Source organism: Plecotus auritus (assembly GCF_963455305.1).
Source record: "Plecotus auritus genome assembly, chromosome: X".
Taxonomy (NCBI): domain Eukaryota; kingdom Metazoa; phylum Chordata; class Mammalia; order Chiroptera; family Vespertilionidae; genus Plecotus; species Plecotus auritus.
Genome location: NC_137784.1, coordinates 108829714 through 108901802, shown reverse-complemented (window position 1 = coordinate 108901802; position 72089 = coordinate 108829714). Strand labels below are relative to the sequence as shown.

The following is a 72089-nucleotide window of genomic DNA, read 5'->3' as shown; positions in this document are numbered from 1 at the left end:
CACTTTCTGAGTCCTGGTCTAATTTCATGGATTAGGCCCATGAGATTTGAGTTTTCTGTTACTTGTAATCTGGTGTTTCTTTTTGTTTCTTTTTTTTTTTCCTTTTATTTATTTATTTATTTATTTATTTATTTATTTATTTATTTATTTTTAATTTAATAAATCTTTATTGTTCAGATTATTACAATTGTTTCTCCTTTTTCCCCCCATAGCTCCCCTCCACCTGGTTCCCACCCCACCCTTTGCCCTTACCTCCCCCCACACTGTCCTCATCCATAGGTGTACGATTTTTGTCCAGTCTCTTCCTGCACCCCCCATACCCCTTTCCCCCTGAGAATTATCAGTCCACTCCCTTTCTATGCCCCTGATTCTATTATATTCACCAGTTTGTTCTGTTCCTCAGATTTTTAATTCACTTGATTTTTAGGTTACTTGTTGATAGATATGTATTTGTTGTTCATAATTTTTATCTTTACCTTTTTCTTCTTCTTCCTCTTCTTAAAGAATACCTTTCAGCATTTCATATAATACTGGTTTGGTGGTGATGAACTCCTTTAGCTTTTCCTTATCTGTGAAGCTCTTTATCTGACCTTCCATTCTGAATAATAGCTTTGCTGGGTAGAGTAGTCTTGGTTGTAGGTTCTTGCTATTCATCACTTTGAATATTTCTTGCCAATCCTGTCTGGCCTGCATAGTTTCTGTTGAGTAATCAGCTGACAATCGTATGGGTGCTCCCTTGTAGGTAATTAACTGTTTTCCTCTTGCTGCTTTTAATATTCTCTCTTTGTCTTTTGCTCTTGGTATTTTAATTATGATGTGTCTTGGTGTGGTCCTCTTTGGATTTCCTTTGTTTGGGGTTCTGTGCGCTTCCTGGACTTGTAAGTCTATTTCTTTCACCAGGACGGGAAAGTTTTCTGTCATTATTTCTTCCAATAGGTTTTCAGTATCTTGCTCTCTCTCTTCTTCTGGCACCCCCATAATTCTGATGTTGGTACGCTTGAAGTTGTCCCAGAAGCTTCTTACACTATCTTCAGCTTTTTGGATTCTTTTTTCTTTTTGCTTTTTCGGTTGAGTGTTTTTTGCTTCTTTGTATTTCAAATCTTTGACTTGATTCTTGCGTTCCTCTGTTGTTGGGTCTCTGTATAAATTTTTTATTTCAGTCAGTGTATGTTTAATTTCTAGTTGGTCCTTTTTCATATCTTTGAGGGTCTCATTATATTTATCGGCCTTTTCTAGGATATTCTTTAATTTTTTTTTTTATATATTTTATTGATTTTTTACAGAGAGGAAGGGAGAGGGATAGAGAGCTAGAAACATCGATGAGAGAGAAACATCGATCAGCTGCCTCCTGCACACCTCCCACTGGGGATGTGCCCGCAACCAAGGTACATGCCCTTGACCGGAATCGAACCCGGGACCCTTCAGTCCGCAGGCCGACGCTCTATCCACTGAGCCAAACCGGTCTCGGCTCTAGGATATTCTTGAAAAGCCTTATAACCGTGGTTTTGAATTCTATATTCAGTCGTTTGTTTTTCTCCATTTCTTTCGTTTGTGATCTGTTTCTTTGTCTCCCCATTTTTCACTGCTTCCCTGAGTTGGTAGGGTAGCTTTGTGTGCTAGGTTTCCTATATGGCCCAGTGGGTCGGCCTCCCCAGTTCACCTCAGGTGGACACTCTTGGTGCACCCCTTTGTGGAGCCTTGTTGTATTTAAGTCTTGATTGTTGTTGGTATCACTGGGAGGAATTGACTTCCAGGCCAGTTGGCTGTGAGGATCAGCTGTGTCTACACTGGGAGAAGTTCGGTGCTGGAGACAGCCTTATAGGATTAGCCTTGCCAGATTGCAAAAGCCTCTGTGCTCAGCTTGGAAGGGGTGGGGTCTCAGGGCGGAGCAGACAGTCTTGGCTTCCCGTCAGCCCTGCCCTTGCGTGCGAGTCTCCAGACCTCTGCCTTCCGCGGTTCCCGAGTTTCCGCCTTACAGTCCAGACTTCCCCCGTAAGAGCGTGGTTCCCCAGGGGCTCGCCTGGAACTGCGGTTCAGTGCAGTCAGAACTGGGGTTCAGTGCAGTCAGGAGCTTCCGACTCCCTTCCACTAGGGATAGTCTGTGGTAACCTCCGCAGTCAGTCTTTGTGCACACTCACGCCTCCAGACCCCTGCCACCGTGGCTCCCCTGAGTCTCCGAGTCTCCGAGTCTCCATGTGCCCTTCTCTCTACCTGACAGTCCAAAATGCCCCTGTATGAGCCTGGATCCACAGGGTTTCGCTCGGAACTGAGGTTCAGTGCAGTTGGAACTGGGGTTCAGTGCAGTTGGGGGCTTCCTTCCCCCTCCCGCCAGAGAAAGCCAGCCAGGTACTCCGCCGCCCTTCCTCTCTGTGCACGTGTGTCTCCGTACCTCAGCCCTTTGCCGCTCCTTCTCCGTGAGCTTTCCTCTTTCCTTCTAGTTGTAGAATTTCCACTCAGCCAGCTTTCCTGTGGTTCTGGATGGTGTCCGTTCTGTCTTTTAGTTGTAGTTTTGAAATTGTTGTGCGGGGCAGCAGTTTAGGTGCTTACCTATGCCGCCATCTTGGTTTCTCCCTGTAATCTAGTGTTTCTGACTGATATTGGACCAATGGTTGTTTTCAGTAGGCAAGACCCAGGTATCAGGGCAGATTACTTTTAAGTAATTAGAAAATTTTAAGGCCTCATACCAGTGCTAAGATTCTACCTAACACACACACACACACACACACACACACACACACACACAAACATATTCTACCTCACTTCAGTGGTAGAGCTAGAGGAAAATCCTAGGGAAAGAGGAAGCATGTAATCTGATCTGAGGGATTCATGTCTGTTTTCAAGAGTAATGGAGAGCCAACTTTTCACCCTTCCTATAACAATCAGTGGAAGAAATAGCCAAATCCTGAGTCATGGTGACTCCTATGGGGAACTGACTGGTGGAATTACTCTTATTTATTACAGCCTGTAATGTTTTATTTTATACTTTCTTCTCCTCATCAGAAGGTTGAGGCTCCCAGGCATCTTTCTACAACATACAACTAAGAAAGTAGGCATTCAAACAATGGGGACAGAAATAAAATCTAACAACCACTTGACATTACAACAGAAAAAAAAATTGTATGCTATAATGCAGTCTTTTCATGTGTCATTTTTAATGATTTTAAGACATTTTATTATTAATACCAGTGGATTTTCTATAATACCTCTGTCTACTTGAAACTAAAGGGAACAATATAATACAGAAATTTAGTTTAATAATAATCAAACCTTTTGGGTTCATGGCATGCCAATCATCATTGAATTAAAATCTAAGATCAGCCCTAGCCAGTTTGGCTCAGTGGATAGAGCATCGGCCTGTGGACTGAAGGGTCCTGGGTTCAATTCTGGTCAAGAGCATGTACTGCGGTTGCAGGATCTTCCTCAGCCTGGATCCTGGTCAGGGCTGGTGCAGGAGGCAACCAATCAATGTGTTCCTCTCACATCGATATTTCTCTCTGTCATTCCCTCTCTCTTTCACTCTCTCTAAAAATCAACGGAAAAATATCCTCGGATGATATATATATACTAGAGGCCTGATGCACAAAATTCGTGCACGAGTAGGCCTTCCTTCCCCTGGCTGCCAGCACTGGCTTCCCTCCAGCACTGGCTTCCCTCTGGCACCTGGGGCCCAGGCTTCCCTCGCAGCCCCAGCTTCATCCAAAAGGACATCTGGTCTAATTAGCATTATATATATATATATATATATATATATATATATATATCCATCCCTAGCTAGTTTTGCTCAGTGGTTAGAGTGTCGACCTGTGGACTGAAGGGTTGCTCAATTCTGGTCAAGGGCACATACCTCAGTTGCAGGCTCAGTCCCCAGCCTGGTCAGGGCATGTGCGGGAGGCAACCAATTTATGTGTCTCTCTCACATCAATGTTTCTGTGTGTCTCTCCCCTTCCCTTCCATTCTCTAAAAAAACAAATCAATGGAAAAAATATCTCCAGGTGAGAATTAAGAAAAAAAATATATATATATATATGGTGATGCCTGGCTGATGTGGTTCAATAGTTGAGCATTGATCCATGAACCAGGAGGTCACAGTTCAATTCCTGTTCAAGGCACATGCCCGGGATGTGGGCTCCATCCCCAGTAGGAGGCATGCAGGAGGCATAGGTCCATGATTCTCTCTCATCATTGATGTTTCTATCTCTCTCTCCTCCCTTCCTTTCTCTGAAATCAATAAATACCTATTTCAGGGGTGAGGGGGTAAGAGATCAACCAAAGGACTTGTATGTAAGCATATGAGCATAACCAATGGACACAGACAGTAGGGGGGTAAGGGCATGTGCTGGGAGGTGGGGGTGGGCGGGGAGAGGTCAATGGGGGAAAAGGAGACTCATGTAATACTTTAAACAAAAGAATTTAAATTAAAAAAAACATATTTCATATATATATACCTGGAGAGTTTTGTGCTAAGCAAAATAAACCAGTCAGAAAAAGGCAAATATCACATGATTATATGTGGAATCTAATGGACAAAATAAACTGAAGAACAAAATAGATCTAGCGACATGGAAGCATAGAACATACTGACAAATCTCAGAGGGCTGGAGTAGGGGGGAAGTAACCAAAGAACTTGTGTGCATATATGCATAGCCTATGGACACAGACAATAGTGCAGTGAAGGCTTGCGGGGGAGGGGGAAGGAGGAGTGTGGTGGATAGGTTCAATGGAGGAAAAAGTGGGGGACATCTGTAATATTTCCAACAATAAATATAAATTAAATAATTAAATAAATAAGTAAATTAACCCAGAAAAATAATATATATATCCTAGAGGCCTGGTGCATGAAAATTCATGCACTGGAGGGGGGGTTCCCTCAGCCTGGCCTGCCCTCTTTCACATTCCGGGAGCCCTCAAGGGCGGGAGGTGACCCAGCGATCAGGGAAAGGCGACGCCCTCATCACACCTCTGCTGCTACCACTGCCGGCAGCACAAGCCTTAGCCGGTCCTGGTTACCTGAGCCTTGGGCGGCCCTGGGCGGCTGGGCAGCTGCCATCCGAGGCTTGCCTGTGCCTTGGGCTGGCCCTGGGTGGCTGGGGGACTGAGGGGACTGGGGGACTCAGGAGGCAGGCGCGTGGAGCTGCCGGACCCACCTAGGGGGGGGCCCATACATGCCGCATGCCTGCCGCCCCAGTGGGGCTGAGGGGACTGGGTGCCGCCATCTTGTGGCTGAGGGCGCCACCATCTTTGAGGGCATGTCAGCAATTAGCATATTCCCTCTTTATTCTATCTTTATTGGCTGTGGGCAACACCATCTTTGTGAGGGTGTGATGGTCAATTAGCACATTCCCTCTTTATTAGATAGGATATGTTCATACACCAATATTCATAACAATATTATTCACAATAACCCAAAATGGAAACATCCAAATATCCAACAACTGATAAATAGCTAAACAAAATGCAGTATGCCCACACATAAAGCCAAAAAAGAGAATAAAGTACCGCATGTGCTATCACATGAATGAACCTTGAAGACATTATGTTAAGAAAAAGAAGCCAGCCCTAGCCAGTTTGGCTCAGTGGATAGAGTGTCGGCCTGCAGACTGAAGGGTCCCAGGTTTGATTCTAGCCAAGGGCACATGCCTGGGTTGTGGGCTTGATCCCCAGTAGGGGGTGTGCAGGAGGCAGCCAATCAATGATTCTTCCTCATTATTGATGTTTCTATCTCACTATCCCTTCTTCTCCAAAATCAATAAGAAATTATTTTTTTTAAGGTTATCACTGACAATCTTTAGAAAAAAAGAAAAGAAAAAGAAGTCAGGCACAAAGGCCACATTTTTATGGTTATCTATATATATAAAAGCCTAAGTGACCAAACGACTGAACGACCTGTTGACAGGTCACTATGGTGTGCACTGACCACCAGGGGGCAGAAGCTCAATGCAGGAGCTGCCCCCTAGTGGTCAGTGAGCTCCCACAGCAGGAGTGCCACTCAGCTGACCCCAAGGGGACCTCTCCCACCTCCATGGCAGCACTCCCAAGCAGCAGGCGCAGCAGGGCCGGGATGAGCGGGAGCAGAGGATCAGGCTCCTCCTCAGCCACCTGCCGCTTTGCGCACTATTACATCCCTCAGGGGATGTTGGACTGGCCTACAGGGATCAGGCTGAAACCGGCCATCAAACATCCCTTGAGGGGTCCCGGATTGCGAGAGGGCCCAGGTCAGGCTGAGGGACCCCACTGCTGCACAAATCCATGCATCAGGCCTCCAGTATTTATATAAAATCTCAAACATAAGCAAATAGAGAGAGGCAGCAAGTGGATTATGGTTGATTAGTGCTGAAAGGTGTTAGTGTTAAGATGGCAATACTCCCCCAAATTGACCTAAGGATTGAATATAAGACCAGCTAAAATACCATGTGCTTAATTTTTTCGCATGAATGTATGAGCTGATCATAAAATTCATATGAACTTGCAAAGGACCCCAGATAGGTAAAACAAATTTGAAAAAGAAGAAAAATTTAAGACTCCTATTTCTACATTTCAAAACATACTGTAAAGCTATAAGTAATCAAAAAAATATGGTCCTGGAGAAACCAAGATGGCGGCATAAGGTATACACCTGTACATGCTGCTTCTCACAACCACACCAAAACTACAACTAAAAGACAAAACGTCTATCACCCAGAACCATGGGAAAGCTGGCTGAGTAGAAGTTCTACAACTAGAAGGAAAGAGAAAAGAGCATTGAGACCGGGTAGGACGTGCACAGGCACGGAAAAGCAGAGAGGTACAGAGGTGCGCGAATCAGGCGGGCGACTGGGTGTCCTGTTTTTTTCAATCCGAAGGGAGACACAAGCTCCCGACCTCTCTGAACTCCAGTTTCTGGCGAGACTCTGGGGACCCAGACTCCTACGGGGAGAAGTGGGACTGTCTGCCATCGGGTTGGAAAGTGAGGGTGGCTCTTTTGCAGAGGTGCCCACAGGAATCATTGTTTACTGCGCTGGGGCGTGGGACGCTGGGACACGGAAATGCGGAGATGCAGAGAGGGCTGACTGGCAGCCATCGCTGTTTGCCACACCCTAGTGATTCCCTGAGACCCCACCCCGCCCAGCTTACAAACCCACCCAAACTGTGTGCAGTGGCTTTTGCATATGAATGGCCAGCCCTTTTTCAGCATAACCTAACAAACTGCAGCTGGGTCAGCTCCAAAAATTCCAAACCCCAAGCAAAGAGGAGAAATCTGCAGATCTTGCTATAGCTCCTACTGGGTGGCCTCAGACAGTAGCTGACCTGCACCTCCTTGGAGATCCAGGAGCCAGTGTACCTAGTGGCCAGTATGAGATGACATCAGATTTCAACTCCTCACATCCATAAGTGACACACTCAAGAGGCAGACTCAGTGAGCACCAAAGCCACACTGAAGCAAGACCTACCCCATAAGGGTGTCTCCAGCACAGCAGTTCTTCCATTATAAACACAGCGGGTCCTCACAGCCTATTGGCCTAGAGGTCAATTCCTTCCAGTGTACCAACAGCAATCAAGGCTTAACTACAACAAGACTGTGCACCCAGCCCACAAAGGGGTGCACCAAGAGTGTCCACCTCAGGTGATTGGGGAGGCTGTACCACTGGGCCCTATAGGTCACCTACCACACAAAGCCACTCCATCAACACAGGGAAGCAGCCAAAATGTGGAGACAAAGAAACATGTCATGAATGAAAGAAATGGAGGAAAGCAAACTACTGGATATAGAGTTCAAAACCACAGTTATAAGGTTACTCGAGAATCTTCTAGAAATCTCCGAGGAACTTAGTGAGACCTTTAAGTATCTTAATGAGAATGCCAAAAAAAAAAAATGGAAAAGGACCATTCAGAAATTAAGCATAATAACACTGTCTGAAATAAAGAATAATATACAGAAATTCAACAGTAGACCAAAGGACCCCAAGAATCAAACCAAAGATTTGAAATATGAGGAAACAAAAAACACCCAACCAAAAGAAAAACAAAAAGAAAAAAGAATCCAAAAATATGGAGATAGTGTAAGGAGCCTCTAGGCAAGCGTTCCGCCCCATACGTGGAGGGCCTCTGGGCAGAGGGTGCGGAGTGTCCTGCCCTGGGCAGCACGCACACGCGCCGAGCGGCGGAGGGCCTCTAGGCCACAGAGAGCCTCTGGGCAATGGGCGCGGAGCGGCCAGGCCCCACAGAGAGCTACTGGAACATGGATTCGTGTGCAGGGCTACTAGTACAACTATAATCAAATAATTTTTGACAAGGGTGCTACACCTTTCAATAGGGAAAGCAGTCTTTTAAATGGATCATTATGGGACAAATGGATATCCACATACAAATGAATGATTTTGTCCCCTATCTCATACTGAGTCAGGATAGTAAGAAGCTAGAAAAATTCCTGGGCAAGTGGAATGGGGAAAGTGAGACAAGATAATTAAACAAGGCCAAACACTTTGAACAATTTATAGCCAGCTAAAGAATTGCAAGACCTTATCTTCCTAACCAAGGACACTTGAGAGCAAATGGTTTATACCTCTCCTCCCTAACCAGAAAATACATAGCTTAAATCACCCTGGTCAGGGAGTTAGAGGACAGAGATCCAATTAATACCATTTGTGCCAGCTAAACCCAAGGATAGATGAAGTCAGGGGAACAAATAACAAAAACCTGACTAATGCTAGACAGATCCAAGATAAAAGTAAAACCGAAAAGCTCACCAAAGAATAATCCCAAACTCCCCTATATGCCCATTTTGATACATCAGCATATTAAAAACGTACCTGGAAAGCTAATGGAATATTCTACTAAAACCCTCCCCTAAGATTCTCGCCCCACAGAAGAAAAATTAAAACCCTCAAGACAAAGACCTGGTGCAGGCTTGCTCTAGAGCAGTGGTTCTCAACCTTTCTAATGCCGGGACCCTTTAATACAGTTCCTCATGTTGTGGTGACCCCCAACCATAAAATTATTTTTGTTGCTACTTCATAACTGTAATTTTGCTACTATTAGTGAATCATAATGTAAATATCTGTGTTTTCCGATGGTCTTAGCTCTACAGCAGTGGTTCTCAACCTGTGGGTCGCAATCAGTTATCTCCCACATGGGCCTCGACTGGGGATCGAGCCCACAACCTGGGTATATGCCCTGCCCGGGAATCGAACCCACCACCTTTTGATTTACAGGCCAATGCTCCAACCAGCCACCCACAGGTTGAGAACCACTGTTGTAGAGCCTAAGACCATCGGAAAACACAAATATTTACATTCCGATTCATTAATAGTAGCAAAATTACAGTTATGAAGTAGCAACGAAAATAATTTTATGGTTGGGGGTCACCACAACATGAGGAACTGTATTAAAGGGTCGCGGCATTAGAAAGGTTGAGAACCACTGCTCTAGAGCATGCAATTCCGTTTCTTGGGCATGAACTTTTTACTTCCTCCTAAACTTAAACTCTTAAGAGTCCTCAGGAGACTTGAAACCAGGGGAGTAACAGGAAGCAGCAGCTCTCTAGGACTTAGCCCCTGATCCTATCTTCAAGGCCCCCTTTTTCTCTGACTTTCCAGTGAGCTAACAGAGGCCCCTCCTTGGCCCACTTCTTTCCTGTACCATTTCTAGGAAGCCAAAGCAGAGCACTACCTAGGTTCTCTCCTGTGACTTCTTCTACCCTAACTCCTTCCTTTGTTTCACTGTCCCCACCTTTAATAAATGTACTCTCAAAGTCATCTGGACTTGTGTTATGAAATCTTTCCTACACAAACTCAAGAGCCCACACACTATAGACCGGCCTAAGGCAGACCTGTTCCAGGCCAGTCCTTGTCTGGTAACATTACTATATACAAAAATTAACTCCAAATGAATAAAAGACCTAATTTTAAGAGCTAAAACTGTAATATCCTTAGAATAAAATATATGTATAAATATTTGACTTTGGATTATTCACATTTCTTAAATATGGCACCAAAAATGCAATTTTGTCTTCAGAAAGAACAATGTAGGAGAATGCAGTCTTCCCAATTTCAAAACTTACTACAAAACTGAAGTAATTAAGACAGTGTATTCCTGCCATAAGGATAGAATCACAGAAAAGTGAAATAGAAAGAGCGTACAGAAATAAAACAATACATCTATGGTCAATTGAATTCTTTTTACTGATTTTAGGGAGGAAGGGAGAGGGAGAGAGAGAGAGAGAGAGAGAGAGAGAGAGAGGAGAGAAACATCAATCGGTTATCTCCCACATGGGCCTCGACTGGGGATCGAGCCCACAACCTGGGTATATGCCCTGCCCGGGAATCGAACCTACCACCGTTTGATTTACAGGCCAATGCTCCAACCAGACAAGCCACACACACCAGGGCTATGATCAATTGATTTACAATGAGGGTGCCACAATCTTTTAATGAGAAAAAACAATTATCTTTTCAACCTTATATCTTTTCAACCTTATATCTTTTCAACCTTATATCTTTTCGTGCACCGGGCCTCTAGTACAGCCATAAAAGGGAATGAAGTACTACTACGTGCTACCACATGGAGGAACTCTGGCTACGTTTTGTGCAGGGAAAGAAACCAGACACTAAGGCCACATAATATGCATCCTAATTGGTCTCCCTGCACCTAGTCTTAATTCCTAAGACTCTTTTCCATTTTGAGTCTAGAGAAATGAAAGTAAATCACAAAGTATGCACTTCGTTTTTCTATCAAAATCGTCAATGGTGCCCTGGCCAGGTGGCTCAGTTGGTTGGAGTGTTGTCCCATACACCAAAAAAGTTGTATTTCTTTGTGCCCCTCTCTAAAATATAGCATAATGCAAAGTACTGATTACAAAAATTTAAAACTTTCAACTCTGAAGGGTTGTCAATCTCTGCCTGCAGTTACCAGAGGAGTGTGAAAACTCTTTACCTAGTAATTATACATGTGGGTGAATCCTCTTTGAGATTTATTCAAGAGCCCTCTAGTGCTAGTGTTTTAATAACAAATGTGAGGAACATAGAAAGGCCTTAACCAGAATCTTAGAGACATAGGTAACTAAATGTGTTACTTCCACCAAAATTTATAATAGGAGTGACTTTTTCTTTCTTTTTATTTATATATTTGTATTGATTTCAGAGAGGAAGAGAGAGATAGAAACGTCAATGATGAGAGAGAATGATTGATTGGCTGCCTTCTGCACATCTCCTACTGGGTTCCAGCTGCAACCTGGGCATGTGCCCTTGACCAGAATCAAAACCAGGACCCTCCAGTCTGTAGGCCAACACTCTATCCACTGAGCCAAACTCAGACTTGTCTTAATGGGAGATTCATTCTGATAAGTATTTACCCTATTGCACTTATTCTACATGAAGGCAGCATTATTTGATATCCCCTTTTAATTTATATATCCTCAAGAATCTTTGATACCAGTCTCTTAAACTATCTATACATTTATTCATTCATTTAACATATGATTTAGATCTAAAGAGATAGGAGACTATAATGGCTAAGATTACAGAACCAAAATACCTGAGTTCAAATCCTGGCTTTATCACTTGTGTTGTGTGACTGCAAACAAAATATTTACTATATCTGTGCCATCTGTGTACGGGGATGATAAAAACAGTACTTTCCTGATAAGGTTGTATGAAATAATTAATATTAAAGAGTACTGAGAACAGTGCTTAGTACACAATAAATGCTATATAATTTTTTAGCTATGATTTTAATTATTACTATATACCAAGTGTTTCTAGAGCTAACTCTCCTGTCTTTCCTGCATTCAATTTCTTCCATTCACTAAAGTGTTCTGTGGAGGCAATTCCTCTAAAAGGCCCACTCAGAATAAATATACATTCCCAGGAATTTTGGTTACTCTAGCAGATGTACTACTTGACATGTGGGGTTTTTTTGTGTGTGTGTTTTTGTTTTAAAATATATTTTTATTGATTTCAGAGAGGAAGGGAGAGGGAGATAGAAACATTAATGATGAGAAAGGATCATTGATTGGCTGCCTCCTGTATGCCCCCTACCGGGGATCCAGCCCACAATCTGCAACCCAGGGCAGGTGCACCTACCAGGAATGGAACTGTGACTTCCTGGTTCGTAAGTCAATGCTCAACCACTGAGCAACACCAGCTGGGCTTGATATCTTTGTTTTTGATGGGATGAGAAACAGAACAGGGCAAACTTGAGGAAGAGTTTTAAGGATAAAGTAGTCAAAATCATCAAATTTCCCATGTGTGAATTCCATTCTCACCAGGCATCCCTTTTATTATAATTTGGCTTCTCATGTACATTTCCTTTGTTGTTGTTGTTGTTTTGTTAACCCTCACCCAAGGATTTTTTTTTAATTTAATTTTATTTTTTTAATTGTTTGAAGTATTACAAATAGTAGTACATATGTCTCCTTTTTTTCCCCCCATTGACCTCCCCCCCTTTCCATTGGTTTTTAGAGAGAGTGGAAGGTAGGTAGAGAGGGAGGGAGAGAGAGAGATTGTTTGCCTTCTGCATGCACCCCTACCAAGGCGGGGATTGAACCTATAACCCAGGTACATATCCTTCACCAGGAATTGAACCCAAAACCCTCTACTCTCTAATCGCTGAGCTCGGGTACATTTCCTTTTGAGAAAACATTTGCTGACCAGAGTTTTCGGGTCTTCTTGACTGTTATATTTTTTCATGGGAAAAAAATAATAAATTGGATCCCAGCCAGTGTGGCTCTGTGGTTGAACATCGATCCATGAACCAGGAGGTCACGGTTGGATTCCTGGCAGGGCACATGGCTGGGTTGCGGGCTCAATCCCCAGTAGGGGATGTGCAGGAGGCATCCGATCAACGATTCTCTCTCATCATTGGTATTTTGTCTCTCCTTCTCTGAAATCAATAAAAACATATTAAAACAGAATAAATAGGATTGAAATTTTGGTTTGGTTTATAAATGTTTTCTGGTCATCTCACTGAGGCATATTTTACCGTCTCTCCTCCTCATTTTAGTTGCTTTGTGCAGACTCTTGACACTCTATTATACACGGAGAGAATCTGAGGTAAATTTTGGGCTCCTGGGAAAGAAAGGGATCTAAACAGATCTGGACTGGCTTGAGAGGAAGAAGGAGTGCGTTGGGACTTTGTAGTTTCTAGGAGGGTGGGACCGAGGTAAAGCTCCACATCATGGGCTGTAGATTTGCAATTTCCCAGTGACAACAAAGGAGTGTGTGTGTGTGTGTGTGTGTGTGTGTGTGTGTGTGTGCGCGCGCGCGCGCGCGAGCGCGCGCGGCGGGGGGGGGCGGTGTGTGTCTATAAATGCTGGAAGATTTTGCAATTTTTAAATTTTCGTGTTTTTTATTTTTATTATTTACTGTCTTTTCTTGTAAAGCTTATTTTCAGGGTCGGTCAGTAGCGAAAGAAGTATGGATAAGAAAGAAGAAACTAGCTCAAATAGAATTGGCAGGATTAAGTAACTGACTGAACTTACATATGCATTAAGGAACTATTACGGCAAGGTTTTCAGTCTGGGTTAACTCTTGAGAGAATGGCCACTATTGCCACAAGATTTGTGAGGTAAATTGAGAAAGGAAATTTTCTTTACTGTTCAAAACGCTTAGAAAATGTTTGTGCAAGCAGTGTCTTGGCAAATGTTTTTCTCCTAAACGTATTTTTTCCTTAACATTTTTTTCATATTTTGCTCAACAGCTTTTATTTATTTATTTATTTATATAGTTATTTATTTTTATATATCCTTATTGATTTCAGAGAGGAAGGGAGACGGAGATAGAGATAGAAACATCAATGATGAGAGAGACTCATTGATTGGCTGCCTCCTGCAGGCCCCACACTGGGGATCGAGCCCGCAACCCAGGCATGTGCCCTTGACTGGAATCGAACCAGGACCCTTCAGTCCACAGGCCGATGTTCTATCCACTGAGCAAACCAGCCAGGGCCCTTAACATTTTAATAACTAATATAGACATGTATATGACAGGAATAACGTGCAAGCAAAACCATATGTTTAAAACAAATTCGGTGAAATTAACCTGATTTTTATGCATTTTATTCACCAAGTTTAGGTCTTCACTGGTCGGCTATAGTATTTTTTTTAATGGTGTCTCTATCCCTTACACACAGGGAGGATCCAAAAATCATGTGCTTAGATACTGTGGGCAGCACGAATTTTGGAATTGCTGCTCGGGTTGCACAGCAGGGTCACGGAGGAGAGGGCCTCAGCCCAGTACTTCTCCCTGGCTCGCAGCCTACAGCCCGCGACCCGCAGCCCACCGCGCATGTCAAAGTGCTGCTGCCTTCGAGATTGTATAAGGCCGTGCACATGTACGCGCCCACCCTCCAAAGTCCTTTAGTAAAGTATCATAGAAGCCCGGATGTGCGGGGGCCCGAGCGGGGGCCGGAGAGGGGGCAGGAGCTGGGGGCCGGAGACGGAGGAGCTGCCGTATACCCATGAGGCAGCGCGCGTAGTTATATACCGCCACCGCGGTCTGGGCAGCTCATTCGGCGCTGAGAGGCACTGGGGCGGCTGCTGTGGCGGTAGCCACCGCCCAGTGTTTTCGCGCTCCTCCTTTTTCCTCCTTCCCTTTCTCCTCCTCCTTAGAGTCCCATTCTGGCCGACCTGTTCTGCTCGTGGTAAGTGTCCGCCACCCCGCCTTCGCCTCAGGGAAGCGGGCGGAGGCTATTGCTTGCGGCGGATCTCCTGGCTGTGAGGGCGGCATTGGAGGCCTGTGGGTGAGGAAGGGAGGTTGAGGGTCTGGATGCGGCGCGAGTCCAGGATAGTCCAGAGCGCGTGGAGGAGGGGACGGCGGGGTGGCGCGGTGGCGCGGTGCCGGGTGGGCCACCATCTTGAGCCATCGCTGGCGGGGGAGGGATCTCGGGAAGGTAGCTGTTCAGCGGCGGGGTTTGGCGTGCAGCTCAGGCCGTGGTCGCGCGGGTTGCCTCCACTGCCTCTTTATAGTCTGGGGCCTGTGCGTGGCTGTGGGTCCCCAGACAGGTTTTGGCTTTTCTTTCTGGAGACAACTCCCTTCGGTCTTTTGTACATTTGATGTCGATGTCTGATGAGACCCGCCTACCCCTCTGTCTCTAAAAGAGACGAGAGAAGGTTCCGAACTTTGAGGCTTCAGAGGCCCTGGGGCCCATCGTTTACGTGTAGGTTTCCCCCACCCAGATTACTGGTCGTCGAGTGCTCACACCCTAGTTCTTGCCAAAGGGACTTCGCTCCTCCTCATAGAAATCTTGCTCCATTCCGTTATTGTCTAGAGGAGAACAGCCCCGGGAAGAAACGTGGAGTTAGAGACACATTTTTTTTTTTTTTTTTAACAATGAGCTTTGCAGGTTTTACTTAATGGAAAAAATTATTTCATTCTGAGATTTTATCCTTCTCTAGACGCGGAGGGAGTTCCTTTTAACTTACCTCAAGTTTTAATGCTTTTATTAAGGAGAAATTAGAATAAAATGTTAAGTGTAGCAGCTTCTTGCAAGCACAGGAAATCTTCAAGGGGTTCTCTTTGTTTGCAAAGATTTTTTTCGTTGTTTTTATTTTTAATATGTGGACTTAAATTTCGCCTTTTGTTTTCAGTTTTGGTCTGTGAATTTTAATGTCTTTTAGTGCCATTAAATATAGACTTGAAACCAAGAAATAATGCTTTAAACTACAAAAAGTCTTCTCTTAGCATTTGTGAGATGTCCCGCTTTGGGGGTTGCTGTGAAAACTCAAACCGTCTCCTTAAGGATAAATTTTACTGAACCTTTGAAGGCATTGGTTTGCTTATGAAATTAAGTTAGAGTTGTATGCCCTTGATGTTATAACATTGGTACAGATTCCACTATAATTGTATTCTGCATTTGTATATTTCATGGATTATTACCCATTTTGAGGTGTTGATAGAACTATTTGGAAGGTGAGGAAACAGCCTCAAGTAGAAGACTTTACGGAAGTCATAATGGATAGGAATTTATATATCTGGTTCTTAAACCTAGATCTTCTAACTCTTCATCCAGTGTTCAATTTACTGTATCATGCCCCACTTTTCATTGCAGTGAAGTGGTTAAGGAGAATAAACAAGGAGGCTCACCCCCAAAAAACAAGAAATATTTTCAATTCCCCTTTTCTTTAAATTTTTATTTTTAATACTTCAGATCTTTTAAACTTTTTGGTATTTAAATAATACTGTTATTATTTCCAAGCATGTTGAAAAGTTGGAGAATAGTCCATTGAAAAAAGTTTTGATGTTGAAAGGCTCCAAATTCCAGCTTCCCCTGTTCAACCTATTTTCCTCAGTTAAGTTTTCTAGTCTAATCCCATTTTCTTCAGCCCAGTGTTTTACTATTCAGCATCAACTTTTTTTTTTTAGTTGAAGAGATGAGTAAGGGGAAAGGAATATATAATTCTGTATCTCCTCTTCTCTCCGATTTGTTCTCTTTATTCAAGAGGACATTTAGAGCCATCCAAAAATATGTTTGTTGCTGTTGTTATACTAATAGAAAAGGGGAAATACCTAAATAAAAAGCAATCCATAGTTTTAGTGACAGAATATTGGAAATTTATATTTAAAATATTTTTCATTTCAAAAGTAACTTGAAAGGTCAGAAATATTTATGACTTATTCATTAATTAAATATATAACTGAATATTTTTTTCTGTCTTCCTACACCAAGAGGGACTTAAATATATTTGGTTTTTAGGCAGGTTGTTTTAAATAATGACTCAAGAAGATGGTTTACTCAGTAATTTGTATAAAAAATGTGTGTCTAGCCCTGGCTTGTGTGCTTAGTGGTTAGAGCATCAGCCCTTGAACTGAAGGGTCTGGTGTTCTTTATTTGTGACAGTATTTTAACAGTTCTTTACATGAACTAGAATTTGTTTTCTTTTTAGTGCAAACTACTGCACAATAATTTTTCATGTGCTTTATTTTATCTTCTCAGTAGGTATTACTGTTTTCATTTTACAGAAAAACTAAGCTCAAAGAGATTAATTAAGCATTCTGTAGGTTTGGCGACCAGAAAGTGGCAGACTCCAAATTCACACTCATTTATTCAGCCCATGTCCAGTGTTCTCATCATTGTACTGCAGTTTTTACTTGACATTTCCCCTAGTGGATAAAATATACCCCTCTAAGATGTGTGTCAGGATCCAGCTTATCAAATATGGCCCCCCCCAAAAAAATCACAGTCTTTGTACCCAATGATGATTGTTTGAATTTTATTGAGGAAAATGATGTTCTGTTCGCTGTCTTTGGTCGCAAAGGTCATGCTGTTGGTGACATTTCTGTAGTCCGCTTTAAGATTGTCAAAGTAGCCACTGTCTCTCTTTTGGCTTTATACAAAGGCAAGAAGGAAAGAACAAGATCATAAGTTTTGATGGTGAAAACAGAGTAGTAATAGATTTTCATATATCATAAAACAAAGTAAGTAAAACTACAAAATCAATACTATATGAATCAGTGTTAATACATTGAACAAATAATATATTTTTATGAAACAAAGTCACTGCCTATTTTTTAGTTTTTCATACCTATAATTCATATCTATCTAAACAATAGCAATATTTTTCTATTTGAACCTTTCAATACCTTCATTTCTATAGCTAAATGTATTATTTAAATACTCTCTCCCTCTGATCTTTTATTAGTCAGCATCAATTAAAGTTACAGCACTTGATGACAATGAAGTAGTAAATATAAAGAAAAGCATGAGCACTCATAGGATCCAGCAATTCCACTTCTGGATATTTATCCAAAGGGAACAAAAACATTAACTTGTAAAGATACCTACACCCCCCCATGTTTATTAAAGCATTATTTACAACTAGTGGCCCGGTGCACGAAATTCATGTGTGTGGGGGCGGGTATCCCTCAGCCTGGAGTGCACCCTCTCCAATCTGGGACCCCTCGGGGGATAACCAGCAGTTGGATGTAGGGATTGGGCCTAAACCGGCAGTCAGACATCCCTCTCGTAATCCGGAACCGCTAGCTCCTAACTGCTCACCTGCTTGCCTGCCTGATTGCCCCTAACCACTCTGTCTGCTGGCCAGCTTGCCCCCAACTACCCCCAGCTAGCCTTCTTACCAACTGCTCCCCCCCCCCGTGCCGGCCTGCTCCCCACAACTGCCTCCTCTGCCAGCCTGATCACCACCACTGCCCCCCCCCATCGGCCTGCTCAGCCCCAACTGCCCCCCACTGTCAGCCTGTTCACCCCCACTGCCAACCTGCTTGCCCCCAACTACCCTCCACTGCCAACCTGCTCGCCCCCAACTGCCCTCTCCTCCTGGTCTGATCACCCCTAACCGCCTCTGCCTCAGCCCTGCCACCCTGGCTTTGTCCGGAAAGATGTCTGGAAGGTCTCCTGGAAGGTCTCCCGGTCTAATTAGCATATTACCCTTTTATTAGTATAGATAGTCAATGCATGGAAACAATCTAAGCATCTATGGGCAGATAAATGAATAGAAAAGATGTGATGTGGTGTGTGTGTGTGTGTGTGTGTGTGTGTGTGTGTGTGTGTGTGTGTGTGTGTGTTATTTTTAACAGCTTTATTGAGATAATTCATATAACATACAATTCACCCATTTGTAGTGTACAATTCATTGGTTTTAGTATATTCACAGTGTTGAGCAAACACCACCACAATCAATTTTAGAATATTTTTTAGATGGCCACTTCTTTTTAAATATATATATTTTTATTGATTTCAGAGGGAGAGGGAGAGAGAGATAGAAACATGAATGATGAGAGATAATCATTGATTGGCTGCCTCCACATGCCCCACACAGGGGATCTGGCATGTGCCCTGACCGGGAATTGAATCATAACCTCCTGCTTCATAGGTGGAGGCTCAACCCCTGAACCACACCAGCCAGGCTAGAATATTTTCATCACCCCCAAAAGAAATCCCATACCCATTCAGAGTCACTCCCCATCTCCCTCCAGCCCTAAGCAACCACTATTCTACTTTCTGTCTTTATGAATTGGCTATTTCTGGACATTTCATATAAATGAAATCACAATATGTGGTCTTTTTGACTGCTTCTTTCACTTACTATAATGTTCTCAAGATCTATTCATATTGTAGTATGTATCAGTACTTCATTCCTTTCTATGACTGAATATTATTTCATTATATAGGTATGTCACATTTTGTTTATTCATCAATCAGGCATTTGGATTGTTTTCACTTTTTGGTCATTATCAATAATGCTGCTATGAACATTTGTGTACAAATTTTTGTGTGGACATATGTTTTCAATTCTCTCTTGCCAAGATTGTAATTGCTGAGTCATATGGTAACTTTATATTTAATTTTGTGAGGAACTGTCAAAGTGTTTTTCCAGTGTCTGCACAATTTCATATTCCCACCAGCAGTGTATGAGGTGTCCTTTTTTTTCCATATCCTTGCCAATTCTTGTTATTATTTGTCTTTTTTTATTATAGCCATCCTAGTGGGTATGAAATGGTATCCATTAAATTTTTAAGTATTTTTTCTTGTGATAAAATACACATAATGTACAATTTACCATTTGAACTATTTTAATCCATTGTTTTAATTTTTTTTTTAGAATGAGCTCTTAAAAGAGTGTTGAATTTTAAATATTTAAATCTGAAAACAAAAAATATCAAAATAGTAATTGCAACTACTTAAAGGCAATCTCCAAAACCTGAATGGGTGTGTTCCAAGAATTGTTTGTCAGTTACTTGGAAGTCATTTACTTGAGATTCATCCCCCCCCCCCGCCCCCGCATAGGAACAGTATATTAAACATGGGCATAGTGTCTCTGAGTCAACAGCTGGAATGGAGAGGTCTTTACTCTTCAGCCTATTTTGATGCCAACTCTGAGTTGCATAACCTAGACACCCTTTGGAGTTGCTATTATAGGAGCACCAAGGTTCTCACTGCACATTTTGCTGAATATTCCATTTCTTTAACAGATTTCCCACAGAATTCCTTGCTTTGGAACCAAAACTCTGAAGTGATGACTTAAGAGTTTTTTGTGGTGATGGCTTTGAAGGGTTCAGCTATCTTATTGGATAGCACAGCTTTAGACTGAAGTTGTGGTTCTAAATGGCACCTGAGTATTTCTGACTTTTTAGAGTGTTTGTGAATGTATTAATTGAGACTCCTTGGTGGCTGCTATGGGCCCCAAAAGCCATCTCCATAATCATAGGCAGTAGACAGGACATGTTTATATATACTATTTGTATATTTAGTACTAATTTTAAGATATTTGTGTCAATAGATATTTTATATGATCATCTAAAAGAGTTCCTTATGAGTCTCATGGGCTGTGCAGTTGTGACTCTTAAAAAATATTCTGTATTCTTGACATTAGTAGTATGTTCCTCATGCTGAGCAAGAATTGTCATGTATTTATCTACTTGACATGTGCATTACCTTAATTCTAGTTGCAGGACAAGTGATAACTATTCAAATAATTGAATTGAAGAGATTTAATAGTCAAACCTCAGAATTACGGAAATTTACTTATGTACTGAATCACTAGAGATTCTTGTAGCAGTAATTCAAACATTTATAGCAGTAACTTCTTCTGGAGTTAAATTAGTTTATTTCCCCTTTGGTCTAGTGCAGGCTAAATTTGGAATTGGAAAAACTAGGAAAGCTTGCTTTTGCAGTCTGCGGATAAAGACAAATGTGAAGGCTCAATTAGCTGTTTATCCTAATATGTCAGATTTCTGATGTCTATTTTTTTTTACTCTTTTATTTTATAACAAATAGTTTTAAGTATGTTTATTTTATATGTAAAAATATGTTATGTGCATGAGAATTCTGAACACAAATTCCTGTTTTAAAGAAAGCAAAAATGTTGATAATGTTTAATGCACCACCTTTTATAAAAGCCTAAAGAATCATAGACATATAAGTTTGTAAACTTTTGAAGGCAAGGCTATGATTTATTCATCTTAATTATTTTTCTAGAACTGATCACATTATCTTGAGCACAGAAGGCAATGAGTAATTATTTTTAATCAATCTATGATGAAATTTATCCAGTTACTTTTCTGTTCCTTTTAGTCATCATTGATAAGAAACCAAAAAAGTAAAATAAAAATTTATTTGAACATGCTTTTGTATAATAATTACATTTATTTATGATATGAAGAATAACTAACAGTTAAAAATTAATGTCACTTAGTATTTCAAAATTCACATTCAATAAAACATATTGAAGGGTGATTACTCATTTTTATAAAAGGGTACCTTTCATAGATTATTTGTAATTTAATAATTCAGTAAGTTTCTTCAAGTAATAAATGCTTTGCACATTCAGCATCCTGTTTACTAAATTTGCATTCATTCAGAAATGAACCAAATATGGAAAGTAAGTAGCATGTGTGTATATCAAACACATGAAACTCAAAAGGTAAGCTTTCCATAGGAGAAAAATATTAAATATGTGTATATCTAAATTGAAAAATCCACCCTAATAGTAGGTATGTTTATTTTATAGGTCAGAAAATTAAGACCTAACTTGCTACCTTGTCTGGAGTCACATGGTGAGTTTGCTGGAAATCAAAATCAGACCCAAAGGTTTCTGAATCCCGATTTTATGTTTCAATATTTGGTGTTAAAGTGACTCATAAAATTGATTGTTGTTATATATTGGTGCTTAGGTGACTCTACAACTTGATGGATGACAATAAATCTTTTCAACCAAAAAGTAAGTATTGCTGCTGCAAGTGATACTAGTATGCGTGACTTTCTTACTTATAACCTTGCTTCATGAGAAAAGGTAAGAAAGGTATAGGTGGGCACAGTTTAAACACATGTATTAAAATAATACATACTCATAGTAAAAAAGAACAATATACAATAAAAATGTTAGTAAACTAGAAATTAAATGTTTCTTCATCTCCAGAGATAATTACTAATATCGGTTTGATATACATAATCAAACTTTTTTCTATATATAGGCAAACTAAATTATTTCTAAATAAAATCATGCTGTATATGCTATTATATGCCTTTAAATAATTTTACTCAACAATATACCTTGAAATATATTGACAGTGGCAGTACCTAGTTAAAACAGTGAGGGAGATCTATAAACATAGATGTAAATGATTTTTTTATTATCAGTATACATGGGTCTCCCTCATTTTTTTAATTTTCTTAATCTTTATTGTTGAAAGTATTAGAGATGTTCCCTACCCAGCCCTTCCCCACACATTTGTCCATGGGCTATGCATATAAGTTCTTTGATTAATCTCTTCCCTCCTCTCCCCTTCCCTCTGAAATATGGCAGTCTGTTGCATGTTTCAGTGTCTCTGGATCTGTTTTGTAAAAGATAGCACTGCCTGACTTTGCTTAGTTTCTTAGCCTGTAAATTATCATATGTTAAGTGCCTAGTGTATATCCAGTAGACTACTGTGTGTAAGAGGACATACAAAGGAAGAAGAAAATGTGTTCTTCACTGTTAAGGAGCTTACTTTGGAGTAGGACATGTACAGTTCAGGCACATTAATAGTGAGCAGTTTGAGATCATGTATGGTAAATTTTGAATTGCATTGAATATTCTATCAATGTAGTAAGAGACAGAAGAAAAACAAAGTTTAATGGTTTATTGAGGAAATTTTAATAGAACCGAGAGTTGGGAAGGGGCAGGGAATTAATATTTTGTTGAATATATGTGTGAAGTTAGGTACTTTGTATGACATTTTCATAAATTTACCTTACCACTTCAATTAGGTTGATACTATACCATTATTAGAAGTGAGGAAACAGATCCAAGCAATTTCTCCAGAGTCATATGATTAGAAGTGGTGCAATGAAGATTTGAATTATCAATTTGATGTCAAGTTCATGCTCTGTCTACTATACTTAAATAATGTGGACAGTCTAAGGTAAGGAGGAAGGATATTATAGATGGAAGAAGCAGTACAAATGAGGGCTTCAAGGGACAAAATGAGGATCATATTTTCAAAGTATTCAAAATATGCAAATGCTAATCTATGAATTACTTTTTAATTTTACTTAGAGCAAGCATGTTAAACTTGTGGCCGGTCGCCAGCTACGAGTTTGACATGCTTGACTTAGAGCATTCTGCATGTATATGTATATTTTTTAAAGTATAGTTTAGAAAAGAAAGGGATCAGTTCATAAAACTGGTTATATTTGGGAGGGTGGGAAGGTTTTTTGTTTTCTTTTATGGTAGGTGGACTACTAACCATGAAGCAACTTTATGCCAAGAAATGATTTTGGCATACCAGTATAAAAGGGGAAATGATATTAAAGATTTTTTAAGATAGCACCAATACGTTAAAGTGTTTCTTTCGTATGCACTCCCCAAATCATATTTACATAGCACCTTTTTTATTGTTGTTAATTCTCACCTGAAGATATTTTTTCCATTGATTTTTTTCAAGAGTGGAAGGGAGGGAGGGAGGGAGGGACTGTGTGTCGGGGGGTGGTAGAGGGGGAGAGAGAAAGAAACATTGATTGGCTGCCTCCCGCATGCACCCTGACCTGGATCGAACTTGCAACCCAGGTACCTTCCTTTGACCTGGAACCAACCCACAACCCTTTGGTGCTTGGGCCAATACTCTAACCACTGAGAGTACCGGCCAGTGCTACATAGTACCTTTTAATTTTGAGTTAAAAATAGAAATGACATTATTTTAACACTAGAGGCCCAGTGCATGAAATTCGTGCACAGAGGAAGGGGCGGTATCCCTCAGCCCAGCCTGCACCCTCTCCAAATCTGGGATCCCTCTCACAATGCAGGACTGCTGGCTCCCAACTGCTCGCCTGCCTGCCTTCCTGATTGCCCCTAACTGCTTCTGCCTGCCAGCCTGATCACCCCCTAACCACTCCCCTGCCAGCCTGATTGATGCCTAACTGCTCTTCCCTGCAGGCCCAGTCACCCCCAACTTCCCTCCTCTGCCGGCCTGGTCACCCCTAGCTGCTCTCCCCTGCAGGCTTGATCGCCCCCAACTGCCCTCGCTTGCAGGCCTGGTCCCTCCCAACTGCCCTCCCCTGCTGGCCTGATTGCCCACAACTGCCCTCCCTTGCAGGCCTGGTCCCTCCCAACTGCCCTCCCCTGCTGGCCATCTTGTGGTGGCCATCTTGTGTCCACATGGGGGCAGGATCTTTGACCACATGGGGGCAGCCATCTTGTGTGTTGGAGTGATGGTCAATCTGCATATTATTCTTTTATTAGATAGGATAGAGGCCTGGTGCACAGGTGGGGGCCAGCTGGTTTGCCCCGAAGGGTGTCCCAGATCAGGGTGGGGGTTCCCTTGGGGTATGGGGCGGCCTGGGCGAGGGGCCTGTGGTGGTTTTCAGGCCGGCCAGGCCCCCCGGTGACCCAAGCGGAGGCCCTGGTATCTGGGATTTATTTATCTTCTACAATTGAAACTTTGTAGCCTGGAGTGGAGCTAAGCCTTCTGCTCGCTCTGTGGCGGCAGCCATTTCTGTTGGGATTTATGTATCTTCTATAATTGAAACTTTGTAGCCTTAAGCGAGGCCTGGGCAGGCCAGGGTGTGTGGAAAGCTTGGCTTCCTCCATCACTGGGGGCAACCATAGCCTCCTGTTCTCTCCAGCTCTGTGGCTGCCACCATTTTTGCTGGGATTTATTTATCTTATATAATAAGAGAGTAATATGCAAATTGACCGTCACTCCAACACACAAGATGGCTGCCCCCATGTGGTCAAAGATGGCTGCCCCCATGTGGACACAAGATGGCCGCTACAAGATGGCCAGCAGGGGAGGGAAGTTGGAAGGGACCAGGCCTGCAAGGGAGGGCAGTTGGGAGCGATCAAGCCTGCAGGGGAGGGCAGTTAGGGGTGACCAGGCCGGCCAAGGAGGGAAGTTGGGGGCAACCAGGCCTGCAGAGAAGGGCACTTCGGGGGGACCCAGGCCTGCTGGGGAGAGCAGTTGGGGGGGCACCAGGCCTACAGGGAAGGGCACTTAGGGGTGACCAGGCCTGCAGGGGAGGGCAGTTAGGGGCAATCAGGCTGGCAGGGGAGTGGTTAGGGGGTGATCAGGCTGGCAGGCAGAAGCGGTTAGGGGCAATCAGGAAGGCAGGCAGGCAAGCAATTGGGAGCTAGTAGTCCTGGATTGTGAGAGGGATGTCCAACTGCCCCTTTAGGCCCGATCCTACTGGGATCATGCCTAAACAGGCAGTCCGACATCCCTTGAGGGGTCCCAGATTGGAGAGGGTGCAGGCTGGGCTGAGGGACACCCCCCCTGTGCACGAATTTCATGCACCGGGCCTCTAGTCTTCTATAATTGAAACTTTGTATCCTGGAGTGGAGGCCTGGGCTGGCCAGGGTGTGCAGAAAGCTTGGCTTCCTCCATCGCCGGGGGCAACCCTAGCCTCCTGCTCTCTCCGTGGCCGCAGCCATCTTGGTTGGGTTAATTTGCATACTCGTTCCTGATTGGCTAGTGGGTGTGGCTTGTGGTGTAACTGAGTGGTGGTTAATTTGCATATTACTCCTTTATTAGATAGGATAGTAATATTACCTTTAGAAATTACTGCATTTAAAGATGAAATACATATATCATTGTCTTAAAAAAAGATATTATTGTCTGAGGCAGAACCCTGAAATTATTTTGTTTTAATTTTATTGTTTAGTTGTTCCCTATCCATGTCTCACTCCACATATCTAGCACCATTTCTATCCATCCATATTGCCATTATATTAATTAAGTGTTCCCTCAAAACTTTTTAAACCAGAACAATACATGCATAGCTTTAAAAATACAGATAATCTTACAGTTATAAATTGCATAACCATCATTTCTGAAGGATGTAAAAGAACAAGAGAAAGGATTGTGCACATGGGTATGCATATGTTTTGGGTCTGTATATTCCTATGTTTTTTCAAGACACCCACTATTATTAGGTTAGCTGGTTTTCTAATCATCATTTCCATATTTATAAAATTTTAAAACACACATATACATAATGCTGTCTCTTGAATCATAAGTTTTTGCCATTATCTAATGATTTTCCTATTAAGTAGTATGAAGATTTTAGGTTTCTTATATTATCCCTACCCTCCAAGCACCTCCCATTGTAGTTATAGCTCAATTTTTGGTTAAATCCTATTTGATGTTTTTATTATGATGACCTTAATAAATTTGTTCCCCGATGAGCATAGTACTGTGGTATTATATGTTATAGATACATTTACTTTTTTCTGTTTTAAAATATATTTCTTTATTGATTTCAGAAAGGAAGGGAGAGGGAGAGAGAAATAGAAACATCAATGATAAGAGAGAATCATTGATTGACTGCCTCCTGCATGCCCCCCTACTGGGGATTGATCCCACAACCCCGGCATGTTCCCTTGACTGGAATCGAACCTGGGTCCCTTCAGTCTGCAGGCCAGCGCTCTATCCACTGAGCCAAACCGGCTAGGGCTACTTTTTTCTGTTTTAAAAAATATAGGCATCAATTTAATTTTTTTATTTTTTAAAATTTGCTAAATTTAATTAAGGTCTATAGCCAAGTTATCTCACACCCTTCTGTAGCCTCTTAACTCAATTTTCTACATGGTAAAACTTGTAATCTATCAATTTAATTTTTAGTGTGTGTGTGTGTGTGTGTGTGTTTGTGTGTGTGTTTTCTCCTGGAGACATTCCTCCTGGGGGTAATGTTCTCCTGCTCTACATTGCCTGGTTATTCTTTAGACCTGTTGGACAGCTATTGTCCTGGGACTTATTTTGTCTTTGTATTGTATTAAATATCACGTTTTCTGCATCCTGGTCTTCCTCCTTCTTTTCTTTTTTAAAAATATATTTTTATTGATTTCAGAGAGGAAGGGAGAGGGAGAGAGAGACAGAAACATCAATGATGAGAGAGAATCATTGATGGGCTACCTCTTGCACACCCCACAATGAAGATTGAGCCCGCAACCCAGGCATGTGCCCTGACCCAGAATCGAACTGTGACCTCCTGGTTCATAGGTCGATGCTCAACCACTGAGCCACGCCAGCCAGGCCCTTTTTCTTTTTAAAATTTTCATACAAGGATATGTTTATTTTAGAGAGAGAGAAAGAGAGCATTGACGTGAGAAACATCCATCGGTTGCCTCCCGTAAGCGCCCCAACTGGGAATTGAACCTACAACCTTTTTGGTGTAGGGACGATGCTCCAGCCAACTGAGCCACCTGGCCAGGGCTCCTCCTTCTTAAGTGTCATATTTTGGTGGATTCTTTCTATGAACAGATTAATGGGGGGTAAATTTTGTCTAATATTTCTTGCCTTTATTTTTTTATTTTTTTTTAATATATTTTATTGATATTTTACAGAGAGGAAGGGAGAGGGATAGAGAGCTAGAAACATCGATGAGAGAGAAACATCGATCAGCTGCCTCCTGCACACCTCCTACTGGAGATGTGCCCGCAACCAAGGTACCCTTGACCGGAATCGAACCTGGGACCCCTCAGTCCGCAGGCCGACGCTCTATCCACTGAGCCAAACCAGTTTCGGCTCTTGCCTTTATTTTTGATGAAAATATGTACCTTATGCTTAATGAAAATCTTGGCTGGTTATACAATTCTAAATTGAAATCTATTTTTACTAAGACTTGTGAAAACAATATTCTAACTTCTCTCTCTCCACTCTCACTCTCTCAGATGTCACAATATTCCCTTATCTTCAGCATTCTGAAATTTCACAATATGTCCCTCAACTGTCTGTTTCTTTTCTTAGTTATTGTGCTAGGTGCTGGTGAGCCCTTTCTGTCTGGAGATTTATATCCTTAAGAACTGGGAATTTTTTCTTGTATTTTTTCATTTGATTATATTCCCTCTCCTTTTTCTTTTTCTGGAACTTTTATTAGGTGAGTTGTAACTTTGAAATTTATTTGCCAGCACACACGGTGGGCAAAAATAGGTTTACAATTGTGAGTACACAAAACAGTTTATTCTTGTATTATTATTTATTAAGTATTATATTATTTTCCATACAAACAACTATAACCCTACTTTTGCTCAACCCTGTATATATATTTTAGTTCCACTTATGGGACATTTACTCAACTATGGCATTTGATTTTTTACTGAATTTTGGCTATATTATTATAATCTTTTTGTTTTCTGAATGTTACTTTTAATAGCTTTCTTGTCTTATCTCTCTAAAAATGTTAATTATATTCTCTCTAATTTTTCCTGCCCTATATAGTATCTCTGTTTCCTTTAAGATCTTTTATTCTGTTTTATTGTTTTTGTCTTTCACATTGGAAGTTTTAGTCATATTTCTGATGTTCATTAGTTGTACATCCTTATTAAGAATGAGGCACCAAAATGATCATTTGCTCTGTCAGCACCTGTAGCTTGGTGGTATTCACAGTATTGTATGCTCTTTGCTTAGTTTCTTCATGTGAGAAATGTCTAGATCTATCCTAAGATGGAATAAGTCTTGCTTAACATTCTCTATTTTCAATGTAGCACCACATTCCTGCTTTGCTCTGTGCCTAGTATCCCTCAATCTGGTTCAGTTTTTCCATTATATCTCCCACCTGTTGCCTCTTATTCTTTACTTATCTCCCTTTTAGTTAATGTAGGAGTTGGGGGAGGGTTCAGATAATAGGTACAGGCAGTCCTTTTCATAGATATAATCATATTCTAGTTATAAAACTAAAACTCAGTTTGTTTGGATTTTAATGTTCCTAAAATCTGTTGGCCTCTGTAAATAACTATTGTCATCCATTATTTATCTAGCTAGCATAATTTTACTAGTTTAGATATTAGAGATTGATTTTGAGTTTCTTAATTTTGCTACTATTTACTGATTACAAATATCAATTCAGTAATTGCTATTAGGATTATCAAAGTACACGTTAAATATCATACTATGTGTTGCAAGAAGTATTTTAAAAATAAGATTTGCTTCTCTCCTTTTGAAAATTAGATAATTCAAAAATGGCAGAACTCTTTATGGAATGTGAAGAAGAAGAACTGGAACCATGGCAGAAGAAAGTAGAAGAAAAGCAGGATGAGGAGGATGATGAGCTGATCTTTGTTGGAGAGATATCAAGTTCAAAACCAGCCATTTCAAGTAAGCATTTACTTTCAGTAAAGTTTTATAAGATGTTTCTAATGGAAAAATCTGTGTGCTGTCTTATATGTCCTTGTTACTGTATAAGGTGAGAAGGAGCATAGAGGTCATTAAGAATTTGTGAGAATCAGAGGGAGAATGTGGTTGGGACTTTTACCTAATGGCATTGTAAGCCTTCTGAGATTGGAAATCATAATTTTTAGTGGAACCAAGTAGCCTATTTACCTGTTTGTTTGTTTTTTTGTTAATTTTTCTTTTTTCCCCTAAAGCCCAAATGTACCTAGAAAAGGAAGTGTTTGGACTGCTTTGTTTAAAATACCAGAATATTAAATAAGTTTGTCTTAGTCTCTGAGGGGGTTCTCATATCACAGTGTCATCTTGATTCATGGCTACAAAATGAACAGACACTGCATGATTATACAGTCTCTGGTCTGTGTATCAACATGGGCTGTAGCTTCTGAGCACAGCCATCTTCCAGCAACTCCTGATTATATTCATGAAGGAGGAGGGCATGGTCTTCACCCTATGTACTTGGATATACAGGCAGTCAGCACACTTAATCCTCATGCCTTTCTAGCAGAACATGACCAGTACCATTGTGAATTATTAGATTTCATTTATAGTAATTGGACTTATCATTGTTATAATGTTAAAATGAAGATATTGATAACATTTCTTTAAATGTCCAATAATAAATGTGAATATCAGGGAGAAAGAGGAAACAGATTCTTTCCCATTATAGTTACTTTTTTAAGCCAGGAGAATTTACAAAAGAATGTAGCCAGCGTACCAGTATTTTCTTACTTACCATGGCAATTCATAATAGTATGGTTGAGAGACAAGTTTTTATTTTCTTTTTTTTAAATAAATCTTTATTCAGATTATTACAATTGTTTCTCCTTTTTCCCCCCATAGCTCCCCTCCACCCGGTTCCCACCCCACCTTCTGCCCTTACCTCCCCCTCACTGTGCTCATCCATAGGTGTATGATTTTTGTCCAGTCTCTTCCTGAACGCCCCCATACCCCTTTCCCCCTGAGAATTATCAGTCTACTCCCTTTCTATGCCCCTGATTCTATTATATTCACCAGTTTATTCTGTTCCTCAGATTTTTAATTCACTTGATTTTTAGGTTCACTTGTTGATAGATATATATTTGTTGTTCATAATTTTTATCTTTACTTTTTTCTTCTTCCTCTTCTTTAAGAATACCTTTCAGCATTTCATATAATACTGGTTTGGTGGTGATGAACTCCTTTAGCTTTTTCTTATCTGTGAAGCTCTTTATCTGACCTTCAATTCTGAATGATAGCTTTGCTGGGTAGAGTAATCTTGGTTGTAGGTTCTTGCTATTCATCACTTTGAAAATTTCTTGCCACTCCCATCTGGCCTGCATAGTTTCTGTTGAGAAATCAGCTGACAATCGTATGGGTGCTCCCTTGTAGGTAATTAACTGTTTTTCTCTTGCTGCTTTTAATATTCTCTCTTTGTCTTTTGCTCTTGGCATTTTAATTATGATGTGTCTTGGTGTGGTCCACTTTGGATTCCTTTTGTTTGGGGTTCTGTGCGCTTCCTGGACTTGTAAGTCTATTTCTTTAACCAGGTGGGGGAAGTTTCAGTCATTATTTCTTCCAATAGGTTTTCAGTATCTTGCTCTCTCTCTTCATCTGGCACCCCCATAATTCTGATGTTGGTACGCTTGAAGTTGTCCCAGAGGCTTCTTACACTATCTTCAACTTTTTGGATTCTTTTTTCTTTTTGCTTTTTCAGTTGAGTGTTTTTTGCTTCTTTGTATTTCAATTCTTTGACTTGATTCTTGTGTTCCTCTAGTCTGTTGTTGGGTCTCTGTATAAATTTTTTATTTCAGTCAGTGTATGTTTAATTTCTAGTTGGTCCTTTTTCATATCTTTGAGGGTCTCGTTATATTTATCGGCCTTTTCTAGGATATTCTTGAAAAGCCTTATAACCGTGGTTTTGAATTCTATATTCAGTCGTTTGTTTTCCTCCATTTCTTTCGTTTGTGATCTGTTTCTTTGTCGCCGCATTTTCACTGATTCCCTGAGTTGGTAGGGTAGCTTTGTGTGCTAGGTTTCCTATATGGCCCAGTGGGTCGGCCTCCCCAGTTAACCTGAGGTGGATACTCTTGGTGCACTCCTTTGCGGACTGTGTGTACAGCCTTGTTGTAGTTAAGTCTTGATTGTTGTTGGTATTACTGGGAGGAATTGACCTCCGGTCCAGTTGGCTGTGAGGATCAGTTGTGTCTATGCTGGGAGAAGTTCGGTGCTGGAGACAGCCTTATAGGATTAGACTTGCCAAATGGCAAAAGCCTCTGTGCTCAGCTTGGAAGGGGTGGAGTCTCAGGGCGGAGCAGACAGTCTTGGCTTCCCGTCAGCCCTGCCCTTGCGTGCGAGTCTCCAGACCTCTGCCTTCCCCAGCTCCCGAGTCTCTGCCCGAAAGTCCAGATTCCCCCCGCAAGAGCATGGGTCCCCAGGGGCTTGCCTGGAACTGGGGTTCAGTGCAGTCAGAACTGGGGCTCAGTGCAGTCAGGAGCTTCTGACTCCCTTCCACTAGGGATAGCCTGTGGCAACCTCTGCAGTCTTACTGGCGCGCGCGCCTCCAGACCTCTGCCTTCCCTGCCTCCCAAGTCTCCGCCGAGAGTCCAGATTCCCCCCACAGAGCGTGGGTCCCCAGGGGCTCTCCTGGAACTGGGGTTCAGTGCAGTCAGAACTGGGGTTCAGTGCAGTCAGGAGCTTCCAACTCCCTTCTGCTAGGGAAAGCCTGTGGCAACCTCCGCAGTCTTTGTGCACACTGGCGCGCGCTCCAGACCCCTGCCCGCTGGGGCTCCCCTGGGTCTCCCCCGGGTGTCCGAGTCTCCGGGTGCCTTTCTCTCTACCTGACAGTCCAGACTCCCCCTGTATGAGCCTGGGTCCACGGGGTTTCGCCCGGAACTGGGGTTCAGTGCAGTCGGGGGCTTCCTTCCCCCTCCCGCCAGAGAAAGTCAGCCAGGCTCTCAGCCACCCTTCCTCTCTGCGCGCACAAAGCCCCTTTGCCGTACCTCCAATTCTCTGTGAGCTTTTCTCTTTCCTTCTAGTTGTAGAATTTCCACTCAGCCAGCTTTCCTGTGGTTCTGGATGGTGTCCGTTCTGTCTTTTAGTTGTAGTTTTGAAATTGTTGTGCGAGGCAGCAGTTTAGGTGCTTACTATGCCACCATCTTGGTTTCAGTCAAGTTTTTATTTTCTGAAAGCCTAGTTCTTTCTTCTCTTGATTCTAAACTTGAAATAGTACTTCTATTCAGTTTCATCAGCAGTAGAATAATTTATTTAATTCTCAAAATTATTTCTTGTGGCAAATTGAAAGGTACTAAGTGGAGTGCCACTTCAAGTATGAAACGAACTAGGCATGGCCCTGTCCAGTATTCTCAATGGTTAGAGCACTGGTCTGTACACCGAAGGGTAGCAGGTTCAATTCCTGGTCAAGGGCATGTACCTGGGTTGCAGGTTCACTCTCTGGCCCCGGTCGGGACACCTTACCTTACGTTTAGGAGGCAATCTATCAATGTGTCTCTCTCACAAATCATTCTTTTTTTTATGACCAAGTAATATTTCATTGTATATATGTACCACAGCCTTTTTGTTTTGTCTTGTTAATCCTCACCCGATGATTTTTTCTCCCATTGATTTTTAGATTGTGTGGAAGGGAGGGAGGGAGGAGAAGGGGGAGAGAAACATGGATGCATGAGAGACACATTGATTGTTGCCTCCCGCACCTGCTCCAATTAGAGCCAGGGATGGAACTTGCAAACCAGGTACGTGCCCTTGACCAGGAATTGAACCCAAGACCCTTTGGTGCAAGGTCCAATGTCCTAAATACCAAGTCACACTGGTCAGAGCTGTACCACAGCCTTTTTATCCATTCATCTATTGATGGACACTTGGGTTGCTTCTCTATCTTGGCTATTGTAAGTAATGTTGCAATGAACATAAGGGTGCATATATTCTTTCAATATAATGTTTCAGGTTTCTTCAGACATATACCCAGAAATAGAATCACTGGGTCATGAGCCAGTTCCATTTTTAATTTTTTGAGAAAACTCCACACTGTTTTCCATAGTGGCTTCACCAATTTATATTTGCACCAACAGAGCATGAGGGTTCCCTTTTCTACACATCCTTGCCAAAACTTGTTTTTTGATTTATGGATGATAGTCTTTCTGATAGGTGTGAGGTTGTTTTAATTTATATTTCTCTGATGATTAGTGACCATGAGCTTCTTTTCATATGTCTTGGCCATCTGCATGTCCTCTTTTGAGAAGTATTTGTTCAGTTCCTCTGCCCTTTTTTTAATTGGATTGTTTTCTTGATGTTAAGTTGTATGAGTTCTTTTTTTAATCCTCACCCGAGGATATTTTTTCCATTGATTTCTAGAGAGAGTGGAAAGGAGGGAGGAGGGGGGAAGGAGGGGAGAGAGAGAGAGAGAGAGAGAGAGAGAGAGAGAGAGAGAGAGAGAGAGAGAGAGAGAGACTGATGTGAGAGAGAAACACATCTATTGGTTGCCTCCCACTTGCGCCCCTACAGGGCTGGGGAACCTACAACCCAGGTACATGCCCTTGACTGGGAATCGAGACCGAGACACTTAGGTCTAAAGGCTGATGCTCTAGCCACTGAGAAAACCTGGTCAGGGTGAGTTGCATGAGTTCTTTATAAATTTTGGATAGTAACTGCTTATCTGATATAGCATTGGAGAATATTTTCTCCCATTCAGTAGGTTATCTTTTCATTTTGTTGATGATTTCATTTGTTATGCAAAGCCTTTTTAGTTTGATTTGGTTTGGGATTTTTTTTTAATGTCTTGTACCTTTTCCTGATTAGCAATTTTAGGCAAATCTCTACTGTTCCAAATTTTCATTTGATTCCTCAATAACCTACAACTTATGGGTTCACATGGATACAAGAGTGAGCAATATTAAACTGATCGAAAGGATCATGTCAGCCACAAATTTACTTTTGGTCTAGTAGTAGATTTGAGATTCTCTGATAAATTCTGGGTTCAGTTTACTGTGCAGTCTCTGACCATGTTCCTTTTATTTATTTATTTTTTGACCATGTTCCTTTTAGAATTCAGGAATAATAGTACAGATAATCCAGTCAGTTTACCCATAATGAAACTTCTAGATTTTTAGGGGTGTGAATGTGGCATGGGCACTAAGGGAGGGCTTGAGTCACAGGAACCTACGCATATATACAACCTTGTTCTATTAAAGTCAAATAAGTTTTAAAATAAATTTATTTTTCACTTACAGTTTACTTTCAATATTATTTTGTATTGGTTTTAGGTATACTGCGTAGTGGTTGGACAATCAGACACTTTACAAATTGTTCCCCCTGATATTTCCAGTACCCACATGGCACCATACATATTTACTGCAATGTTATTTACTAGATTTCCTATGCTGTAGTTTATATCCCCATGACTCTTTTGTAACTACCAATCTGTACTTTTCAATCCTTTCACCTCTTTCACCCAGTTCCTCAGACCCCCTCCCCTCTGGCAATCACCAATCCGTTCTCTAGGTCTATGAGTGCATTTTAATTTTGTTTGTTTGTTTAAAATAACTGTAATTTTTATAGATATTTTGAACAGAGGTAACTCCAGCTCATCTTCAAAGGCAATAAAGAATGAGGTACTCAATCAAGGTAGAGTATTATTATATTAACTTTAAAGTGAAATATTTTGACAAAATTTGTTGTAGAGAAAAATATTTAATGTGTTGTGTAATTTTAAAATACAGGTGTTCCTGATGCATTCAAGCCTACAAGTCCACACTACAAAGACCCAATATCAAATCCAGTGGCTGCCTTACCTAGATTTCATCCTCAATCTAAACCTTCACAAAGCTCTATTATTCAGAACGTGTCTAAATCTGTAAGTGTTTCTGAAACTACACAGTTAGCTCAGGGACACAGTGGATATTATATAACCTAGTTATTCTAACCCAGTTAGAATTATGGACTGTCATAGCTAGTCACCATTTTGGTAGAAGCATAATCACTGTGAGAAAATATTCCCATCTTTATGATAGCTCAACCAATACTCAAAGTAATAACTGCAAGAACTAACTATCCAACCCTTTTAATAAATCAGGTAATTATATTTAAACTAGAGGCCCGGTGCACGACATTTGTGCACTGAGGGGGTGTCCCTCAGCCCAGCCTGCACCCTCTTGTAGTCCAGGACCCCTCAGGGGATGTCCGCCTAGCGGGCCTAAGCCAGGGAGTGGGCCTAAGCCAGCAGGTGGACATCCCCCGGGAGGTCCTTAGTGCTGCCGCGGAGGCGGGAGAGGCTCCCACCACCACTGCTGCACTCCCCATCCATGAGCCAGGCTTCTGGCTGAGTGGCCCTCCCCCTGTGGGAGCACACTGACCACCAGGGGGCAGCTCCTGCATTGAGCATCTGCCCCTGGTGGTCAGTGCACGTCATAACGACTGGTCGTTCCACCGTTCAGTTGATTTGCATATTAGGGTTTTATTATATAGGATAGGCATAATATTGAAAACTATGCTATCTAAAAAGTATAATTAGTAATGAATATTGCATAATGGCAAAATTTTTAAGATGATCATTTAAACCAGGTATTCTTAATTGGAAGATTGTTCTAAGGTCATTGTTGCTGTTTATTTTGAAAACATACCTTCAGAATTTAGTTTTTAACAGAAATAATAGGTATTGGTAATATTTAGTATTTGTTAGTCTGTTAATATCGATCTCTGTTCTAAATGCTACATATAAATTAATCTAATTTAATTCTTATGACTTCTCTAAGAGGTAGATGCAATAGTTATCCCCATTTTATAATTGAGAAAACTGAGGCTCAGAAAAGCTAAATAATTCACTGAAGACCACATAGCTGGTAAAAGATGGGTTTGAGATTTCAATCCAGGTTAACCCAGAGTTTATTTTAAAATATGCACATAAGCATATCTATCCATACATTTAGGTATATACTTTTAAAAATAGAAGCATTCTGCCCTAGCTGGTTTTGCTCAATGGATAGAGCATTGGCCTGCAGAGTGAAGGTCCTGGGTTCGATTCCAGCCAAGGACACATGCCTGGGTTGTGGACTCGATCCCCAGTAGGGAGCATGCAGAAGGCAGCCCGTCAATGATTCTCTCTCATCACTGATGTTTCTATCTCACTCTCCCCTCTCCCTTCTTCTCTGAAATCAATAAAAATATATTTTAAAAAAATATGCCGAAACCAGTTTGGCTCAGTGGCTAGAGCGTCGGCCTGCGGACTGAAGGGTCCCGGGTTCGATTCCGGTCAAGGGCATGTACCTTGGTTGCGGGCACATCCCCAGTGGGAGGTGTGCAAGAGGCAGCTGATCGATGTTTCTCTCTCATCGATGTTTCTAGCTCTCTATCCCTCTCCCTTCCTCTCTGTAAAATATCAATAAAATATATTATATATATATATATATATATATATATATATATATATATATATATTTAAAAAAAATAGAAGCATTCCCTTAGGGCAGTGGTCGGCAAACTCATTAATCAACAGAGTGGCAAACCGCGGCTAGCCGCAGTTTGCCGACCACTGCCTTAGGGCAACAGTATAGACCACAGACTATTGGGATTCCTTGAGACTCTTTCAGGGTTCAATGAAGTTAAAACTGTCATAACAGTATTTGCTCTTTCACTTGTCAACATGTGCACTGGTGATACAAAAGCAATGGGGAGGGTAAGACTGCTAGTACCTTAATATGAATCAAGGCAATGGAACCAAACTATACTAGTATTTTTGTATTAGTGACTGTTGTGCACCCACAGTAGAAATATTTCTTTTAAGAATGTTTCATTTAAGAATATCCTTGAAGAAGTAATAAATTTTTACTAATTTTATTAATGCTCAACCTTAAAATATACTTCTTTTTAAATATTCTGTGTGTTGAAATGGGTAGGGTGCATAAAGTATTTCTGTATGTGCAGTATAAGCACTTGAGTAAAAGCACTTGTGTGATTCAACTGCAAGCTGAACTTGCTGTCCTTTTTTTAAATATATTTTTATTGATTTCAGAGAGGAAGGGAGAGGGAGAGGTAGAAACGTCAGTGATGAGAGAGAATCTGGTCGGCTGCCTCCTGGGGACTGAGGCTGCAACCCAGGCATGTGCCCTGACTGGGAATCGAACCGTGACCTTCTGATCCATAGGTCGATGCTCAAACACTGAACCATGCCAGCTGAGCCCGCTGTCTTTTTTTTTTTTTTTAATGGAATGCTATTTTTTACTTTAAGGAAAGACTTACAAAGCACATATATTAATTACTCATTGTTGCATAAAAATACCATAAACTTAGAAGCTTAAAGCAATATACACTTATTATCTCATGATTTCTGTAAGTCAGGAGTCATGACATGGCTTAACTGGGTCCTCTGCTTCAAGGTCTCATGAAGCTGCAATCAAGGTGTTTGCCATAGCTGGGTTGTACTGGGAACCTTGCTTAACCATACTTAAGCTTACCTATTTATAAAATGAGAGATAATATTAGGTCTTTATTAGTACTGTTATGACAACTACTTGGTAGAGTACATGTACTGTGAAAGAGGCAAGTACATTTTAAATAGACAATAATTGGTGGCTCTTATTTCAATTGGAAAGTTGAATAACCTGAACCTTAGAAGTGACTTGCCCAAGGTTTCATAGTTAAATAAATGGACAGGTCTTCTGAATCCCCAGTAATTCCCAATTGGAGAATTATTTTAACATGTTATTTGTTGAATAATGTGTCCGCTCTTTGAAATGGTGGTACTTAATTGACCAGAGTTATCACCTAGGAAAGGGTTTAAAGTATTAACTTTATTTGGAGGAACTTCGGTTGAAGAACTATTTTGGACCATCACTAGTGAATATTTTCCATTTCTAAGGGCAGATACTTTGAAAAAATCTATCTCGCAGTAATATTGTGCTTGGTTACAATTAAGGATAAAGTCATTGTTGATTTTATATAACACACAGTAAGACTCAAATGCAGAAATCTGCCTGCTATGCCTCAAATTATAGGAATGAATGGCTTGGGTCACTTCAATATCTGTCTCCATTACTTAAGAAACCTATGTCAACAGAAAACTTAGGAGCAAAGTAAGATTCTTAAAACCTGATTGTGTCTCAGCTTTAAGAACAAAACACTCAAGATTCTTATATTCACATTTTAAAGGTAATATATATAGGAGGTAGAAAAGAAACAGAAGAGAATGCAAGTGTATTTTGCTATTGTTTCTGCAAATGGTTAGTGTGGTATATAGAATAATAATCAATTAGGATTATATTTTATACACATATCTGTTTTTTCACTGAAATTTATATTGGAAACATTTTTTTTTGTCATTGGATATTTCTCAAAAATACATTGCATGATAATATGTCATTTAATTTATTTTACCATTCCTCCATTGTTGGACATACAGGTTTTGATTTTTTGCTATAACAAATAATTTTCCATTAAATATTTTCATTTCCTTAGCATAAATTTGTGGAAGCAGAATATTTGAAATAAGTGGATCAAAGGATATGAACTTTTTAAAGCCCTTAATAGATACTGCCAAAATTTTCTTGCAGAAAAGTTTACCAAAATATAACCTCTACTTTGCCAATAATTTGATATTTTAACTAAACTTTTTATTTCAAACTAATTTTCGATTTCCAGAAAAATTATTTTAATAATACAGAGAGTTCACATATATTCCCTACCCGGTAGATGCTAATTTGACAGAGTAATAATTACCTTTGTGTTTTATAACTCATTAGTCATTGAATCATTAAGGCTATTTTTATGGTAGTGGCATACAGTTAAAATTACCTTTATAAATGTTTATGAAATAAAATAATTGTAACTTTCACAGTCATTTATAAGGAGTTCATCACAAGTTGAAATGGATGATTCTTCTGATTTACTGTTTGACCTGACCCAGGACACAATACCACCATCCCAAGGCGGATCGAAAGTTTATACAGAAGGTTTGGTTTATAACTTTTTAGAAATATATTAAAGAGAGAACTGATTAATATACATATAGAATGAATGTCTATTTTGAAACTCATACATTTGGGTTAAGTTTTTCATACATTGTAAGATGGAAGTTAATAGTTTCTGATACTCTTCTTGGGTGGTTTTATATAAAATTGTATTTAATAATAGAATATTTCATTTCTTTTTTATAAGTTGACTAACATGTATTCTTTCAGCTCATTCTCACTTGGAACCACCGTAGGCTATGAGTCAGGGAAGTCCCTTGGTGTCCTATTACTATGGTTATTTTCTTAAGTATTAATTATTTGGTAGGTCATTAATATGAGAAAAATTGTGTGGTTATAGTTGATTTTTTCATAGACTAGTTAGTGTCTTTCTATCCAAATAAATTATGTAGAAGTGATAGTTAAATATGATTCTAAAGTAGTCTTATAAAATGGCAGTACTAAAGAAACTGATTTGCACATAGTAAGTACTCAGTAAATACCCACTGAAGGAATAATTAAAATTTCTAATTGAAAAAATTACCATCCTTTGATTGTATACCATAATAAAGTTCTTCGTTATTGTTAAATAAACTAGTATGCCTTGAAGGGATTTTGTTGAGTTGAAAATTCCTTATAATCAAAGCAATTACTATTTCTATATTCGCAAATTTGATATATTTCACTAAATGGAGAGAGGTACACAGGAAATTTTTGCATGTTTAAATTGTTTACTTAACAAATTAGTATGCATTTACCAAATCAAAACAGTAAGAAATTTATAGTAATACAGGCAGTCCTCGGGTTACATCGGACTCGAGGTACGTCGTTTTGTGGTTATGTTGCCATCTCCCATTTATTTATTTAAAAAAAAGTTCCGTCATTTTGACGTATGTACATATGTGCTTTATGTTTTTTATTATTTATTTACCACAAGTAAAGGCCAGGAATTGTTATCTGTCTTTTAATTTTTTTTTTACTGTTTTACTTCATTACTGCTGTGTATGTGCTCCACATGAGTGATGTAGGTGCTTATGTAGGTGGGTTCCAACTTACCACAAAAATCGCGTTACGTTGCGCCATAGGAACGGATCTCCAATGTAACCCAAGGACCTACTGTATGTGTACCAAAAAATATTTTCCCATTCTAAAAAATACTTGGCTTGATAGTCACCTATCTAGGTGTCACTTATATAGTTAGTGAAATAGCCAAGATCCGAAGTAAATGAGGAGAAAAAGTACTTGTCTGAAATCTGATTTTATAAAGTACACTAGAGGCCTGGTGCATGAAATCGTGCACGGGTGGGGTCCCTCTGGGTGGCCTGCAGGGATCAGGCCAAAACCCGCAGTCCAACACTGCCCGAAGTTCCTATCTGATGCTCCCGCACATCCTGGCCCCACTGTGCCTGCTGCGGGCTCGCACCCAATCAGTCCTGATTGGAAGAGGCTCACGCTGCCACAGCAGTGCTTGGTAGCCATGAGCCCTACATCTGGCACCCTCCCAAGGGAGTGGCCTGCAGGATCGGGCTGAAACCAGCTCTCCGACATCCCCCGAGGGGTCCTGGATTGCGAGAGGGCACAGGCCAGGCTGAGGGACCCCACCGGTGCACGATCGGGCCGGGGAGGGACCACGGGAGGGCTCCAGGGTGTGTGTCCAGCCCATCTCTCTCAATCCCAATCCGCCAGACCCCAGCAGCAAGCTAACCTACTGGTCAGAGCATCTGCCCCCTGGTGGTTAGTGAACGTCATAGCGACTGATCAACCAGTTGACTGTCTGCCCCCTGGTTGTCAGTGCACATCATAGCGAGCTGTTGAGATCATTAGCATATTACACTTTGATTGGTTGTTCAGTTCTGCTGTTTGGTCTATTTGCATATTACCCTTTTATTATATAGGATGGTCTTTTTTCATAGAAAAAGCTTGAATTCTTTAAGCTTCTAGGGGGTAAAGACAGTGACTCTTACCTCTCTATAATCGTAGTGCTATGAGGATTGGAATATTGCCCTAATAGTAAATAGGGTTATAGTTAATTAGGAAGATATAGGTTTCAGCAAGATTTTTGTGGTCTTTATAATTAACATCTTTACACCTAATTTTCTCATATTACTAAAATAGATGCTTTTGTTTTTCTCACATAATGCATTCATTCTTGAGACCTGAAATCCGTTGTTTGGAGATATAATTTTAATTCTTGCTCTATTACCTCAGAGCTTTCTTGAGGCTCAAATGAGAGAAGTGAGAAATACATTAAAGTCTTAAAGGACTTGACAATAAACAGTTGTTAACATGATAATTATGAATGCTTATATATACATTCTGTTCAGAAAAAAGATTACTGGACTTCTGTCTAGGATGGTTGTAGAAGGTTCTTGGAGAAGTTTGGATTTGAATTTGATTTTGCAGAAAGAGGATAGTGAACAAGGCAGAGGCAACAGATATATAAATACTAGTAAGTTAAAGAGTCAGAATTTAAAACTATTGAGCTCAGAGTAATTTTATTTAACTTGGAGATTTACTCATATTTCAAAAAATTATATATAAAAGTATATTTTTGCTATACAGGCTGCTAGATAATCAGTTGCCTAGTCCAAAACAACAGCACTCATCAGTTGTTCAAATAACCTAAGCATCTGAGAAGAATGTTAGTGTGATTACAAAAAAATCAGTCCCAAGTGTTTTCAGTATTGCTGTCAGTAATCATGTGCTTGAAAATGGAAAAAATCATTTCTATGTTATCTCAAAGAACGAAACACAGATTTGACAGAGTAACCCATTAATGTAATACTCTTATTTTCCTGGTTTATATCTATGCTACTACTTCTCCTTTAGTGTACAGTTGGGAACATTAAAATATAATGTAAAGTTTTAGAATTTTCATTACAAAGTACAATTGTGGTATTTTTGAAAGAACTTTTGCTGGTTCTGGTTATAGCCTAAATAGCCCCACCTCTCTTGTAAATGCCCTGAATTACATAATCTTTTAGCCTTTAAGGTGATGGTTTTCAAACTCAAAACTTTTTAGCAATGAAATCTCTAACAAAATTTTATTTAACAGTCTAATTTTTTTAAAAAAAGGTTAAAGGGGGTTTCTTTATCTGACATGCCCACTATATTCCTTAAGACAGAACCATTAGACTAAAGGGAATAAACAGATTATTTAAACTACCTGTCAACTTGTTAAGTGTTAAAAGAACCAACTTGAGGTTTCCATTAGACATCTTAAGTTTTAAGTATCTTAAAGGGTTTCTCTAATTTTTAGAATAGAAATTGTTTTTACTTACAAGCTCAAATGTATTGACACATCTAAAAATAAATTCATATTTGGAACTGAGCTTAGAGTATTCTCTGTGGTTTAATTTTTTTCTGGGGATTGTTCTGGTCTGACTTTTCTTTCATACTACCTATTTATATATTTCTTTATTTGAAAGCATCTTTAGCATTTTTTGTATTAAAGTTTATTTCATGAGTTTAAATATGTGTACTCCATAATAGCTGCTTGTGCGATTTCTTTTTAAAAAAAACACACTGTTTTTATTGCCCTGGTCTGTTTGGCTCAGGGGATAGAGCTACATCCTGTAGACCAAAGGGTCCTGGGTTCGATTCCATTTGGGGCATGTACCTTGGTTGCAGGCTCCTCCCCAGCTGGGGCCCTGGTTGGGGTGTGTGCAGGAGGCAATCAATCAATGTGAGAGAAACACATTGATGTTTCTCTCTGTCTTTCTATCTCTCTTCCACTCTCTAATCAATGGGAAAATATCAAAATATCCTGGGTTGAGAATTAACATACATACACACACACACACACACACACACACACTAGAGGCCCAGTGCATGAAAATTCATGCACTGGAGGGGGTTCCCTCAGCCAGGCCTGCCCTCTCTCACAGTCCAGGAGCCCTCAGGGGCAGGAGGCAACCCAGAGATCAGGGGAAGGCAACGCCCCCATCACACCTCTGCTGCTGCCACTGCCAGCAGCGCAAGCCTCGGCCAGCCCTGGTTACCTAAGCCTCAGGTGGCCCTGGGCAGCTGGGAAGCTGCCATCCGAGGCTTGCCTGCGCCTCGGGTGTCAGCTGGGCAGCCTTCATCCAAGGCTTGCCTGCGCCTCGGGTGTCAGCTGGGCAGCCTTCATCCAAGGCTTGCCTGTGCCTCGGGCCGGCCCTGGGCAGCTGGGCAGCTGACATCCGAGGCTTACATGTGCCTCAGCCATTGGCTTGGCAGCTGCCATCTGAGGCTTGCCTGCACCTCGAGCCAGCCCTGGGAGGCTGGGGGACTCTGGAGGCAGGTGCCCTGGCGGGGCTGAGGGGACTGGGCGCTGCCATCTTGTGGCTGTGGGTGCCGCCATCTTTGAGGGTGTGGCAGTCAATTAGCATATTCCCTCCTTATTGGCTGTGGGTGCTACCATCTTTGAGGGCGTGGCAGTCAATTAGCATATTCCCTCCTTATTGGCTGTGGGTGCTGCCATCTTTGAGGGTGTGGCATTCAAATAGCATATCCCCTCCTTATTGGCTGTGAGTGCACCATCTTTGCGACGGCATGAGGGTCAATTAGCATATTCCCTCTTTATTAGATAGAATATGTTTTTATTGATTTCAGAGAGGAATGGAGAGGGAGAGATAGACACATCAATGATGAGAGAAAATCATTGATTGGCTGCCTTCTGCACACCCCATACTGGGGATCAAGCCCACAACCTGGGCATGTGCCCTGACTGGGAATCAAGCCATGACCTCCTGGTTCATAGGTCAATGCTCAACCACTGAGCCACGCCGGCTGGCTGTGCAATTTTTTCTACCTATTTATCATATAAATTTTTATCATTCTTTATTGTCATTTGTATGATATGGTAATTGTATTACCTTTAATTTAGCTCTGAAGTACTTTTACTTAGTTTTAAAGTTAAGACCATTTTATTAGCATTTTTAAGCAATGTTCTGTTCTATACTAAAGCATTTACAAATATCATTTTCACTATTTAAATTGTAGCTGTGGGTGAAACTCTACCTATAAGAAAACGTCCTAGTATTATAGCAAACAGAGTTCATCCAAAAAAGCCAAAGACCAGTGACGATGTTTCTGAAATAGGTTCGTGTGCTACATTATCTTTAGACAGCTCTCCTTCAGTGACATCCTCCTCAGTTATGACATCAAAAGGTAAATATGAATGTGGTATATAAAAAAGAAATTATATATAAATTTTAGAAATTGTGATAAAATTTAAAACTATTATTACTGGCTGTTTAAGGTGTGAAAAAGAAAAAATTGAGTAATAAAAATCCTTAATATATTTTAGGTACCTCAGCAACTGAACATAAAACTGGAAAGCCTTTTCAAAGATCTTGTCCAAAGTGCAATGTTCAGTTCAATAATTTGGATGCTTTGAAGTATCACATGAAGGTAAAAACTTTTTCAAAATTTTATTTTTAGAAATATCCAAGAAATCTCTGAAAATATTAAGAATTGTATGTGGTAAATGCTAATTTCTCCAGACATTTGGGTTAGAAATCTCCTCATTGGTATTTTCATATAACTTCAGTAAAAATTGATACTCATGATGATTATCTTCCTAGAAGATTTAAAAATCCTTATCAAGCATCAAATTTTGAAAATTAAGTTTATATACACTACAGCATATGTACATTATATTTTGACTAGTGGCCGGTGCACGAAATTCGTGCCGGGGGGGGTGGGGAGGGTGGTGTCCCTCAGCCTGGCCTGCACCCTCTCCAATCTGGGACCCCTCGGGGGATGTCTGACTGCCGGTTTAGGCCCGATTCCTCCTGTCGGGCCTAAACTGGCAGTCGGACATCCCTCTCACAATCCAGGACTGCTGGCTCCTAACCACTCACCTGCCTGCCAGCCTGCTTGCCCCCACCTGCCCCCCCCTGCCAGTCTGCTCACCCCCAACTGGCCCCCTCTGCTGGCCTGCTTGCCTCCAACTGCCCCCCCGCCGCCTGATCACCCCCAAATGCCCTCCCCTCTTGGCCTGATCACCCCTAACCGCCTCTGCCTTGGCCCCGCCACCATGGCTTTGTCCAGAAGGATGTCCGGAAGGTCTCCCAGAAGGTGTCCCGATCTAATTAGCATATTACACTTTTATTGGTATAGATTTTTAATGAAGATAATGTATTAATCAGAATATTTTATTAGGTGCTTAATCTTACATGTAATTTTAAAATTCCCCTTTTTACCTTATTTTTGTCCATGGTGACATATGTATGTCACATTACTTAATGAAAAATCTTAGTCTTGCATTTTAATTTTCAACATTCAGACATAAACTCATAGTGGCTTATTTTTTTCCCCCCTCTTTCAGCGTTGTTGTCCAGGCATGATAAATAAGTTTTTGGAGATGATTAAAGTAGAAATTTCAAGTACTGAAAAGAAAACTAAGACTGGTGCAGACAAAGAAAAATTGATCATGTTAGTTAGTGACTTTTACTACGGAAAACATGAAGGAGATGTTGACAATGAAGAAAAGACTTACACAACCTTTAAATGCTTCAGTTGTTCAAAAGTTCTTAAAAATAATATTAGGTATGTAAATATCTATGTTTCTGTTTGAAAATTGGGATGCTACAGATGTAACTATTGTATCTTTATTTTTCTGTGCCATCTTAGGTAAGCAATTTTCACACTTTCTATGAAGAGCAAAGACAGATTATCATGTTGAAAAGCTTTTGTCCTTTCTTGTATTTTAGGAGTTTGACATTTGGGCCCGTTTAGTTGTATTTCTTTCAGGTAACTTAAGGACAAAATTTCTTTTAACCTAGGGCAAAATTACTTCTTTTTTTATATTTATCCTTGATCTAAGAATTTTCGTGAGGTATTTTTATTTTTAACTGTTTTTGAATCTTACTTTTCCTATCACAGAAAGAACCATTTCATCCAGTTTGACCTCCTTTGTACCAGTCTTATTTAATGCTCTAATTTTTCAATTCATATTTATAATTTTTATCACATTTACCTTGCAGAGAAAGCGATCTTTTTTTGGCAATCTTCTTTAAAGGACTACCAGTTCTTTGAAACATGTCTGTTTTGATTTTATGGTTTAGCACATTTTAAAAGCAGAAATTTAATTATCAGTGGAATTTTGAAGGTTTATACATATATGCTTTAAATTTTAGGAACTTGTATTTTGCAGTCTTTGAGTTATATATCATATTACATATCTATCATCCTAAGTGAGACAGTAACAAGAATAAAGTAACAAGACATTGACTGGTATTTTTCATTTTTTATACTGTATAGCATGACATTCTTTTCCTAACATTTTATTATAAAAATTTTTAAATATTCAGCAAAGTTGAAAATTTTTACCGAGAATATATATATATATATTTGCCTACCTCATTTCTACTATAACATTTTACTATATTTGTATTACTACATATTTATATATTCATCCATAGACCTATCTGATTTTTTTATACTTTTCAGAGTAAATTGCAGACATCATTGCACTTCTGTGAGATGCATATATGTATATGTGTACACACACATATGTAAACTTAAAAATATTTACCCTTGATAATCATCATTTGTAAGTAACATTCTTAGGTATCCTATAGGTCATTTCTAAGCCCAGAATTATATTTTATGGTGAATTTTGGGTTTAAAAAGAAGTACATAGAAAAACACTGAAATATACTGTAATATAAATGTAAACTATGAATACTACATTTAGGGGTAGTGCTTTATAATTTTCAACGCTCTTTCAAATATTTTTTCATATGAGTTTTCATACTTCTGTACCTTCTTTTTATCAAGCCCTGACATCTATCAATTGCTAATGGTCTCAATAGCTTAACAGAAGAGAAATTGTACTTTGAGATAAAACACTGAAACACTGTGACCTCCTTACATAATTTTTACCATTTTTACAGTAAAATCCATCAGAAAATAACATTACTAATTTTGGTAAAATTCATAGAAAGTGGCTCACTGGGTAAGTTCCTTATACTTAAATGTTATGCATATTACATTAGAAGTTCTTTTATTTTAAGCAAAGGCTTTTTTTGCTCTTCCTTTGAGGTTAGCCATTCAATATTAAACATGAAACTTTCTCTTTTGTTTTCATTTCAAAAGACTGGTTATAGATTTCTGGATTATCAAACTGTCTAGAAATTTTAAGCTAACCATATTTTATAACATCTAGGAATTTTGTAGCATTTAGGCAAGACTAGGATTTTTAAAATAGATTTGAATAGAGATGATGTTAAAATGAAAGGGGAAAAAGACATTTCAGAGTGTACTATAAGCAGCTCTAACGTGAAGTAGTGTTTTGAAAGTGTGAAAAGATAAATAGTAAAACTCCTATGATGATTGCTATCTAAAAAAATACTAATAATTTGTCCTTTAAGCCACTTTGAAGCCTATTTTATATATTTAAGTCCTCAAAAGATTTCTCTCATGAATCTATAACTGCTTTTGGTGGTATGGTTTCCTTCCTTTTAAGTATTTTATTTTAAAACTAGAGGCCCGTTGCATGAAGATTCGTGCAATAGGCCTTCCTTTCCCTGGCTGCCAGCACTGGTTTTCCTCTGGCACCCAGGACCCAGGCCTTCGCTCTGGCCGCAGCAGAGGAGCCAAGTCTCGAGGCTAGGCTTCTCCGCTCTGGCTGCAGCGAGGCTTGGCTTCTCCACTACGGCTGGAGCAGAGAAGCCAAGCCTCTTCAGTCTTCAGTCGTCTTCAGTCTTCAGTCTTCACTCGGGCCGGAGCCTTTAGTCTTTGCTCTGTGCCTGCATATGCAAATTAACCCACCATCTTTGTTGGGCTAATTTGCATACTCACTCCTGATTGGCTAGTTGGTGTCATGGAGGTATGGTCAATTTGCATCTTTCTCTTTTATTAGTGTAGATGTATATAGTATTTCATATATGGAAAAGAAGCCTGCTGTTTTTCTTTATAAAAATTTTTATCTGAAATAATAATGAAGTGTTCTAGAAAATTCATGGTATTTCATATTAACTATGAATGGGTTGTTTTAAAACAAAGAGATTACAGTCAAACCTCGTTTCTCAAATGTTTCCCATCTTGAACAATTCGGTTCTTTTTTTTTCTTTATTGATTAAGGTATTACATATGTGTCCTATCCCCCCATGGCCCCCCCATCTCCCCACTCATGCCCTCACCCCCCTGGTGCTATGTCCATTGGTTAGGCTTATATGCATGCATACAAGCCCTTTTCTTGACCAAGTTGTTAACAGGAAAAAAATGTCTCCATGGACCAAAACTTCAGTTTTTGAACTGACAACCTTTTCATGATGATACCTCAGCATGACAAAAAGCATCTAGCAGGCAACTAGCAAAGGAGTTGCTGGCGATTAGCACAATTTTAAAACATAAAGAGGCAATCAAGAGTGCTAATGTTGCTAAGGGTGTGAAAGTGCTCACAAAACAGCAATCACAGGTAATTGAATAGGTAGAAAAACTTGTTGATTGGATAAGGGAAAAGCAGCTGGTGATAGCATTTCAGAGACAGTGATATATGAAAAATTCCTTTAAGGCTAGTAGGGGATAGTTCTGTAAATTTAAGAAAAGAAGTGTTTATTTATAAACTAGAGGCCCAGTACACAAAATTCATACACTTGTGGCGGGGCCCTCAGCCCAGCCTGCGCTCTCTTGCAGTATGGGAGCCCTCGAGGGATGTCTGACTGATGGCTTAGGCCCGCTCCCCATGAGCCTGGCTTCTGGCTGAGCAGCGCTCCCCCTGTGGGAGCTCACTGACCACCAGGGGGCAGCTCCTGTGTTGAGCATCTGCCCCCTGGTGGTCAGTGCATGTCATAGCGACCGGTTGTTCAGCTGTTCAGTTGATTTGCATATTAGCCTTTTATCATATTAGATTAAACAGTACATTAGACATGTACTGTATATAAGAAAGGTTTGAAAAAGGGAATCATTTGGGGTTCTTGAATGGATTAATTAAATTTACATTTTTTCTAATGGGAAAAAATTATTCAGTTTTCAAACCGCTTCTCGAACAGCCTTCTGAAACAAATTAAGTTCAAGAAACGAGATTCCACTGTGTTTTACAAATAGATTTACTGAACCATTTAATGAAAGTGATTACTTGAAGTGCATACTTTTCTAGAGGATTTTAAGGCTTAGGTTCAGATGCTTACTTGTGAAAATTTTTTTGTTATAAATCTGAATATTTGCACCTGTTGACAATTATTTATAGGTTTATGAACCACATGAAACACCATTTGGAACTTGAGAAGCAGAACAGTGAGAGCTGGGAAAGCCACACCACCTGCCAGCACTGTTACCGTCAGTATCCTACACCATTCCAGCTGCAGTGTCACATTGAGAGTACACACACACCTCATGAGTTTTCTAGTAAGTCACAGTTTCACTGTAGTGCTGAACATCAATGATTTTGATCATCTAAACTATGAGGAATCCTTAAGAATTCTGATAGAAAAATAAGAAATAGACTTTGTAGTTTGAGAGCAAAGTTGAAAAGCAAATTTTAACTTGCAGAAACTTTTCAATAAAATTACTTGAGATCCCTCTTACAAATAGGGCATATCTCCTGTATTGTGTGTAAGGGGTAAGCTAAAAACCAGAGTCCCTGGTTTGCAAATATGAAATCAATGATCTGATTTATACTCTAATAAGAAAAATAACTGCAATGACAGTTAAAATCACAGAGTGTGGAGTTAGACAACTTGGACCCAAATTCCAGCTCTGCCTCTTAATACAACTGCGAGATCTCAAGCAAGTTACCTAAACTTTCTGTACTTCAGGTTCCTCATCTGAAAAGTGGGAATAAAAATAACAGTACCTCTCTCAACTATGGAATGGGAATTATAAAGTAAGCTAATATAAGTAAAGTCCTTACTACAGCATTAACAGAGTTAACTATAGAATTATTAGAACCACCATCACTGTTACTATTATTACTTGTTGCTGTTGTTATAGATGTACAAAATGAAACTTTTATTTATATATATATATATCCTTAAAATGATGTAATGTGTGTTTTTCCAATTTCAGCGATTTGTAAAATCTGTGAATTATCATTTGAAACAGAACATACTCTTTTACAACATATGAAGGACACTCATAAACCCGGTGAAATGCCATATATTTGCCAGGTACACACACATTTTATTGTGTACTTAGGTGTTAGTTTAATTATCATGTGCCATGAAATAGTATTTTATTATTTTTTAACTATTTAAATAAAACAAGTGACTAAACTTGAAGACCCTCTTCAATCATAGAAAGTCCCTTGGTTTAACTCGTGTATGTGTGGGTGGTGGGTTGGATTTGGCCTGTGGGTCATAGTTTGCTGACCCCTGTACTAGAAAAACAAAATACCCTGCTAGAAAAAGACAAACATATGGACTTTCTTACTAAGTAGGGAAAATAAAGACATGCCAGAGAAATAGTAAATGCTGTTAGTTATGGGAAACTCAACTAAATACTTTGTGGCTGCTATTTTTCCATAATTTGAAGTGGTTCCCAATAAGATAGCAAGATAAAGATAAATTGCCTCTATCATATCCTGGATGTTATTTAAAATCCAAAGAAGAGAATACTCTCATTTTATATAGCAGGATAGGACAAGAGGTGTCAGAGTTTAAGTGATACTTTTCTGTTTCAAAGATCATCATTATTATTTGAAGTAATAGGATTCTTGATTGTATAGGCAGCAGAGATGAATTAGAACATAATGTTCCTCTGAACAAATGATTTATCATTGCTACTTTAACGTAATTGCATATCAGTTATACATGTTCAAGTTAAACTAAACCTTCTTTATATGTCTAGGTTTGCCAGTTTAGATCATCAACATTTTCTGATGTAGAAACTCATTTTAGAGCATCCCATGAAAACACAAAGAACTTGCTGTGTCCATTTTGCCTCAAAGTTAGTAGAATGGCAACCCCCTACATGAATCATTACATGAAACATCAGGTAAGATTTAGAAGTTCTTATTTATTTTGTCTTAGTGAAAAGCTATACACACACACACACACACACACACACACACACACACACACACACTCACACACTAGAGGCCTGGTGCATGAAAATTCATGCACTGGAGGGGGGTTCCCTCAGCCCAGCCTGCCCCCCTCTCACAGTCCGGGAGCCATCAGGGGCAGGAGGCAACCTGACGATCAGGGAAAGGCGACGCCCCCATCACACCTCTGCTGCTGCCACTGCCGACAGCACAAGCCTTGGCCGGCCCTGGTTACCTGAGCCTTGGTCAGCCCTGGGCGGCTGGGCAGCTGCCATTGGCGGCTTGCCTGAGCCTCAGGCGGCCCTGGGTGGCTGGGCAGCCACCATCAGCAGCTTGCCTGTGCCTCGGGCCAGCCCTGGGCGGCTGGGCAGCTGCCATCAGTGGCTTGCCTGCACCGTGGGCCAGCCCTGGGGGGCTGAAGGGACTGGGGGACTCTGGAGGCAGGTGCATGGAGCAGCTGGACCCACCTGGGGGCAGGCCCAACCATGCCATGCACCTGCTGCCCCGGCAGGGCTGAGGGGACTGGGCGCTGCCATCTTGTGGCTATGGGCACCACCATCTTTGAGGGTGTGGCAGTCAATCAGCATATTCCCTCTTTATTAGATAGGATGTAAAACTTAGATCATTGGTTAGATTTGTTATAGAAGGAAAGCAAAGTCCAAATGACACAATTTACAATTTATGCTGAATTACTTATGAAACTTCCACTTCTTTTACTTGTCTCCTTCCTCATGATGTGGTTCATGAATAGTGAAAATTCTGAAGCGTAGGTAGTAATAGGAAGCATAGAGTAGAGGAGAAGAGGGAATATGAGTGGAATATTTAGGTTGGATATTTAGGGGGTCTAAGAGTGTTGAGAATGGAAATGATTTTGAAGGTAATCAGGAGCAGAGAAAAGGATAAGTATGGACCGAGGAAGATATAATTGAGGACTCACAATCTTCTTTCCTTTTGCTCTTCAAACGTTATTTTTAATTTCTGGCCCATTTTTTATTATGAGAAGACATGTGGTTCTCATCAGTGACCTGGAACAGTCTTTTGTAGCCATCAGTGATAAAGGAAACAGCAATGAGACTTTTTTCTAGAATGTGAACTATGCCAGAGAATTATATTTAGGTTGTAATTTGTTTCCTGGATGACTTGCCAGTTCTGCTATGTAATTTCTCAGATACCAGTATTAGTGCTTTCATCTTTCCTTTGAATTATCATATTATGCTTGCTTGTTCTTTTCCTGACACAATTAGACCATCCTTTATTTGGGCTGCAAACTTTTTTTATTAAATTTGTTGGGGTTCCATACAGGTTTCTAGTGTACATTTCTATGATACATGATCTGAATATTGCATTGTGTGGCCACCATCCACAGTCAAATCGTCTTCCATCACTACATATTTGGCCCTCTTTGAAGTAAACCTATTCTTCAGTGTTTGAAAGAGCAATGGTGCCTTTGCCAAAATCAGTAGCAGTCAGTGAATTCCCTAAATCTGATTATGTAATCAAGTTCTGTCTCCTCACTGATCAGCTCATTACATTTTCTTAGTATTGATTGCACCACTGCTAACATTGCCTTTAGTTCCAGTCATTAGATAATCATGAAATCAACTTGTAGTTCTTAATTAGAAAAAAATCATAAAAGTAGCATATCCAAATACATTTAGGATCACTTATGTTATGACTGGGCTGGTACCAACATGCTTATTTTTTTATCCTGGTATGCCACCTTATCCTTAAGAACATCTGGCAAAATCTTTCTGTTCTAGCCCTAGCCAGTTTAACTCAGTAGATAGAGTGTCAGCCCTCAGACTGAAGGGTCCTGGGTTCGATTCCAGTCAAGGGCACATACTTGGGTTGCAGGCTCGATCCCTGGCCCTGATTAGAACGTGGTCAGGAGGCATCCAAGCTATGTGTCTCTCTCATATCGATGTTTTTCTCTCTGTGTCTCTTCCCCCTTCCACTCTCTAAAAATCAATGGAGAAATATCCTTGGGTGGGGATTAACAACAAAAAAAAAATCTTTCTATTCTAAGGTTTTTCCACCAAGGTTCCATCAGATGTTAACAGAGGTCCTGCTCTAAAATTGTTTCCAGAAAAAAAAGAGATTCATTAAATGGCTAGATTTACAAAATAAATATTTTTTAAAAAACAAGATGTTAAGAGCTTTCAATATGCTAAAAAAAATCATAAATCTCCAAGCAAGGGATATTGCATATATTTTTCCCAAAACTTATTTGACCATTGAACCCTTTATTTGTGCAATACCTATTAACATTTCTTGAGGAATAGGATTTTGGAACCACTGGTCTTGGTGCTCTATGTTTCATCTTTTGACCTTTGATTTTGAAAGGAAGTAAGAGAAGAATGGGCTTGCTATGAGGACTTATATGTGGTTTACATGATCTGTGGTCACTCTTCAGACCCTGAGTTGTATTTCTTAACTTGCCATGTATATAGTTAACCCAGCAGGTCTTGAGTTGCTCAAATCATGCACATTTTCAGAAGGGTCTTCTTGCATAACTGGCCTTACCTAACTCCTGGAAACTGAACCTTTGTTATTAACTGATGAGTATTTTACATGCCTGGAACTTTGAGCCATGTTTACCAGCTTTTCTAGATCATTTGTGCAAAAAAAAAATATATGATTGTAGTGAACACTTGCTTTTCTACTGGGAATCTGAAGGTTAGTGACTGAACCCCATAAAAAAATCAGGGCCCTTAGACTCAAAAGAGCTTCCCTGGCAAAAAAAAAAAAAAGACACACAAAAAAAACCCACTATTCATATTGTTAGGGGATTGATTGTGTCCTGTACAACTCCATAGGGAGAAGCACTTGGAAATTGGAGCCAGTATCCTTCAGACTCCATCCAATGTAATTTTCTTTCCTTTATTAATCCTGCTCTGTATCCTTTCACTGTAATAAGTCAGAGCTACAGGTATCACAACTTCTAAATCTTAAAATTCCTCTTATGAGCTCATCAAAACTGGGATTAATTTTAGAGATTACTGACACACCTTGAGTGCCCAAATTTTTTTGTATGTTTCAAGTACCTAAGAGATAGGCTGTCAGTAGTCAATAGAGCAGGAGTGGGGAGCCTTTTTTCTGCCAAGGGCCATTTAGATATTTATAACATCATTCAAGGTCCATAATCAACTTAAAAATTACCCTGTTATATTTGGTCAAACATTTAATTAACTCACCTCTAATGCCTTGGCCGGACCAGACCAAATTATTTTGTAGGCTTTATAAGGCCTGCAGACCAGATGTTCCCCACCCTGCAGTAAAGGAAAGACTATTGATACAAAGATCACCAGGCATCCTTCAAAGTACTTGCAACTTGTATAATTGTTCACAAAATACTCGAAAACCATAGCAGGATTATAAGCTTGTAATTGAGATAATATTAGTGCCATTTTAGACAATAAAAATGGTTGAATCTATAGTCAGTTTTATTCTTTTTGAAGACTTCAGATGAAACTTTTTCCTAAAAAGAATATATTACGTTTTGAGTGATTTTATTTTTTTAATATATTTTTATTGATTTCAGAGAGGAAGGGAGAGGGAGGAAGGGATAGAAACATCAATGATGAGAGAGAATCATTGATCGGCTGCCTTCTGCACACTCCACACTGGGGATCGAGCCTGAAACCCGGGCATGTGCCCTGACCGGGAATTGAACTGTGACCTCCTGCTTCATAGGTCGATGCTCAACCACTGAGCCACTAAGTGATTTAATTTAATTTAATTTAAATTCTTTCCACTGAGTGATTTTAGAGCTAACTATATGGCTTGTAGAACTTTTAAGAAAGGGTGAAGGATTTCAGAAGTGTTAAATAGCCTCATTAAATCTTTATAATAATAAGGCAATTAAGTGAAATAAGTCAGTCAGAGAAAGACACATATCACATGATCTCACTCATATGTGGAATTTAATTAATGAAATAAACTGATGAACGGAGTGAAAAAATAATAACAAAGCAATTGACATATATTAATCACTTGCCGTATGACAGTTACTGGTGCTTTTACTTGTATCATCTTGTGTAATTCTCACCACCACTCTGCAAAGCAGGTATAAGGTCATTTTCATTTCATAGATGAGGAAGCAAATGAAACTAAAATAGTAATAAAAACACATTATAGAGAGTAAGTAACTTGCCCAATGTCACATTCTCTAATAAATTATTATTTCTAATATTATTTTTTAAACAGAAAAAAGGAGTTCATCGTTGTACAAAATGCAGACTTCAATTTTTGACCAGCAAGGAGAAACTGGATCACAAGACCCAGCATCGGACTTTTATAAAACCTAAAGAACTAGAAGGCTTGCCTCCTGGTTCAAAAGTGAGCTTTTAAATATGTTGTATTTTAACATTTTGTGTGATTATAGAAATAACCTCCTGCCTGGTTTTATCTATTGAATATAATATTAAAAATTTACTTCTGATTGTCGTTAAGATTTTAATTTTAGGTTTTATCTTATGTTTGGAAAGAAAAACTTTTTCCATTCTTTTTTGAGTTGATAGACATGTGCTATATTGGATCATATTCCTTTGTAGTGACTGCAAGTAAATTAACTGTAGTTTGAGTCAATGGTTTGTTTCAATATTCTGTAGGCTATTTCTGAGCTATTCCAGTTGGCAGCATATATATCTGCTTCAGCCGCTAGACTGTAAGGTCAGGATCATGTTTAATTTATCTTTGTGTCTCTGGAATTTGTCATAGTGCTTGGGTGCCATAGTTCATTGAAGTTGGTATTACTGAGTGTTCTCAGAGAAGCAAGTTCTGCTTCTGAATACCATTGCTGTTTTAAGAGCACAAACATGGCTGACTGCAAATTTCCTTTTCCCTGTTTGCCTTATGTACATTTTCTCTGACTTTTTTTTAATGTAAAGTCAGCTCTTGGCTATGTTCCAGTGGAGAAATGCATAATCCAAAGTGAACAATTCCCAAACATTTATATTTGGCTTTGAGTACTTACCTTTGAATGTGAATATGTCTACTGTTTGAAAATAATGTAAAACAGTGCTCTGAAGATGTAGAGTGAGAGAAGCTATCCAGTATCCTTCCCTGCAATCCATTCATTCCATGCTGAGACTAAGACATACAGAATATTAATGTAAGCAGTGCAGTCCTCCCTCATATCTTCCTTTATTAGTAGTAATAATTAGTATATTGCATTACAACATCATTATAATATTAATCATAATGATTGGGACTAAATGTGTTATGCTTTAGAATTAAGCTTTCAGCGTGTTTTTTCATAAATTCTATTATGTAATCCATGTAGCAATTCAGTGAGGTAGACAAGGCAGATATTATTCCCATACCATAAATGAGAAAGCTAAAAGAGGCTAAGTTACTCAAGGAAGAGGTGGTACTGAGATTTAACCTTGGGTCTTTTAACTCCTAGTTCAGTGTTTTTTGTGTGATACCAAACCACATGTATTACATATGACTTCTTCATTGGCTGCTCCTCAGGTATATGGGGGTAGTATAGTCAAATGATTAAAGAATGTAAATAGGCAACTGTGTTTTTCATTATATTAATTAATGGGTATAATCAAACATTTTCTTTTTCTAAATAATAAATGATAAATTTTATATTAGGTCCCTTAAAGGAAATTCTGAATATTATTAAATGCTCCATGATATATGATGAATTGATGTAACCACCACAGTAACCTTTGGAACCATAAATTCTGCCCAGTGGGTCTCCAGAGACAGCAGGTCACATTTATTGGAGATCTATTTTATGGTTACCAAAAAGTAATTTAGGCCTTTCCATATTTATTGAGGCCTTTGAGAATAAATTTTGACCTCTAAATTTGTGAAAGCTATTTAGTTATATCAGAGTATAAAATAGCCATGGAATGTGCTCTTTTGATATTCATATAATTAGTACAAACTACTAATTATCCATATCTGTGTTAACATATAAATACTGTCAATACAAAACTGTAATAATATGACAGTAAATAAATTTCATTTCATTGGTATGACCATTTACAATAAAAGGAAGATTTAACTGATTGTAATTTACCCTTGCCATTTTCAAAGTAATGATTTTTAATTTTTTGTATTGCAGTGATTTTTGAAACAGCTTTATTGATATATAAATCATATAGCATACTATTGATCCATTTAAAGTGTACAATTCATTGTTATTTAGTACATGCACAAAGTTGTGCAAACATCACTACAATCCATTTTAGAACATTTTCATCACTCCCAAAAGAAACTCCATACCCATTGGCAGTCCCTTCCTATTTCCCTTCTACCAGCTTCAGGCAAACTTTAACCTATTTTCTGTCCCTGTGGATATTCCTGTTCTGGATATTTCATATAAATGGAATAATACCATAAGTGATTTTTATAACTGACTTATTTCACTTCGCATGTTTCTGAGATTCATCCATATTGTAGCTTATATCAACATTTCACTCTTTCTTATGGCTGTATCAGTCAGTACTTATGTACCAGTACTTACATATCAGTACTTCATTCTTTATTTATGGATGAATATTATTCAGGTGTAGAGATATACCATATTTTATTTATCCACTCATCAACTGATGGGCATTTTGGTTGTTTCCAGGTCTTGTCTATATGAATTATGCATCTATGAGAATGCATGTACAAGTTTTTATGTGAACACAATTTTTTATTTCTCTTGGGTGGAATTGCTAGGAATTGAATTGCTGGGTTATATGACAACTCTTATGTTTAACATTTTGAGGAATTGCCAAACTGTTTTCCAGAGCTACTGCACCATTGTACATTCTTACCAGCAATATATAAGAGTTGCAATTTCTCCATATACTTGGCAACACTTTTTATTATCTGCCTTTTTTTGCCGGGGGTGGGGGGGGAGAAAATGAGTTTTATTTGTTTTTTTAGCAATGGCATCATTGTGGGTAAGAACAACAGAGGAATGGGAATCAATTCCTTTGGGGGAGGCTCAAGCTGCCAGGATCCCTTTTTCCCTCCCCACTTTGGGCACTTGGGGATTTGGGGAGAGGAAAGGGAAAGGGCAGGGCATGATTGATAAAGCTGAAGAGTAACAAAAGGTACTGGTGGGTTATACCTGGGGCCGTCGGAGGGAGGACGAGGTCCAGGGGCTCTTTGGCATTCAGGCCTGGCCTCTAGTCCTTTCCCTTCCCTTTCTTGGCTTTGGCCTGGGGGTACAGGGCTTGGTTATGCGGATGGTCTCCTGGCACTGGGCATCGTACCACGCCTTCTTCAGGGTGCCTTGGCAGTGTTTGGTGCCGAGTTCCCATCACACGACCTCCAGCTCTCAAACTTGTACTTGCATTCGGCTCCAAACTCCTTCTTCCATATGCATGGCACCCTGCACCAGATGCGCTGAGACTGGGCCCCCTAGGTACCATCGCGGAAACCCGCCCCACAGTCCTTGCTGCTAGGGGTGCAGAGCCCCCAGGTCCACTCTTTGCATTCGCTCCCCGAGCCACCCTTCTTCACTTCATCTTTATTTTTGGCCACCACGGAGGTGAGTGCCAGCAGGGTGAGGAAGGCAAGGAGGAGGAAGCCTCAGTGCTGTATCTTGCTTGCTGCCCTCGATGCTTCGTTTCCTCCAGTGCTGGCCCATCCCACTCCGTCCACTGCAGCCCCTTTTTTCTCTTATCTGCCTTTTTTATTATAGCAATTCTAGTTAGTCTTAAGTGATATCTCATTGGACTTTTGATTTACATTTCCTTGATGACTAGTGATGTTGAGCATATTTTCATGTGCTTATTGGCCATTGTATCTTCTTTGAAGAAATGCCTATTCATATCACTTGCCCATTTTTCTAAATTTTTTTCAATTATAGTTTACATTCAGCATTATTTGTTTTAGTTTCAGGTATATAGCATAATGGTTGGACAACTATATACTTTGCAAAATGTTCCTCCTGATGTTTCTAGTACCTACCTGGCACCATACATAATTATTACAATATACTTTCCCATTTTTAAATTGGGTTATTTGTCTTTCTTTCCTTTTTATTGACTTTATTGGATTGACACTGGTTAACAAAATTATACAGGTTTCAGGTGCACAATTCCACAACACATCATCTGTACACTGCATTGTGTGTTCACCACCCCAGGTTATTTGTCTTTATACTGAGTTGTAAGAGTTCTTTATATATTCTGTATATAAGTCCCTTATTAGATATATGTTTTGAAAATATTTTCTCACATTCTATGGCTTATATTTTCACTTCCTTAATGGTGTCCTTTGAAGCACAAAAGTTTAAAATTTTTATGAAGTCCAATTTATGTTTTTTCTTTGGTTGCTTGTGCTTTTGGTGTCATATTTAAGAAATTATTGCCTAACCCAAGGTTACAAAGATTTATTATGTTTTCTTCAAAGAGTTTTCTAGTTTTAGCTCTTACAATTTGGACTTTTGGTATATTTTGAGTTAACTTTTATATCTAGAAGGGATCCAACTTGATTGGCATGTAGAATATCTATTTGTCCTAGCACCATTTGTCGATAAAACTATTGTTTCCCTCACTGAATTATTTTAGCACCCTAGTCAAAAAACAATTGACCATGCTGTGAGTGCTTGCAGTGACCTTTTAATTACTTTGATGATTAATTTTATAAAAAATATATATTGCCTTCATATTTATAGGTTACTATTCGAGCTTCATTTGGATCTCATTCAAAGCCATCAACTGCATCTTCCAGTGATACTCCAAGCACTTCTTCTCTTCAGGTCTCACCTCCAAAGTCTAAAAATACAACTGCTAAAAGCTCCACAAAATCAAATGCAAGTAAATCTAAGATACGTAAGGTTCGTTCAACTATTTCTAGTACAAGTAAACTAGCCAATTCAAGTAAGCAAGGTAAAGGTGCATCTAAATGCAAAGGAAAAACCTCTTGCAAGCAAAAGAAACAACGCAACAGAAAGAACAAAATCATCATAGCTTTGAAGAACTTAAGGTAATCTGATCTGCAATATCAATTTAATATTCAAATTAAAGGTTTATTTTATTGTAATTTACCAGATCACAAAACTCCCTTGCACATTTACATGACGATTACTTATCTTAAAAGCCAAGTAGTAAAAAGGTACTTTTTATAACTGTTGGACAGAACTTGAATTACTGTGTTCATTGTATAATTGTCATCTTTTACACTTATCTTATATTTTGTGTTTATATCTTATAATAGTTGAATTGGTTAATATGATCTTTTTTATTCCAGGGAAAGTTTACTGTTAGATTTTTTATACTTATTCTAGCTTGTTGTTTCAAAAAAAATTTCAAATTATAAGTCTCTATTTAAAGATGTTAACTTAAATTTAGCTTCAATTAATAAAATGTTAATAAGGTCTTACCTTATTATTTTTGTTTTACAATATAAATTTTATCATTTTTTTCTGTTTCCATAAGGTGTTACCGAGGAGTTCACAAGTGCATTGAGTGTCATTCCAAAATTAAAGATTTTGCGAGCCACTTTTCAATACATATCCACTGTAATTTTTGCAAATACAACACTAACTGTAACAAAGCCTTTATAAATCATATGGTGAGGTGAGTTAAATATGTACACTGTCAATCAAAACTGCCATTTAAGATGTTTGTTTTTTCAAACAAATCTGTGCTATTAGAAGCCAGTTTGTCACATCAAGGAGCTAAAAGGATCTAGCAATAGGGAACTCCTAGGCTATTACCCAGTACTACTTTCTAACATAATAATTCATGAAATTAGTAGCACAAAAATTTCAATAAGTTAGACTAATGAAATTAAACTAAGTTTGTTAGGGAAATTTGTTTTTCTGGGTCTTGCAAAAAATGGTTATTTCCAAACAAAGCTTTGTAAATATTTCAAAAATATTTATTAAATAAATACATGTAACCACATAAGCAGTCACTTTGAGAGACATCAGATTTGTCAAAGATGCTAAGACCATTATTGGCGTTCACATATGCGCACTCTCTCTCTGTCCCTCCACCCCTTTGTCTCTCCATCCACCCCTCTTTCAAGCCATCCATCTTTGGATTCATTTAGATGAAATGTAAAATGAGATATTATAGGGATATTCCAGGGATGATACTACTGTTGAAATTTCTTTTCATATATCAATTCAATTTATATTATTTTAGTACCTACCATATAGTTTATGCTAGAAAAAATACTTCAGAGCCCACATTACTTTCATTTGGATCTTATTGGTATGTGCTTCCTTCAGGATGGATTATTTTTAATAGACAAAATTTTTTTAATATAATTATGCTGTTGATTCAAATTAAGGTAGTCACACTTTTTTTTTTTTAGTCAGAAATAAGGTATAACTACTAAAAGTGGTTTTCTCTGAAATCATAACAAGACCTCTGTGTTACTTTCTGGTCATAGTTAACTTCCAATTTATAGGATTTGCCCACATTTTTTTATGGCTTGCCAGGTTCCGCCCCCCCCTCCTTGGTGATGAGCCTGACCTCATGGTACCTTGACTTCTTTAAAGCCAGCACTTCACATCCACTTTACATGCTGACCCCCTTCTTACCACTGTCCCATCTTACCTCATCATATACAATATTCACTTTGAATTCTCATTACTCCATGACTTTGAGTTTTGACCCCTCTTTTTAATCCAACAGCACCAATCCAACTTTATAGTCAACCTCATCCTCAAAGTCATTTGTTTGAATGTTGCTTTGTTTTTGCCCTATAATCCTTTCATCTTTAGTCATGCTTAACCTTGCTATCCTTGAATCTTTTATCCTTTTTGATCTGTCTCTATGCTCAGTTATAGACTATGAAGCTGTGCTTGATTCGGTCAACTCTTAATTCATTTTCCACTTTAATTTGGTCCTCTTTTTAAAAATAACTCTTTTTTATCTACAAGATCTGTTTAAATCCTTTTAAATACTCTCAAAATTTATTCTAGCCTCTCAGATGTTATCCTTTCTAATTGCTCAGAGATCACCCTTTTCCTTTTTCCCAAGATTAACTTTTCTACCTCAAGTTTTTCCCTTCATCCAGACATTAATCTTAGAAAAAAAACATGCCCCATTTTTTCAGAGTTTACCCTGCCTCTTAGCTCCTCCATTTCCTCTGTAGCTTTAATTCAGTTATTTTGCGCCTTCATTTCTTCTTTTTCTCCCTTCCATTCCTTCTGCATGCAAATATTTTCAGGATTTTTTTTTTAAGATGAGGGGAATTTACCTTTACTTTGAATATTTTCTTCCTTTTATTGACAACATTTGTAAAGAGTTTCCTTTACTATCATTTCTTTATCCTTTGTAATCTGAGTATCACCCCCGCCTATCAGTTAAAGCTGCTTCTTTTTAACAGGTATGCCCTAATTACTAAATCTACTCACTATTTTTCATTCTTATTCCTCTGTGACTTCTTTAGAGTATTTTATATTTTTGATAACTCACTTTTGAAACTCTTCTCAACTTCTCTTAAACTGTTACCAACATTTTTTTAAACTTCCTTTTTAGCTACTCCTCTGTTTCATTACTTTTTCTTTCTTCAACTCTTTTGGCCTCTTTCCTTTCTTGGTCCCTAAACCACTCTCAGATTTTTATCTTTTACCTTTCAACTGTAAATCCTCCAATTTCAATGCTGAGTTTTCCTAAGATCCAACTCTTCATCTTTATTTGAGAAATATTTTCACCTTTGACTCACTGGCATCTATAAAGAACACAAATAAGTCCAAAACATTATTGGCTATCTAGGACCCAAACTATTATCACCCAATGCCCTTTAAGCTCAGTCTGTCTTAAGGCATAATTTGCATAAACGTGGAGCATCAGCAAGAAATAGTATACTTTAAGTTTCTGAAGTCTGTAAACTTCTCTTGATCTGCCACTACTCATCATGTCTTGCTAACAGTCCACCTTCTGACTGCAGAGTTTACCACTCTGCCTCCCAATTACTACAGTGGTTCTGCATCCATATCTCAGTTGCTTTAAACCAGGCCCCAGCCAAACTTTCTCTCATTATACTGCTAGGGAAATCCTGGTCTCTTATTCTGTACCAATCACATGGCTGCCCCAACAGGGATTTAATTCTGCCCCTAATTTATAGAAGATTAAATTGAAAAATATTTTTGGTGTTTCTTAAAACTATGAAATATTTTTGGTGTTTCTTAAAACTCTCCTTTCCCATTTTCCATAGGCTCCTCAACCATCTTCTAGGATCTCCAGCCCCATTCTGTCCCAAAATATTCCCAATTGGCTCCAGGCTTCCTTCGTAACTTTTTCCTAATTTCCAGTGAGTCCCAACCCTACACTTCATTGTCATCACATACTGAGTGCTTACTCATTGTTAACCCCATAGAGAACTAACTTCTACTTTACTCTTCTAAGGGCTTTGTAGGTCTCTTTGCATTTCCCCTACTTCTATGGTACCTTGCTTCCCGTGTTGCCTCAGATACCCTACCCCTGAATGGTACACCCTCACTCCAACCAGTGTAGATTTTGTCATACATTTGAACTCTGTACATACAGAAGCTTTATTTCCTCAGAGGTTGAGTACCTTTATTCCCAGCCCATACTAACTCTAACAGAAGTCAGGTCCAACTTTCCCAATGTGTAGTTTGTCTCATATTAATATCTAAACTGGCTTTTCCTTATTTTTGTTACTCCTTAGAATGTCCCTCTCTTTCCCTCTCAATTTATCTTTTTTCCATGAAGTATATGATTGCCACAGCCACTCACAGGAATCATTCCTTTCTTTGGGTTCTATACCATTCAGCCATTCTACCTCATAATTAAATGTGTCTCTCTTATCTACTTGAGAGAACAGGTCTTTGTTTTCACCGTGGTACCTACTCTGGGGATATTTTCTTGGGATTATATCTAGCCATAATCTTTCTTTACTTGTGCATACATGATATGCTGGTGATAGTTACCTTGTGTCTAAGGGTAACCGGTGGCCTGGTATATTGGCTGGCTTGGGTCTGTCAGTGTAAACTAGGGCTAGTGCTTCTCAAAATTTATCTTGCACAATAATCACCTGAAAAACTTATTGAAACTCATTTCTGGGCCCTACTGCCAGAGATTAATTCAGTAGGTCTGGAGTAGATCCTGAGACTTTGCATTTCTAATAAGCTCCTAGGTGATGCCGACACTGTTGGTCCATGGACCGCACTTTAAGTAATACTGTGCTATGCCAATTCTGGCTAATCCTGTCTGGCTTACTAATACAGGAAAGCTTTCCTTAACAGTTTGAAAGGGGGTATAAAAATTGTTACCATTGCTGCAAAATTTGGTTAGTGGTTTTCTGTTCTGTGTGTAGAGGAATTATTGTTTTAACTCCTGAGCTCTGTTTCCTTTAATCTGCTTTCCTTAAAGGCTCTCCTAGTAATTACAAAAGATTCTTTAAATGTTTCACTTTTTTAATGATAAGTAATGTCATTTAGCCCAGGAAGCATTTACTTTGAGGATCATTCAGATTGTCCCCATTCATTAAGTATATTAAGATTAGAAAGTGATAATTATTATTTGTAACAATTTATATTGTAGTAAAATACACTATTAACAAATATTTTTAGATGGTTTTCAACTCTTATTAGTTGGAAATTTTTAGCCCAGGCAGTGTGGCCTATTGATTGAGCATCAATCCATGAACCAGGAAGTAACAGTTTGATTCCCTGTCAGGGCACATGCCCAGGTTGCGGCTCAATCCCCAGTAGGGGTCATGCAGGAAGCAACCAATCGGTGATTCTCTCTCATCATTGATGTTTCTATCTCAATCTCCATTTCCCATCCTCTCTCTGAAATAAAAGCATATTTTTAAAAATAGTTGGAAATTTTAATTTGATGGTCTTTGCATTTTTAACTCTGAGATTTTTTTTAATCCTCATCTGAGGATATGTTTTTATTAATTTGAGAGAGAGAGGAAGGGAGAGGGAGAGAGCGAAACATTGATGCCTCCTGTACACATCCTTACTGGGGCCCTGCAACCTGGGTATGTGCCCTGACTGGAATCAAACCCACGACCTTTTGGTATTCAGGACGCCACTCCAACCAACTGAGCCACGCTGGCCAGGACAACTGAGATTTTTTTCAGATATAATGTTGAGGTACTGATCATTTAAGAATATTCTCAGGGAAATATGTTGTTAGAAAATACACAAGTAAAGTGAAATATACAATACAAATTTTGAAGTAAAACAGAGATGACTAATAGAATTTTATAACTTAGACCAGGATCTTTTATTCAAAACTAATAAACTGATCATAGACTTGAAATATAGTCATAAAATTAATATGATTTATTGTATAATAAAATCTTGTTTGTGTCTTATTTCCCCAGTTATCATAGCAGCCATCCAAGTAAACAGTCTCCTCTTTTTCATAAACATTGTGGAACTCTCAGGTAATTAGCTGATCTTTTTCTGTTTTCTTTATTAAAAAATTATAGTAACTTTTTCTAACCTGATGCTGGCATGCCTAGTTTGGAAAATGAAATGATTGCTACTAAACATAATAGAGTTTTATTCATTATATTCTTAGATCAAAGAGGGGATATGTTCTCTAACTAAACTTTGTTTCAGTGGTGTTAATCATTAAGAAGAAACTTTCAGCCCTAGCCAGTTCACTCAGTGGTTAGAGCATCAACCCGCAGACTGAAGGGTTGTGGGTTTGATTCTGGTCAAGGGCAGGTACCTGGGTTGCAGGCTCAATCCCTGGCCCAGGTCAGGGCATGTGCGGGAGGCAACCAATCGATGATGTTTCTCTCTCTCTCTCTGTCTCTCCCCCTCCCTCCCACTCTCTCGAAAAATCAATGGAAAAAAATAGCCTCAGGTGAGGATTAACAACAACAAAAAAGAAACTTTCATGGATTTGCATTCAAAAATAAAAATAAGGCTCTCCAACAATATTTGAATATTAAAGATATTTAAGATACCTAGTAAAGTAATTAACACTTTTTTGGTTTTAACCAATATATAGCTTCATAATTCGTACGTTTTTTCCTTTTTGAAACAGAGAAAATTGCGCAACTTATTTACTATACAAAGAAATTGTCGATAAACATTTCTAAAGGTACTGATAATTAACTTTGGTTATACCTACCACACACACTTAGCTCAGAATCCACTAAATAACTACAGTAATACAAGGAGGTTTGTAATGAGTGCCATGAGAATTAATAATTTCAAAGAGTGGTTTCTATTTATACAAAGAGACACAAGGGCATTCTAGTTGGAAGGAATAGCATGAATAAAAAAGCAGAAAGGAAAAAAGCAGAAGTCATAGTACAGTTTGGGTAGAGCATGAAGTTCATATAAATACTAGAGGCCTGGTGCATGAAATCCATGCACTGGTTGGGGGGGTCCCTCAGCCCGGCCTGTGCCCTTTTGCAGTCCAAGACCCCTTGGGGGATGTCAGAGTGCCGGCTTAAGCCCGATCCCTCTCACAATCTGGGATCCCTCACTCCTTACCGCCTATCTGCACGCTCCTTACCGCCCATCTGCACGCTCCTTACCGCTTGGCTCACTGCTCCTTAGTGGCAGGCTCCTTACTGCTCAGCTCGCTACTCCTTAGCACTGCCTAGGAGGCGGGAGAGGCTCCCACCACCACCGCTGCACTTGCCAGCTGTGAGCCTGGCTTCTGGCTGAGCAGCTGCTCCCCCTGTGGGAGCGCACTGACCACCAGGGGGCAGCTCCTGTGTTGAGCATTTGCCCCTGGTGGTCAGTGTGCATCATAGCAGCTGGTCATTCCACCATAACAGTTGCTTAGGCTTTTATTATATAGACTAGAGGCCCGGTGCATGAAATTCGTGTATGGGGTGGGGTGTCCCTCAGCCCAGTCTGCACTCTCTCCAATCTGGGACCCCTCGAGGGATCGGGCCTAAACGGGCAGTTGGACATCCCTCTCACAATCCAGGACTGCTGGCTCCCAACTGCTCGCCTGCCTGTCTGCTTGATTGCCCCTAACCGCTTCTGCCTGCCAGCCTGATCACCCCCTAACCACTCCCCTGCCAGCCTGATTGATGCCTAACTGCTCCCCTGCCAGCCTGTTTTCCCCTAACTGCCCTCCCCTGCAGGCCTGGTCACCCCTAACTTCCCTCCCCTGCAGGCCTGGGTCTCCCCCAACTGCTCTCCCCTACAGGCCTGGGTCCCCCCCAACTGCCCTCCCCTGCAGGCCTGGTAACCCCTAACTGCCCTCCCCTGCAGGCCTGGGTCCCCCCCAACTGCCCTCCCCTGCAGGCCTGGTCACCCCTAACTGCCCTCCCCTGCAGGCCTGGGTCCCCCCCAACTGCCCTCCCCTGCAGGCCTGGTCCCCCCCAACTGCTCTCCCCTGCAGTCCTGGGTCCCTCCCAACTGCCTTTCCCTGCAGGCCTGGTCGCCCCCAACTTCCCTCCTCTGCTGGCTTGGTCACCCTTAACTGCCCTCCCCTGCAGGCTTGATCGCCCCCAACTGCCCTCCCTTGCAGGCCTGGTCCCTCCCAACTGCCCTCCCCTGCTGGCCATCTTGTGGTGGCCATCTTGTGTCCACATGGGGGCAGGATCTTTGACCACATGGGGGCAGCCATCTTGTGTGTTGAAGTGATGGTCAATCTGCATATTACTCTTTTATTAGATAGGATAGAGGCCTGGTGCATGGGTGGGGGCCAGCTGGTTTGCCCTGAAGGTGTCCCGGATCAGGGTGGGGGTTCCCTTGGGGCGTGGGGCGGCCTGGGCGAGGGGCCTGTGGTGGTTTGCACGCTGGCCATGCCCCCTGGTGACCCAAGCGGAGGCCCTGGTTTCTGGGGTTTATTTATCTTCTACAATTGAAACTTTGTAGCCTGGAGCAGAGCCAAGCCTTCTGCTTGCTCCATGGTTGCAGCCATTTCTGTTAGGATTTATGTATCTTCTATAATTGAAACTTTGTAGCCTTAAGCGGAGGCCTGGGCCGGCCAGGGTGTGTGGAAAGCTTGGCTTCCTCCATCGCCGGGGGCAACCCTAGCCTCCTGCTCTTTCCAGCTCCGTGGCTGCCGCCATTTCTGTTTGGATTTATGTATCTTCTATCATTGAAACTTTGTAGCCTTGAGTGGAGTCCTGGGCTGGCAAGGGCAGGCAGAAAGCTTGGCTTCCTCCATTGCCGGGGAAACCCAAGCCTCCCTCCTGGTCTCTGTAGCCATAGCCATCTTGGTTGGGTTTATTTGCATTTTGCTCCTGATTGGCTGGTGGGCGTGGCTTTGTGGGTGTGGCTTGTGGGTGTAGCAGAGTGATAGGATAGTGTCCCAAAAATGTATACACACAATTATAAAAGAAAGGCAGTGTTTATTGAAATACATTTCATTTTCAAAATTGAGCTCAGCTGTTAAAGTGTGTATACATGTTTTTGGGACACCCTGTAATATTGAGATCAAAGTCTGGGGGAATAGTTTTTGGATCAAGATTATCTTGAAAAAGGTTAGGGAAATTGGACTTAATTTTAATTTGAAGGCATTGGGGAAACCATGGGTGTTTTATGCAGAATCAAGAATACTGAAGAAAGATCAGTTTGGAGGGGTATAAAAGATGAGTTGTAACTGGATAAAGCACATAGACTGTTCAAGATTATTGTGGTACTTAAGACTAATTTAATAAGAACATGGGATAAGGCAACAATGTGATATTACATCATGTTTAAGAACATGGGCTCTGGAATCAAAGGGCTGAGTTTCAAACCTGGTCCTGGCCTTACTAAGTTTCCAAACCTGAGTTTGTCCTCTATAAAAAATCAGTTATTAATAGCACTTACTTCTTTGGATTTCTGTACTATTTAGATGAGATGATATGTCTAAAACCTTCAGCCTGGCCCCAGGGAGTGCTCAATAAATTAATATTAAAAAAAAATGTTTGAGCTGAAACCGGTTTGGCTCAGTGGATAGAGCGTCGGCCTGCGGACTGAAGGTCCCGGGTTCGATTCCGGTCAAGGGCATGTACCTTGGTTGCGGGCACATCCTCAGTGGGAGGTGTGCAGGAGGCAGCTGATCGATGTTTCTCTCTCATCGATGTTTCTGGCTCTCTATCCCTCTCCCTTCCTCTCTGTAAAATATCAATAAAATATATTTAAAAAAATGTTTGAAATATTGACAGTTTTAAGGAAAAAGAGTTAAAGATAACTGTGATTTTAAACCTTTGTCTTGGGGACATGACCTCATAAGAGAGGTCATTCAGGAGGAGTGATTTTTAGGGGTGAGAAGGAAAGCACATGACTTCAGTTTTAGGAAGATCATTTTTGATGTGACAGCCAGATGTAAATACACAACAAACTGTTAAGACTAGAACTGCCGGGGAGAAGTCAGTCTAAGGAATGCTACTGGTTTTTATTTCTATACAGATGAAATACTCAAATTTAAAATGAACTATAAAAGTATATTTATGCTTTGTTAATAAGCTGATAATAACAATAATTACATTATTTTTAATGCTTTCATTTTTTTCTGATTTTATTGTCACTTAAGATTTTAGATTGTAGGCTCCACAGAGTGTATAAAGAAGGTCCTCAGCAAATGTATATTGAATGAATCAATATTACATACTTGCTTTGCATATAGGCAAAGGTATGGAAAGACTGTGCCTTTCACATATTATGCAAGTTGTTAGTGGAGCCACAGCTGGGCTTTAGGTCTCTTGACTCCTATCTTTTAGCAACTGGTATGAGAGGGAACAGTTTATAAAATACTAAGTGTTAGCATAACTTAGACATGGCTATACCATTTTCTAAAGCACCATTTCAGGTATATCAGGCTTATATAACAAAATTGAAAAGTGATGGTTATGATGCATAAAAAGTCAAATGTTATTACATGGAAAAATAATTATTGAACCTATATATGGATTTTCATAAAAGATAAAAAACCTTTTCTTTCTGTCTTCTTTTTTCCATAGGGGCATTACTCTAGTGTGCCTTAAATGTGATTTTCTGACTGATTCTTCTGGCTTAGATCGTATGGCTAAACACTTAAGTCAACGTAAAACTCATACTTGCCAAGTTGTAATAGAGAATGGTATGTATATATTATTGCATTACTTTGAATTTCTGATATATATTACTGTATTTTTATCAGTCACAATATGGGGTTTTAATTTTATTAAATTGGTAGTCTCACTCATCATATATGCTATTTTAAATGTAAAACTCTTCTTCTAATTTCAGTTCCCAAAAGTACCTCAACTTCTGAATCCACTTCTGAGTAAGTTTCTTTTCATTCAGTGCATTTTTCTTTGATGGATTTTAGAACTGTTGCATATTTTTAATGTATAATTAATAGAAATGAAAAATATTAAAGTATTTTGTTTTTGTTTTTGTTTTTAAAGCTGCTTGTTGAAATAGATTCCTGCTCTATGGAGCTCGTGCAACCTGGTGCAAGACAAGTTGGAATTTCCTAAGTTCAAAGTTCTGAAGTGTTTTCTTACACAGAGCCAGTTTCCTAAGTTCAAAGTTCTGAAGTGTTTTCTCACACGAAAATGGTTAAATACCCAAGTTCATGACACTAGCTCTCATTATTTAGCTCTTTTCAGCTTTCAGATGGCACTAGATTCTTATTCCACCTTATCTTTGTGTCAGGTTAACATATCTTAACATGCTCTTTTTTTCTCCAGTTGGCTCTCTCCAAAAATAACTTTTTGTTTGCTATGGTCTTTCTTTGCTTTGCTTTAAAATAATTTGTGTTTTTCTCTGCTGTACTTGCCTTCAGAATATTGCATTCCAAATGATATGGCTATTCATCTTTTTGTCTGTTTTGTCTGACTTATTAGTTAATTTCATATAAATCTTACATTTTTAGGTCAGATAGCTGTCTTCTCGTTCCTTGTCTGTCATTGTTCTATTTTTCATATTTTTCAGATGCAGAAGCAACACAGAAATTTCAAAAAATGTCCAGGGTACTCCTGGTCAGTGTCCCCCTTCGTTGGACACAACTGATGCCTGTTCTCTCTTTCCAAGGAATGTGAATTGTTTAACTGTGAGACCTCCTGTAGGTTGTGGCCTTAGGAAATCAGATCTTGGGAAGAGTCACTTCCTTCATGACTGTCCGATGCTAATTTGGCCAGAGATGACCTCAAGGCCCACCAATTTGAGCACAACTTTTCATTGGGGGCTTTGGTTCTTGATCTTAAGTTTATGGTTTGATTCTAACCAAGAAAAGCCCATCAAATCAATGCTTTATCACCTAAGTTGAAGTTTAATAATTTTGGCTGCTGCCCTTTAGTCTTCTAGCATGCATGCAGTCCAAGGAATATAAAAACTGATTGTATAGGGAACCAAGGCTACTTTCATGCTCTTGGAAAAAAAGTTTTCTAAAATTACACTTCCAAAGTTACAGTTACTTGTACTATCGTTTTAAAATTTTATCCAGTATTAACCCTAGGAGTTTTCAACAGTACTAATAGTTTTAAAAATTGAAAGTTTATTTTAATTTTATCTCGGTTTTATGTTCTTCAGAAAATTTTTTGATGTCTTTTGTTATGTCCACTTTTACCTCTTTTCTTTAAAATGTTTGTGTTTGTTTCATTTTGTTCAGAAATTCCTTAGAATTCTCTCTAGATATCATGTAGCTACCTATTGGTAGCTTCTTAATTTGCTAATTGTTCAGACCATTAGATGTTATTACATCCTCTGTCCATCTTAGGACTATTATTAACATTATTTTAGTTATTTTGAGTTCAAAGACATAATAAGTTTGGAAAAACATTTTCTGTAGACCTTAAAACAAGTTTTAAAGTTACATTTCTATACATCTAATACATATTATCTTCTTAGCCATTAATGTAATTCTTTTGGATAAAGATAATATATTCAAAAATATTGGGACCAAAAAACGCACTTGTTTCTTGCCCATATATAAATATATATATATAGATGTATATATTTTTTAATTTGGTGTTTGTTTATTTTGGTTACATTTATTATAGATTTTCTGAACAGTTTTGATGTTATTACTTATTTTTTTAATAAAAGTTGTATTGTTAAAGTGCCTCAGGAATTATTTTTTAACAAATAACATCATATAAAAGCTGTAGATTTTATCATACAACTGGGGACATTGCTTTGCTTCTTACATGGAAGCCTGATTACTTAGCCTACAGATTGAGGGCTTTATCTATTGAGTGCATGTTACCATTTTTCCTCCAGCACAGTTAAAAGCTCACTATTTATACTTTACTATTCTTGAA

At 39.5% G+C, this 72089-nt stretch overlaps 1 protein-coding gene and 1 pseudogene across 4 annotated transcripts; one reads left to right on the top strand and one right to left on the bottom strand.

Annotated features, from left to right (window-relative positions):
- The first annotated feature begins 14482 nt into the window (after positions 1 to 14482).
- On the top strand, positions 14483 to 71793 carry ZNF280C (zinc finger protein 280C). Of its 3 annotated transcripts, XM_080652926.1 has the most exons (21): positions 14483 to 14613; positions 21440 to 21485; positions 21603 to 21649; positions 22678 to 22832; positions 28851 to 28997; positions 34623 to 34688; positions 34784 to 34917; positions 38893 to 39007; positions 43988 to 44155; positions 44295 to 44398; positions 45318 to 45538; positions 49185 to 49342; positions 50003 to 50103; positions 50783 to 50929; positions 55185 to 55316; positions 59614 to 59924; positions 60377 to 60517; positions 65256 to 65318; positions 69804 to 69922; positions 70072 to 70108; positions 70762 to 71793. In XM_080652926.1, the coding sequence occupies exons 5-21, from the start codon at positions 28862 to 28864 to the stop codon at positions 71093 to 71095; spliced, it is 2487 nt and encodes an 828-aa protein (XP_080509052.1). In that variant the 5' UTR covers positions 14483 to 14613; positions 21440 to 21485; positions 21603 to 21649; positions 22678 to 22832; positions 28851 to 28861; the 3' UTR covers positions 71096 to 71793. The 3 variants fall into 3 exon arrangements, with proteins under 3 accessions (XP_080509052.1, XP_080509051.1, XP_080509053.1); XM_080652925.1 differs by lacking the exon at positions 22678 to 22832; XM_080652927.1 differs by lacking the exon at positions 22678 to 22832 and having other exon boundaries at positions 70233 to 70897.
- On the bottom strand, positions 58118 to 58523 carry LOC308239451 (midkine-like; annotated as a pseudogene). The gene has a single exon. The product of its transcript is annotated as a midkine-like (transcript).
- Positions 71794 to 72089: the final 296 nt, after the last annotated feature.

Coding starts and splice junctions, on each gene's coding strand:
- ZNF280C (XM_080652925.1), top strand. CDS start 21,619: ATGGATGACAATAAATCTTTTCAACCAAAAA. Junction 21,650..28,850: donor TAAATCTTTTCAACCAAAAA/GTAAGTATTGCT, acceptor TTTGAAAATTAG/ATAATTCAAAAATGGCAGAA. Junction 28,998..34,622: donor TTCAAAACCAGCCATTTCAA/GTAAGCATTTAC, acceptor TAATTTTTATAG/ATATTTTGAACAGAGGTAAC.